Genomic DNA, 72,089 nt, shown 5'->3' on the forward strand with positions numbered 1-72,089 from the left:
TTCCTTCCTTCCTTCCTTCCTTCCTCCCTCCCTCCCTCCCCCCCCCCTCTCTCTCTTGTGAGACATAACAGAGCTCTGGCTGTCCTGGAACTTGCTTTCTTTAACCAGGGTACCCTCAAACTCCGGCTCCCGAGTCCTGGAATTAAAGGTCTGCACCACCATGCCTGGATGTGTGAATTCTTTAAAAAATGATTTTTAATTAGTTTAAGAGGTAGCAGGTTTCTTTAGGGCTTTTCCATCCACCCTTAGTGTTGGCTGACCTTCCTACTTCCTTTTCACCCCAACATCTCTGCTCCCTCCCCCACCTGAACATTTCCACTCTGTTTCCCCAGTCACTTCATATTCCATGTGTGCTAGTGTAACACACACACAGAGTCATGTTCCCGTTCTAGTTTCTTGTCCTCTACACATACTCTCTCCCACACAAAAGCACATACATAGAAATCAGAAGCTGGGATCTGCATAAGAGAGAACATTCAGGGTTTGTCTTTCTGAGCCTGGGTTACCCAATGCGTTATTTTTCCGTTCCATTTTCCTGCAAACTGCACGTTCCTTTATAGCTGGGTATAATTCCATTATATATATTGTCTTAGTTGGGTTTCTTTCGCTGGATAAACACCATAACTGAAAGCAACTAAGGAAGGGAGGAGGGCTTATTTTACCTTACAACCCTTCGTCATGTTTTGTCATCAAGAAAAGTCAGGTCAAGAGCCTGGAGGCAGGGCCTGAAGCAGAAGCCGTAGAGGATTGCAGCTTACTGACTGCTCAGCCTGTTTTCTTATACAACTCAGGGGTGGCACTGGTCCTCGAACATCAATCATCACGAATCAAGAAAATGCCCCTCAGTCTTGCTTGTGGGCCAATCTGGAGGCATCTTCTTAATTGAAGTTCCTCTTCCCAGCTAACTTTAGCTTGTGTGGCATTGACAGAAACAAAAAATAAAGACAGGAGATGTATGCGTCATATTTTTATTACCCACTCATCAGTTGACAGACATCTGGCTGATTCCACATCCTAGCTACTGTGGCTAGCACAGCGCGGATGGGTGAGTGTGTTTGGTAGGACTCAGGGTGCTTTGGGGTACACCCAGGAGCAGAACAGCGAGGTCAGAGAGGGAGTTCTAGTGTCAGCACGTGGAGAGCTCAAGGATTTCCACGGTGGTTACAGCGGTTCCCATTCCCAGCAGCAGTGGAGCAGGGTCCCCTTTCCTCCCGGCAAGTGCTGCCATTTGTCCTCTCATTGATGGTCATTCTGATTGGAGCAAAACAGAATAGGTGTGTGTGTGTGTGTGTGTTTCTGTGTGAATGCATGGACATGTGTGTATATAGGCACACCCCTGTGTGCATTTGGGAAGGCCAGAGTGGCACTGGGGGTCCTCCTCTGCCACTTTCTGACTATTCCTTTGGGGCAGGGTCTCTCCTTGATCTTAGGGCTTATGTGTCGGGTGGGTGGGGAGCAAGCAAGCTCCAGAGACTCTCTGTCTCTGCACCCCTCTGAGCTGCTGTTACAGGCATTTGTTGGGGTGCCTGGTTTGTCTGAAGGATCATTGTGATTGCAGAGCAGGGGCTCCTTATTGTTGAAACATCTTTCCAGCTCTCAGTTTGTTCTGCTGTAGTTCATTATATGTTCTACATACTAATCTTTTGGCAGATGTATAGTTGGGAAAGATTTTCTCCTGGTCTCTAACCTACCTCTTAATAAAATATTAAATATCAATTAATTATTTTGTTTGCGGTACAGAGCTTTTTGATCTCAATGTGGTCTTATTTGTTGACTGTCGGCCTTATTTCCAGAATGACTGACTGTGTCCTATTCAGGGAGTCAGGGCTCAAGCCTATAACTTTGAGAGCTTCCCTCAGTTTCTGAGTCTCAGGTCTCATGTGAAGGTCTCTGATCCATTTGGGCAAAGTAAAAGGGAAGGGTGTAGTTTGACTATTCTACATATAAATCTCCATTTTCCACAGCACCACCTGTTAAGGACACCGTCTTTCTTCAGAGTGCATTTGTCAGATGTCAGGTGGCCGTAGCTGTGTGGCCCTATCTGGGCTTTAACTGGTTTCATTGACCCATGTAGGCACATTCTTATACCAGCTTCATGCTGTTTTTACCACTATGGCCTTGGATTATAACTTGAAATAAGATGATATCTCTAGCATCATCTCCATACACAGTTATGTGTGTATTTACGGTGTGGGCACATGTGCATGGGTAGCATGGTGCACACATGAAGTTCAGAGTTGTTTTTCTCCTTCTACCATGTAGATTCTGGGGACTGTTGTTTGGCTTGGTAACAAACACCTTTACCCACTGAGCAGCCTCACTGTTCTTGAGACAGACAGACAATAACAACAACAAAAGCAAAAAATGACAAAACATAATAAATAAATACATCTCCCCTCATAACAAATAGTTTTTAATTTAATTTAACTTTGGGTCAACTCCAAAACTGCATGTGACTGTCACTCCAAGGCCAGCCAAACACAGAGTGAAGTGTTAAAGAGCAAAAAGAAAGCTGCATCAAGGCACTGTAGAGCTGGCTTTTGCATTTTATAATGATGCGCTGGTTCTTCCCGTGACCTGTAAAGATGGTTCACTACTCTCTTGACCCAAAAAAACCCCACTAAATCATGAAAATCCAGAGGTTCAAACCTTGGTGTTCACCTTAAGAACACCCAGGAAACTTCCCAGGCCATCAACGGTATGCATATCCACAAAGCCACCAAGTGTCTGAGGATGTCACTTTAAAGAAGCAATGTGTGCCATTCCAGCGGTATAATGGTGGAGTAGGTAGGTGCGCTCAAGAAAAACAGTGGGGCTGGACACAGGGACTGTGGCCAAAAAAGAGTGCTGAGTTTTTACTGCACATGCTTAAGAATGCAGAGAGTGATGCTGAACTTAAGGGTTTAGATGTAGATTCTCTGGTCATTGGACACATCCAGGTGAACAAGGCACCTACAGAGCTCATGGATGGATTAACCCATACATGAGCTCCCCCTGCCTCACTGAGATGATCCTCACTGAGAAGGAACAGATAGGTCCAAAGCCAGAAGAAAAAGATATCCCAGAAGAAAAACTCATGGCACAGGAAAGAAATTCAGCACAAAATAGATTCAGATAAAGTTTAAAAAAAAAAAAAAAGATGCACTGATCACAGGGCTTGGGTGCTTTAGGGTTTGGAAGGAGCTGTGCTACAGATAGACCTTGAAGCTTAATTTAGCTTTATCAGAAGGGAGTTTGTTTCCTGGTGTCTCCTCAGTTCTGGTTCTCAGTGGCCCAGGAGTCTAAGCTCTTTCCTGGGAGTGTGCCCTTCAAATGTTCCCACGTAATTCTCCAAAATTGTCTCAAAAGCCCCAAAGCACAGAAAGTTATTTACTCTTCCAAGTGCTGATGGCCATGCCTGGCACTGAGTGACTGCGGCTAGGACACCCTCACGGATGGATTCTTTGTGCTCCTTCCAGAGTGCTTGGCTCATGAAACCGGGTGTAGGATTTCGTGCTTGTAATCCCAGCTCCTGAGAGGTGGGACAGGATCACTGGGAGTTCCAGGCCAGTTTGTGCTGCAGAGTGAGACTAGGCATGGTGGCACAGGCCTGTAACCCCACATTTGGGAGGCTGCAGGAGGATTGCTATGAGTCCATTTTGAGCTACAGAATGAGACCTAGCCTTCCGAACGAAGGAACAATAAGAGCTGGGGATTTAGCTCAGCGGTTCAGCCCCTAGCAACAGAAACAAAGCAAAATAAAACAAAACCCCCACTTTATTAAGTGGTTCTGTATTTGGGATGTCAACACATTTCTGAACTATCATGCCAACACATATTCTGACGTTTGAATAAATGATAAATATCAACCTGTCCCCTCTAGCAGTAACAGAATGTCTTGTATGTGGGGTACACTACCGCTGTCTTCAGCTTCAGACACACCAGAAGAGGATGCCAGATCTCCCTAAAGACAGTAGTGAACCACCATGCGTTTGCTGGGAATTGAACTCAGGACCTCTGGAAGTGCAGTCAGTGCTCTTAACCACCGAACCAGCTAGTTTCCTTCTTAAAGATGGTCCTTTAAGACGCAAGGCAAACCAAGGCTCTTAGTGTAGGCAGGTCTGTAATCCCAATTTACTTGAAAGGCTGAGGCAGAAGGATCACAAATTCAAGGCCAGCACAGTACAGTTTAGTGAGATCCTGTCTCAAATTTAAAAGTATGTAAAAGAGCCGGGGATGTAGCTCACTGGTCCAGTGTTTACACTTAGGTGAATGTGAGACTCCAGGTTTAATCCCTAGCACTGAAAAACAACAACAAAAAACCCCCAAACCGAAACATAGCAATCCTGTGAGGTGGTTTTATCATTCTTGCCCCTTTTGTCATCAGCTCTTCCTCCTCTCCCTCTCCCACCTCCTTTTCCTCTTTTTAAAGGAACTTAGCAGGAGGCTGGTCCCCAAGGAAGTTGAGAACAGATGTGAGGGCCCATGGCATTGCCTGCAGTCGGCTCTGACGCAGCGCCCCCTCCTGGCTGCAGAAAGCGTCGCTCTGGGTCGCTGAGGTTGATGCGCAGCCGCACCTCATTCCATCGAGGTTGTCCTCGTCTGAAACACCAGGGGGCGCAAGCAACCTAGCTTTGGGGAGCAGGGTGAGGCTGCCAACCTGAAGAAGCCTGCTTGGCATTTGTGACCAAGAATGGCGTCAGAACCAGCGACCTTTAATCTAGACGTGCAAGTTTAATCCAGACTTGCAAGTTCGTCTTCCCTGCCCTTCAACTCTGATGGGCAAGGTCAGGTAACCTACAAAGTAGCTGCTGTATGCTAGGCAGAAAACCCCGATGGGAAGAGGGCAAGTTACCATTATGTGACGATAAACTAGCCCAGGTTGTCACTTACTAGGGTTCCATGGAGAATGCCATTGTTGTTCTTAATGTCTCTCTGGTCCAAATTCCTTTTGCACCCCCTTGCTGTATACTGCGCAGCTATGCACCATCAGTGCAAACCAAGACCCTTCTTCCCTCCCGTCTGCGTGAATTATTTGCCTCTTCTTAAGTCTCTAAGCCCCCTTGATCCTGCTTTCCTCTTAGCTCTTGGACAGCCCCCACCCCAACCTATCTGAGACACCTACTATGTTTTAAGACATGCATTATTGTGAGATGTCACTTATGTGAGACTCATCCCCTCCATCAAAGTGTAAACTGCAGCACTTAGAACTTAATGACCATATGCTGAATAAATGAGGGGCACACACAAAGTGGTGTGTGTGTGTGTGTGTGTGTGTGTGTGTGTGTTTCTAGATCCAGCTCAGGGTTACATAAAAGCCACCAGCAACAAACAAGTGGTTTTCCTCTGTATTTATTTCCTTTTAATACAATATCTTGCTATGTAACCCAGGCTGTCCTTCAGCTTGGGGTCATAGATGGATGCCAGCACACCAACAATGAGGATTCACTGATGTATCATTTTTCTGTTTTGTTCTGTGTCTCATGTCTACAGCCAGCTGGGATTACCCAACTCCCAGAAAGCAAGAGTGAGGAATGTGGACTGATGTGGGTGTCGGGGAGTTGGCGTGGGTGGGGGGCCTGCAGTGGGGGGTGTTGTGAGGAGGCCCGGGGCAGGGAGCAGAGTTTTCCCATGGAGAGAATAAGGCCCACATAGAGAATGAGGGAGGGAGGGATGCCAAGATCTGAGTTATAGCAGAAGGAAGCTGAGCCCTGAATGGGAGCCTTGTGTGTGGCCCTGTGCTGCTGACTCACCAGGCTGAGAAGAGCAAAAACATGCTAGGGATGAAGAAGGGGTCTGTTTATGCCCTGCCACCACCTCCAAACCACCCTGCCATCCCAGATCCCTTTTGGTCAGGGGCTTCCTGAGGACACCAGCTGCCCTGAGGTACAAACAGTCCTAGAAGGCTGTGATTTAGGTGGGACAGGCAGGGGAGAGAGGAGGGAGCACACAGCAGTGATAAGAGATGGGGGGTTTTGAGAACGCAAAAGGCAGTTGAAGGGAGAGCTTAGGGTCTGAGTTCTGGTGGAGAAAGGGAGCCGGAGGTATCTCTTCTTTAAGCATTTGGCAGCCCTGCCCCACAGGCAGGTATGGCAAGTCAGAGACTGAGCAGGGAGGAGACAGACGCTTAGTTTCTGTGGCTTCCTGGCTCTACCTGAGGAGCAAGCTTGCCTTAGAGTAAGAACTTCCCAGAGCTGAGGCCACACGGGGGCCCCTGTGGGAGCAAAACCCTAACATGCTTCTCATTCCTACCCTCAGCTGGCAGTCAGGCCTGTTCAGAGACTTGGGGACAGGATTCTTCTGTGGCAATCAGGGTGGTGGGCAGCCTGAGGCTGATGCAGCCCAGGTAAGCAAGATCAAAGCCATACTTTGTGGGAAAGCCGGGAGAGGAGGGAAGGTCTTGAGGGAGTAGCCAGGGCCAGACTGGAAACTGCTGGTTTCGGGCCAGCTCAGGAGAAACTGAGGCAGAAGTGGTGGGTGGGGGTGAGGACTACAGTTTACTGTGTGGGCTCTGTCACAACTGGACTCCGGTAGTCACTTGACCTTTCTCGGGCTCATTCTCATTTTTAATACAGGAGATCTACCCAGAGGTTTCCTAAGTTTCTCTCCTTTGATTCCATGGGAGTAGACAAATTGTCCTTTCTCCTCATTAATACCCAGGTTTTTTTTTTTTTTTTTTTTTTTTTGGTTTGTTTTTATCGCGGTGTCCCATTCTGAGCTGAAGAGCTCAAAAGAAAAATAACCAGTGGTCTCACTTGGGAATAGGAGTGACAATCAGCTAATGTCCTAATGCCCCACGTACATTGCTGGGTTTGCTTGTTCTTAGTGCTAGGGATTTAATATCCCAGGACTTTTTAATTTGCTTGTTTGTTTTCAAGACAGAGTTTCTTTGTGTAGCCTTGGATATCCTGGAACTCAATCTATAGAGTAGTTTTGCCTCCAACTCAGAGATCTACCTGCCTCTGCCTCTCGAGTGCTGGGGTTAACGGTGTGAGCCATCACAGGTGAACCCAGGGCTTTCTGAAAGCTGAGTGTGCTTGGTCTCTGAACTGCTGACCTTTGACCTGTTCAAAATAGTACTGTGGACAATGGAAGGGACGTAGCCTTGAAACCAAATGGCTATGGCTTTGAACCCCAGCTGTAGGACTGTGGATGTAGTTTAGTGGTGGAATAACCACCTAGCTTATGTTGGTCCCTAGCACTACCCAAACATATCACAACATAACTCAACACAAATTAAGCAGTGGTTAGTAGCATTTCTCAACCAGGAGTTGTTTCTGAGTCACTCCATTTGCTAGGTAGGATGGTCACATTCAGTAGCTATGTTGATTAAAGGAAGTAACACAAGTTGACTACTTGACATTCTCAAAACTATATTTCCCCCTTTACAGAGCTTAATCAGAACCAAAAGGAAGATTGTGGGCTTAGCTAGAGATTAGCGGCTTGGAAGCTAATCACACCCAGGAAGCAGAAAGGGAAGTGGAGCAGGATGGACGGAGGGAGAAACTGAGTTGCTGTGTATCAGGAAGGCCGCAGATGACCCTGGTGTATTTCTGACAGTTGCACTATTTATTGGCTTTTGAATGTGTGCTGAGGTCCAAATCCAACACTTAATGTAAGCTAGGCTAAGCACTTTACCACTAGCTATACCCCCAGCCCTCACACGGGTTTGAAACTGGGATGACCCTTCAGAGTTTTTTGGGACAAGGAGACCAAACAGTAAACTGGAGTCAGTGGAGTTGTGATCTCAGCACTTAGGAGGTTGAGAATAGAGTATGCATGCATATATAGTATGAATGTACACAGAAAGTGTGCACACACCCCTTCATCTGTCTTTGGTATGAACTGAATGTAGGAGAAATGACCTTGGAGAAGTTTGTTTCCCCTTCCCTAGTAAATGTAGCTCCTATATGAGGGCAACAGCATAACCCAACATTCCCTGTACCTAGGGTACTCTAGTTATCATACTGAGCTAGAAGTCTTTATTGTGCTGTACTGGGGGATGAAGCCCATAGCCTCACGTGTTAGGATGAGCATTCGCTCCCGCTGAACTCTAAGTAGGTGGCTCTCCAAGATAAGGCCAATCTTAAAATTTTTGGGGGCTGCAGAGATGGCTCAGCAGGTAAGAAAGCTTGCTGATCTTTCAGAGGACCTGAGTTCAGCACTCACATCAGGTGGCTCAACATTACTTGTATCTGCAGCTCCAAGGGATCTGACTGCCTCTATGGGTACACCACAGCTGTGGTGTACACATCAAACAAACATTTGAAAAATATAAATTTTGTTCGATGGTGGTGGTGCATGCCTCTAATTCCAGCAGAGGCACGTGGATTATCTATGAGCTCCAGGACAGCTTGGTCTACAGAGTGAGCTCCAGGCCCGCCAGGGCCACACAGATAAATCTTGACTTGAAAAACAAAACAAAATTCAGTAACTTCTTGGTATCAGACATTTCTCAGGGATGTGGAGAAATCCCTCCAGGCTCAGCAACAAGGGCGGTGGTACTTAGAGGCAGACTCCCCTTCTCCATCCTCTTACAAGGTTCCAGGAGAGTGCATTTGACTCTTTACAACCACTTCTCATTACTCTTTTGCTCAGAGATTTAGATGGTAAGGGGACTGAGTAAGAGAGAACACTTCTGGGTGATGCATTTTGCAAAACACAGGCCTTTCTCACCCTGCCACAGGTTGTGCTGTGGATCTGAGTCTCTTAAACTGACCCCAACCCTTGCAGAGATTACACACAGGAGCTTGTCATTCTTCCCCAGGGAGCCTGGGCTCTTTGAATCAAGACCGAAACTTAATTTAAACGGGGAGATGAGGCAGAACCCCAGACAACTGCTTTGGAGACAGACTTTACTGGCCTCCTAGCACAGGTTCTGCCCCCTTCTCTTCTGCAGATCTGCAGGGCTTTTACTAAGAGCCCCACACTACAGGGAAGCACTGGGGCGCTCTTCTAAAGCATTCTCACTAACGAGACGCCTTTCATCTTTTTTGTTAAAACTTGGATCATCTCCCTGTAGCCTGAACTGGCCTAGGACTCAAGATCCTTCTAGAATCAGGTAAATGTGTGTGTGGTGTGTATGCGTGCACACACACACACACACACACACACACACACACACACACACACACACACACACACACGTGTTTTTCCAGCTAAATTGAGAGTAGCTTGAAGGCTCATAACAGGTTTAAACTTGACTTTAATAGCTACTTTGGTTTCTGGCTTTCCTTGGATCCTTAAAAAACCTGTTGTTAGAGGGGAATTAAATAAGGCCTTTGTTTTTGCTTCCTTTATCTGAAGTCTCCAGGCTCTGGTTAGGTCTGATAAGGCACTTGAGTGGAGCCTGACAGGGTTTTCTGACCTTGTTCAATCTTAGTCACTTGGTTAGAGACCCATCTTGGCCGAATGAATCAGCAGTGAACATCTGAGACTCTGTAGTGGTGACGGTGATGGTTTTGTTTAACCAAGACAATCTGCTATGTAGTCTAGACAGGATTTGAATTTGTGGCAATCCTGCCTCTGCTAGAGTAATAGGCCACCACTCCCCGAATTTGGGAAACACAGATACTTGGAGAGCAAAACATTTTGATAAAGATTTCAAGGGGCTGTTTTGGACTAGATTCCTAACCCAGGCCCCAAGAGACCAGATTAAAAAATCAAAATGGCTCACACAGAAGCTCCCTCATCAAGTTAACCTTATCTGACTCACAGAGGAACAGAGAGGACAGCCACATTCTTAGTCTATCTCAATCTACCAGTGTGGCTCCTCTTTTAACTTTAGGCTGATCTGATTTTGTTTTGCCTTAGCCCCCTTTCAAGTAAAGTAACTTACCTTACAAGTAACTTTGAAATAACCAAACTACTTCCTGATCCTTTCAGCTTTGTAACCCCCAAAGTCTGTGCCTAGTGTACTTCAATAACTTCTAATGTACGCTTGATTCTACAACCAGATAGGGCTAATGAAGGTCTTTAAACTGTTATAATTTTGACTTTGGAGTTCTGGCAGAGCATGGTGCTGGGACTGTATTTAAGAGCTCATGCATGCTAAGCAGGCTGCCTTTTTTTCCTTTTAAAATGCTTTCTTTACATTCATTGGCATTTTGCCTGCATGTAAATCTATGTAAGAGTATCATGTTCCTTGAAGAGAGGTTACAGATAAGCTGTGAGCTTGAACTGGGGTCCTCTGAAGACCAACCAGTGCTCTTAACTGCTGAGCCATTTCTCCAACATCCCCCTCACTGTCCTCTTTTAAAAAGAAAAACAAAAAGCTCTGTGTAGCTCTGGTGGACTTGGAACTCTGCTACATAGTCCCACCCAAGACTTTTGAGTTAAACCCAAACTCCTGGGATTGACCCAAGCTCTACAATAAGCAGGTTTAGGGAGCTATTACAGATGCAGGCAGGAAAATAAAGCACCCACATTAGGGCAGAGGCAAAGTGACCACAAGACTCAGGGCTCAGGGGGGTCTTTACAGAGTGTGCTTTTTCATTATCATTTTGGTGGTGGTGAGGCAGGTTAGGTTCCTTTGTGTGTGCGTGTGCCCAAGTGTGTATGGGAGTGTTCTCAGAGGCCTCAAAGGATCCTTTGGAGCTTGGAGTTATAGGAAGACCTGGACCTCTGTAGGAGCAGCAAGCACTTTTAACTATTTCTTTTCTAGACAGGTTCTCAAAAAGCCCAGGCTAGCCTCAAACTCTTTAAGTAGCTGAAGTGACCTAGAAGTCTGGATCCTTCTTGGATCCAGGTTAAGAAGTTGCAGGTGTGTGCAAACTTGCACAACTAAAGAGTGCTTTTATAAAGTGTTTCCAGTGAAACTGCATGGCTATGATAGGGGGACAGATTATATGAAGCAGAATGATTTTGTTGGGAGGCAGTCCATAGGTGAAACAGCTGGCTCTGGACTGACTGTACTTCCTAGTTCTAAAAGTCTATAAACAGGGTGTCATCACCCTGGTGGTGAGCCATGAGACTTTAACATACCTTCAAAGACACAAAAGAGGGTTCTGCCCTCATGTATGTAAGTATATCGTATGGACACAGTGTCTGCACGGGTTAGCAGAGAGCACTGGAACCTTTGGAAATGGAGTTAGTGTTGTTAGTCCCCAGCAAGAGCACCAAGTGCTCCGAATCACAAGCCTCCTCTCCAGCCACACACTCATAGCTTCAGATTTTCTTCTCATTCCTCCTCCCTGCCCATGGTCGCATTTGGGGCACCCATCCTGGTCCTCAATCACCTTATCAGCTCACGAGAGACAACAGGTCACAGGAGGATCAGCATCGTGTGTGGTATTGTCAAAGCATTGCCACGGGGCTTGCTACCTTCACAGGCACTTCTCCCAAGGTTACTGACATTCTGGCAAGATTTGCAGAAGCTACGACATCTCCTTACACAACGGGCAAGAAAAGTCACAAAAGAACAAGGGAGGGATATGAAACACACTTACCAATGTAATGTAGTCCTTAGACCTCACTGGCCATCATTTTTAGCAGGATTCCCAGGTTGTATGTAAGCCCTAAGTTTGAGGAGCCCCAACCCAGTGTCCTCTCCTTTTAGTAATGGTGTGTCCATTGATAGGCAAATAGATGGACTCTGAAATTTTCTCAAATAGCTTAAATATGTTAAAAATTTAAAACTACTCATTACTTCCCTGATTCAATTTTGAAAATGTCTCATCTTACCCCAGCTGTGGGTAGGACCCAGGGCTTAGCATGTTCTAGGCAAGCATGTCACCAGAGCCAGCCTTGCTCCACACCCTATCCAAAGCCAGCATTCAAGACGCTGGGAATTGCTTCAAGGATTACCTAGACATTAGACAAAACCCTAAATCCTCTCCCCACTCCCTTTCTCTCTCACACATAGATACAGTCACAGTCACACAGAGAGAGGGGGGAGGAGAGGGAGAGGATAGTGGGAGGGAGGGAGAGAGAGAGAGATAGAGATAGAGAGAGAGAGACAGAGAGAGGGAGAGAGGAGGGAGCACATAGCAGTTGCCAGAGGCTGTCATGGGAAACTGGATATAGCTAGTGTTTTGTTGAATGGATCATTAATAAGCTTACTTAAGATACGTAAACATGCACACTGTTTGAACATCTTTTGTACATCAAAGGGTTTTTAAGTACTTTCATCTGGCTACAACTTACAATTGCAAATGTGGAGTAGCAGTAAAGGCATAGACTAGTAAACTTTAAGGGAGGCATTAGTCATTTGTGAAATGAGAGAGCAAGGCAAGATCAGGCATTAAAGCTGGAACCCATGAGTCACTGGTGGCTTCTGGTCTGGTTGCAGTGAAACCATCAACTAACTTTTGCATACAGACACATCTACTTTTCTAAAACTACAATATATAGATTTTCTAAGATTTTTAAAAGGCCCAGAACCTCAAAGGGTTATAAAGTTATTATAATTGGTTTGGCAAGATATGCCCATGGTACATCAGTGGCAAAAATGTTATAGTAGTAACTACTGTTTTCTGATTGCAATTAGGACCTGCCTTTGCAGGAGAAAATTCCATGCAAGGTACTGTAAATCTGGCCAAGAACCTACGGCAGGGGAGCTCATAGGCCCTAGGGGTGATCTGGTAAGAGGACATAGTACCATGTGCTGTATGTTTCCTTATACATAGAGTATTGCAGCTTTCAGCACTTCTCAGCGAAGCTTCCTTGTGTGGGGGTTAGTGGTTGTCACAGGAACTGAAAACTGGAGAAGGACAGCTAATATATCCAAGTGGAGTGCTCAGCCTTAAGTGGGACATCTGAATTGCCCTTCTCCCAAGCCTCAGAGGAAAGAGTCTAAGAGCCAGAGGTCATGAAGGATGGGAACAAGACTGTCTTCTGGCATGACAGGACCAATGTACCCATGGATTCACAGTAGCCGTGGCTGCCTGCACAAGTTTAAGCCAGCCACACTCCGCATGGCCTCCTAAGTTCCTGACCCTAGTTGAGTGTTAATGGCAGCCAATGGCTACTAGAGAGGAAGTGACAGTTTTCCTTAGGGGTATAGCCTCTGGCAGGTAGACCACGCTCCAGTGGATGTCCCTCTATCTGCATGCATCTATGAGAGTTCCAGTGAGTAAAAATACACTACAAGTTATTAAAGACTAGATTATTGAATACCTACCCACAGCTCCATGCTTCACAGGAAAGCCACCGTCTTAATTTCTTGGGACTTCTAATCTGGATGCCGCCATCAAGTCCGAGTTTTTAAAAAACTCAACTATGTGCTCCTTATATCACACACCTCTAATAAAACAAGCCAGAGCTTTCCATAAAAAGACTTTCTCCAGACAGTATGATTTAACTTGTTTTAATGTAGTCTGCTATAAAAAACGAAGACTTCTGCATGGTACACTTGGCCCTACAAATGTTAATGACTAGTTAATGTTTGTGTTACACCTAGCACATCATTAGATTCTGCTGACCGGTAACAGCTTCTCTGACATGGTTAATACCCAAATTGTGAATCATGGAACTTTTACTTAGCACACACACTCACAATCTACTGCAAAATGAAATGCTAATCTATAATATCTGCTGAATTATTGGATCCATTTCAGGATTGTGCTTATCTCAGAAGACAGGAACTAGCAAAAATACACGATTCTTTTGCATATCCCCACCCCTGCATTACACTGTAAAAGAAATATTGTTCAGTGCACCCGCTAAGAAATAAACTTCCCTATAGCATTCCTCTTTCTCTATATATAGCTATCTCCAAGCAGAGGAAGAGTACAATGCCACTTTTAAGATTACCAGTTAAAGCAAGAGAGGTAAGAACACTCAGGCACTGCAGTCTCTCCTGATGAGAAGGTTCAGCTTTTGATCATCACTAGTCCATTTTGGCTCCACAACAGGAATAAATTCAATGCAGGATTGCTCTGGACAGTTTCAGGTATCTCCATCTTTTGACACTCTAGGACATCAGCCACACTTTTGTGTGCCATGCATTTACCTTAGTCATTTAAATTGTAAGCTATGAGGTAACAGTGTACTCTGCTGTTGACTTGCCCACTGAGATTTTAATCACCTGCCTCTTGCCCACTGACTCAACCGGTTAATAAAAATATAATTAAAAGTTATTAACAACTAAACTATTAGGGAGACTTTTTGTGTTCAGTTCTGTGGTTCAAAAAGAAAATATCTAATTCCTTGCAAGTTCTCTAACTTGGATGGGTCTACTGAATCCTTTGGTTTTTCAAACACATGACCAGGTCCTGTTACATGATCACCCATTCTCCTTCCCAATAAAAGGTTACAGCAGGCCAGGGGCTTCTGGGTAGATGCTGGCTAGAACAATGAGTGGAGACAGCAAGGCATTTCTCTCCCACTGGATACAGAACTGTGTAACCAGTGTCCTCAGCTGGTCTGTCGGGAGTTCTGCTTGCCAAGGGCAAGACTGTTCTGTTCTGTGGACTGGTCAGATGTAGCTGACACAGTGGAGAGGCCTGAAGGTTTCTGTCAGTACAAACTCACTATGAGGGAAACTGCACAAGTTCTAGGGAGAGGCTGCAGCTTGGTAGCTTGCAAGCAAAAGCCAGCTGCAGCCATGTTTGTCTAATTAGCAGCGTTTTAGAAACATTGAAAAACAGTTCCTGGTACTTGAGAAACAGAAATGTTTTGAATGAGAATCTTCTTGTAGGAATCTCAATTCCATAAAAGTTTAGAGAACTGATAACCCTGATCTGCAATTTTTGCACGGCGGCAGCTGGGGCGGGCTAGGACACTGTGGCTTGCCACAGCCCCTTCTACTCCAATTGGATAGCACTTGAGGGACTGCACTGCCTCACTCACCTGGCGAGTTCTGTGGCACTAGCTACTTAGTGGTGCTTTCCTATGATGCTGATGACGTGAGCGGCATTTGGGTTTGTCCACTTGTCAAATGGATTCTTTTGTTGACTGACTGGCTCCTAGCCACATCCAATTGCTTTGGTAGGTAATCTTAACATGCGATTCTACTTGTCCCTTATACTGAAAACTCCAAAGACACAATCACACTACCATTTATGTGAGAATGCTGGGCATGTAAAAGGGGCCATGTATCTGTACAGATATAGGTATACTTCCATTTGGGCAAAAGGTAATTTGGTTCCACACATAGAAGTGTGGGCAGCATGGAGAATAAATGTAACAATTTGGTAAAATCTGTATAATTCTGACTTACAATATTACAAAGAGTGACTTTTAAGTTATTGCTTTTTGATCACAGAATAAAGAGTTCATTTCATTATGTCATTTCCTATTCAAGTAAAAGCAACCAGAATCAGAAGTCCCCATGGCTGATGCTTGAGGGCGGTTTTGAATGGAGACATGACTTCACTGTTCAAAAACTGAAGCAGGAAACTGAGAATGACTTAATTTTTCAAAAGCACGAGAATCAGCACCCCAACTGCTAAGTGCTCTGGAGGGCTTTACAGAGCTCAGCCTGGCAGAGTTCACGCCCTTCAGAGGGATTTCCACTCGACTTATGCAAACCTCGGTTCAGAACACAAAGCTGGCATTAGACAGTCAGAGAGGATCAAAAGCAGTGTTGGTTTTTTGACATTCAGATTCAAAGAGGATCTTATTTTCTGCAAGAAATGCTCGGTCTTTTGTTTCTGCCGCAGAATCACGTTCATGTGGCAGTCGATTTCAGGCACTTTTAAAACATGTTCATCTGGAATAAAAATCTGCAAGAACAGCTTCTGCATAATTTGAAATGAGTGCTGAGTAATTCCAGCTCCCAAATTGACAGCAGACTACCGGCTGGTCCTCAGTCAGCCTCCCCATCGCAGCATGCTGGTGACCGTTGAGCTTGAGATGTACTATGTCTATGAGGTCCCCTTCTAGCTTAGTACAAAGAGGTGAGTCATAAAAATCCAAAGTACTCAGTTTCTACTTAAAAAAATACAAAAAGGTAAATACAGTGAATGAATTATACAGATGGCTGTAGCTACTATCAAATAAATAACAAGATCTGACTCCATGGTATAACTGAGCTCTTGGACAGTCTGATGGAATGTCAAATGTGGAGACTCACTCCTAGGGACTAGCTGCTGGTAGGCAAGAGTATCTCAACATCTTTGCCATTGGCCACCACGGCACTGGGAGAGCAGCTGCTGGCAAGGTCTTCTGTGGTGGCCAAGGAGGATGCCTGGGAATGAGTCTTGGTCCCTGGAGTGGTGGCAGATTGTGAAGGAGTGAGGCCAGGTTTTTTGGGTGGGATTGGTGGAGGGTTTCCTCTCTCAGCTCTGGGGATGGTTGGGGACTTGATTCCTGGAGAGAGGGGGCTCAGAGGGCTGGACACTTTCCCTGGTGTAGGTGAATGGCTGGTGTCGCCTCTTGGGTTGGCAGTGTTGGCCAGATTTCTGTAGTCTGTCCCAAAGGGAGAACTGTTGGGAGAGACTGGCTTAATTGGCCCTTGGTTAGTGAATCTGGAGAGCACCTGAGTGACTGTGTTTCGGGCCAGCTGCTTGGCAGCAGAGTTGTCTAACAGGGTAGGGGACAGGTCCCTGGATGGAGGGCTCTGGAGACCACTGGCTTGCTGATCCTGATCTGCCTGGGACTGAAATTTGTGCCGAGCTGCATGGAAGCGCTGGTTGATCCCTACTTGGTAGGAAGACTGGTAGCCTGGGCTGCTGACTGATGACCCCAAGAGACGCTTGGTTAGAACCGGTGATGAGCAGGGAGATGACGTCAGAGAGGAAGAGGCAGTGCTGCTAGGAGACAGAGAGCTGCCACTGGAAGGGAGGTGACTGGGCATTGTGACTGGAGTTTCAGTTCCTACAGGACACCCACCATTCTCCATCGGCTTCTCCTGGGCTGATACTGCAGATTTCTCCCGTGGAGGCCCTTGGTTTTCTGTGCTGCTGTCTGAGGTCACCTCCCTGGTAGTCTGTATCTCTGGGTCACAGTGGCCGTTAGCTTTTGCATATGAGTAAGTAGCAGTGCTGGGACCTGGAAGACCAGTGTCTGTCAGCTTGGTTATGACATTCCCGTGGCTTTTTTCTGTCTGAACGCTCTCTGTTTGGCAAAACACAGACACTCGAATGGGAGGCTCTGTGGTGGTGCCTCTGGACGTGGTCGCTGGCTCTCTGCCCTGCTCACTGGTGCTGCTGTGCTGCCGGGCCTCTAGGTCCTTCACCAGCTTCCTCAGACCCTCCATCTCCTCCTTCAGGGCTCGGGTCCGGTTCTCCTCTCGGTTCAGTTTGGCTCTCAGCTGCTCCCTCTCGATATCAAACTCAGACAACTGCTTCTCCACCTGGGCCTCTGTCTGCAGGCCTCGCTTCCTCTCAGCTGCCAACTCCTCCTCTAGTTTGCTCGCCCGGCTCTTCTCCTTCTCCAGTCTGAGGCTCAGCTCTCCAGCCTTTTGCCCTTCCTCGGCTGCCTTGCTGGTGGCCTTCTTGCACTCCAGCACCAGCATGGAAGAGAGCTGCTTGTGGCGGGAGCGCTCCTCTTCCAGCTGACTAGACAGCTTCTTCTGTTCTTTCTCAAACTTCTTCACTTGGGACTTCTCAAACTCCAGCTGGAAACAAAATGCCACCACACATCTTGATTAGTGTAGGAAGACAAAAGGGTGGATGAGAATCACGATCACGCAGAGAGCCCTCACTGGCTGCCCTTTGGTGCATGGTGCTTAGGTTGATTAGTATTTTGAAGTATGAGAACACCTCACACAGAACCCCCACACTATGATTTAATCTTTGCTTGACTCGGGAGGCATGTGAGTTCCTAACTGCCTCAGGGTGAACAGCGGAAATATGCCGCACCGTTGTGTTTTAGGTGTGCAGAGAGGCCATAGAATCCCCCAGAACAAATAACAGCACCGAGTAAGCTGGATCTGGGCGTGGGTGCTGTTGGAAACCAAACTTAAAGTTGCAGCAATCTTTGTCTGACCTTAAAAACAAATTAACAAACACAAACAGCTGCATGGAGCCCTGCTTTTGTTGTCTGACACTCACTTTCAACTTGAGATCCTCCTTCCTACTGGGAGGATGAGAGGCAGGAACCACCATCCTTGGATCTGCACGCATGTAGTCTGTTTTATTGTATAACATTATTATACAGACTCCGAATGTGAGGGAATGGGGTGAGTGAACCCTTCTAATCATGAACTTCCAATTCGAGATACACTGATCAATGGGGAAACCAGTTGAGATCATGAGCCATGATCATATTAAAAAAAAAAAAAATCTAGAGTGTGAGTTCAAGGCTACCCTGATCTATCTACACAGTGAGTACAACACCACTGTATAGTACAACGGCTGGTTCATGTCCTGTGATCTCTGTGTTGTGGAAATTATTTAATCCCAAACTGGGGTTTCTACCTGCCTTTATCATTTAGTTCCTGGATAAAACACAACACAACCTCTATATTTACAATAATCCTTAATCAGAACAAGGGCTGAGCAGAGATCTACCCTGTTTGCTATTAGCATCTATTTCCTATCAATAACCCCGAGTCATTACTATGTTTCATCTGGGTTTAACTCCAACTGGCCAGCCCTCAGGGACACCTAACCCATGCTGGCTTCTTCTCCATCCTGTCACCTTCTTCTTTTTCTCCTGGTTCTCCTCTGACCCTCAAGCTTGGAACTGTAAACCCTGCCTATGACTCACCTGTCCAGCATCTTTATTCACCAATCAAAAACAACTTGGGGGCAAGGTCACACAGTGTCCCTTGTAGAGATTGTCTCATCTCTGGGACAACCAGATCTTGGGGGTCCAATATTATAATACAAGCAAGGCCAAAGTTCAACACTTTGCTTCAGGCATGCTGGTTTGTGACAGGCCATGTTGTTACTGTAGGTTGCACAACAACAAAAAAGCCTGGAACTCAGAGACCTCTAAAGAATGTGCTATGAATGACAGTTCCATTGAGTGATCTATGTTTTATTTTTAAAATTCTATATGCTTGTGTGTGGGGGTGTAGACTGTGTATGTGAGTGCAGGTGTTACTGTAGACAAGGGGAAGGTATCAGATCCTCATGAGCTGGAGTTACAGGCAGGTGTGAGACACCGGATGTGGATGTGAGGAATCAAAGTGAGCCCTCTACAAGAGCAGTGCTTGCCCTTAACCACTGGACCATCTCTCCAATCCCAAGTCACCTATGTTTAAAAAATAAAAATGTTTTGGAAAGGATATGATAAGCCTGGAACATCCTATCTTCTCTTTTACGACACACTGAAATGAAGTAAGAGGTGCCATTCGAGGCAATGTCATCACGATCCTTCTTCCTGAGTTACCTGTTGTGTCAGTCTCTCCCTCTCCTTCTCCAGCATGTAGGTGACATCATCTCCTTCAGCGGTGTCCTGTGCATGCCTCTGTCTCTCTTCTTCAAGATCAAGGATCACCTGTAAAGGATTTTAAAGCATTAACTTCCAAATATCAACTCAACACTTATGCCACTCAGCACTTGAGGGTTCCAGATTAAATAAGCAAACAAATGAAATCCAACCAGGGCTGTCAAGGCGAATGCTGTCTAGCAAGGTGAAAGACATGTAAGCCATATGCTAAAAACCGAGATATTTACTTTGTTGAAGTATGTGCAGAAGAATGTAAACAGAGACAAGAGAGAAACTAATGAGCTGTGGGGGTTGGGAAGGATTGAGAACCAGCAGAATTCTGGGAAATCATGTGCAGTTTGATTTCAACTAGGCACTTTCTGGGGATAGTGCTGTGGGGGTGGGTGGCACCACACAAGGCTGAGGTGTTCCTCCCAATGCTGTCATGGGAGGCACCAAAGCTCAAGCTTGAAACTAAAGATCAAATCAAACGGAACACCCAGTGCCTTGCCTAACCAATAACACACGTCTGTACACCCATATAATTGGGAAAGACTCCTACTTCATCTATGTGCAGAAGGCTCAGTTATCGGTATCCTACCTGGTGACTTTTTACAGTAATTTAACCACTTGCCCATTTATCCTACTCCATCTATCCTGGTGCTGAAGGATCTAAACCAGTTTAGGAAAATATAAGCAGAAATGGACATTTCCTATGTGTTCTGCCCAAACCACACAACATCCACCAACATGCGAATGAATCACTCAGTAGCTTGTGTTTCAGAGGTGGCTCAGCCCAGACTGCCAGCACTGTCAATTACTACTATGGCCAACTCTCATGATGTTGTCTCATAACAATTTTAGGAATGAAGAAAGAACATTTTGTATAACATGGGACCCTACTTTAACGTTTATAATGAAAACCAACAAATAAACATGGTGATGCATGCCTGCCATCTCAGTATTCAGAAAGCAGAGGCAGGAGGATTTCCATGACTGTGAAGTTAGCCTTGTCTACACAATGAGTTCAAAGCCAGCCAGAGCTATACAGATATAGGGAGATCTAGCCTCAAAAACAACAACAAATGTGTGTGTGTGTGTGTGTGTGTGTGTGTGTGTGTGTTGTCTAGTTTGAGAGTGCTGTCAAATTACAGAAAGGAATAAAAATACTATAGAGTCTCAGAGGTAAGAATTTAGTAGGGGAGAAAGTTTTCTTTTAAAGGATTTATTATTGTATTTATTTTTGTGTGAGAGCGTGTGCACACCAAATGAGTGGAATTGTCCACAGAGGCCAGAGGCCCTGGATTTTATGGAGCTAGAGTTATGGGGAGTTGTGAGCTGCCTGATGTGGGTGTGTCAGCAACTGAACTTGGGTCTTGTGGAAGAGCAACTGGTGATCTTCACTGCTAAGCCATCTCTCCAGGCCCCAGACAGGAAGTTTTAAGAACATTCTAAAATGGAAAATAAGCTTGGGGAGAGGCAGTGCTTCAGTAACAGGGAGTGAGCCACCTCACCCTGCAGGCTCCCAGAGAGCTGGAGCCTTGAAGTAGCCTGTGCTTCAGGGAGTCTGGTTCAGAGCCTGGGTTTTCAAAAGATTATATAAAGACTCCTCTTCCTTAAACCTGGTATGGGAAGTGGTATCTGCAAAGTCAAAAGGTCATCTTTAGCCACTTTAGCCACCTAGTAACTTCAAGCCTGAGGAGGGTGGATGTGGTGGTGGTGTGTGTATGTGTCTGTGTGTGTGTGTGTGTGAGAGAGAGAGAGAGGGAGGGAGGGAGGGAGGGAGGGAGGGAGGGAGGGAGGGAGAGGGAGAGGAGAGAGAGAGAGAGAGAGAGAGAGAGAGAGAGAGAGAGAGAGAGAGAGAGAGAGAGAGATCCATGTTTGAAAACAACAAAGCTAAAGCTACCTTTGAGTGCTGGGGGCATTGAGAAAGGGAGGGTGTGCCTGAGGAACTCTCCTTCCACTGAAAGCAGTCTGACCAGATCATGTCTGCTCAGATCCTAATCTTTCAGAGAGGACACGGGTTATAGTTAACAGCCATGGCACAGCAAAGGACAGACAGAGAATCTTGAGCATAGTTGGACAATAAGCTTACTCTATGTACACACCTCTAAGTACTAATTGATTACTGGCAAATTTAGTGCCCAGCTTGGGTCAAACAGCTAAGAGCAGATAGGTACTTTGTTGGGATGGTAAAACCTACCTTCCCAAGTAGCAAAGATACTTTTGGTGATACAGCAAAACCCTAAGGCCATCCTGGGCTACAAGAGACGGTCAATAGAAACCAATCAACTGACCAAAACAGGTAAATTACTTAGTTTCAAAAATTTAATGCTACTTAAAACAAATTGAAACAGAGTACACTAAGGAATTTTCAATTATTTTTAACTTTCTCCTCCCACTAGTCACCCAGATCTGCAAACTATACTACACCTTCCACGACAACTAGGACATGACACCGCCGTTCAGCATAGCTCAATTGCTTTTTGTGTGACTGCAAATAAGACTGCCCACCATAAAGGATCCGGAGAAGGTTTCCTTAGTTACTGAGAAAGCCCCAGCTTAGGCCATGTTTCACTACACTGCCACGGATGCTCTAGGGGACACACTTGGTTAGATATGCAGCATGGATATTCCAGATGACATAATCCGGGTTAGATACACTGCCACAGATGTTCTAGATGACACATTCTGGATTAGACACATTGCCACAAATATACATTTGGACTAGACTTTTTTAGGCCATAAGCAACTTTTGGACTTTGACTAAAAGTATAAAAGAAATACACTTTTCACAAAATGCATACATTTCTGATGTTTTAGATATTTCAGGAGCCTTGTGGGTCATGTGTAACCTATGCATGGTTAAGGACTTATTTCTGGACTCAGTAAAGGAAACAAAGGCTGACAGACAAGAAGACCCAGCTCAGGGGCATCTTACCAGATGTGGCTTGAGCAGAGAGCACTGAGGGGATAGCCATGAGAACAAGCTAATGTCTACTGAGTTTGCTGATGGCATGTTCCTGACTAAAATGTCTCCTACAAGCCATTGTGGCTGCCTATCTTGTAAGTCCAAATCTAAATGGTTAGCTTTTTTTTTTAAAATTAGATACTCTGTATTTATATTTGAAATGTTATCCCTCCCCCACATCCCATCCCCCTTCCCTCTCCACGAAGGTGCATTCCCTCCTAATTCCTGTCTCCACCCCACTGCCTTGGCATTCCCCTACATTGGGAAAACATGCCCTTTCTGGGCCAAAAGCCTCTTCTCACACTGATGCCAGACACTGCTATCTTCAGTTACATATGCAACTTGAGCCATAGGTCTCTCAATGTGCGCTCAGTGATTGGTGTTTTAGTCCATGGGAGTTTTTGGAGGGTTTGGTTGGTTGATAATGTTCTTCCCATGTTAGATTAAAATTCTTGCTATCCCCTACCTCCCATTAGGTAAGAAGAAGCTGGAGAATGAATGCACACACTGGAATTCTCAAACAGGAGACTGCAGGAGCACAGGCTTGCCCTCCTACCCAGGAACTATCAGCACCAGAGTGCCTGCCCCACACTCCCAATCCAGTATGGAAAGAATTTAAACGCAAGCCATCACAGAAGCTGTTTGCAGCCTTACCCCTTGTAAGGAAACAAGAAACCAGAATCAATGGAAACAATCTCTATGCTTGCATGGTTAGTATCAGGTGGATATATACTCTCTCTTCTCTAAATACTTGCTAATCTTTTTATTTATCATTTAAATAAGCAAATAGAGAATGCTCTGTTCAGCTACAAGTTTGGTTAGACACCAGCTTGCAGCTAAAGTTTAGAAGACCAAAATTTGAGAGAAAACAAAAAGTACCAAGTATTCTGGAGAGACACATCACGAACGAATGTCATCTTTACTGATGTCTGGACCTGTGTACCTGAAGTCTTTCTGATGCCCCTGAGCTCCGCAGCCCTCCAGTGCCCGTGAACACTGGTGGCTGGCGTGGGGCCTACCTTGCGGTGCCTGCTCTCGGCAGCAGCCAGCTGGGACAGCATGCGCTCCTGCATGTTCTTGCACTGCTTCATCACCGCCTTGAGGATAGAGAGGGGGTTTGTGCACACCGGCTGCTTCTCACTATCATTTTTCTCCTTCAGTGTTTCAAAATCTCTCTGAAGAGCCATCAGAGGGTCACTGATGTTGTATTTTCCATAGCGTTCTTCAATGAAAGTATCTCTGTGTTGGGCCTGAGAATAAGAAAAAACAACAAACCAACCATTAGAGAGAGGAATGTGCTGCAATACTGAAGGTGGTAGGCAGCATTAGAGTAAACCTGACACAAACCAGGCAGCACCAGGAGGCGGCGCCGTGCAGTCATACGGACACTGACACAAGAGCAGGGACGGCTATGTTAACCTGGGTTAGCCTTACAAAGCAGTACTCGTTATTCCCACCTTGCAGATGAGAAAACCATTAGAAAGAGGCTAGTTAATCGGCTACCCGACTCAGAATAGGTACTTAAACCCAGCTAGCATGGCTCTGAAAGCCCCAAGTCTTGAAGCAGCAAACCTACTGCCTCCACATTCTAAGTTACCTTCAGGCATATCTTATCTTTCTTCTGCATGGCATTTGCATTCCTAAAGTGTTAAGCGTGGTGACTTTATCAGTTTATATACTCAGACAAACAAGGTGCCAGCAGGTATGCAAAAGATGCAAGTGTGGACAGAGGAGAATTCAGGACTCCTTGTGATCTGTACAGAGAGAACTGGATTTCATTGTTGATGGGTCAAGAGGGGTTAGGTCCACATAACCAGACACAGATAAAAAACCCTTCTCCCTCCACCAGATTCTACCCCCTTTACAACCTCCGATCACCCTCTACGTTCCTTAGTCTTTTCTGTCCCCGCTGGCAACCAGGTATCTAAGGATCAGCAAATGTTTGGAAAGATACTCCAAAGTTTCCTTCTTGTTTTACCTCTGCTCAGGAAAGCTTTAGAAATCACATGGTATGAGCAACAAGTACCTCATGTATGTAAACAGGGTGGCATTGGCCACTTCTACAGAGGCTGGGCATGGGGGCATATGCTCTTATGCCCCAGCACTCAGGAGGCAGAGGCAGGTGGATCTCTGTGAGCCAGAGGCAAGCTTGAGTAACATTCTGAGACCCTGTCTCAAAACAACAGACTATGAAGAAACCCCCAATGCTGGCCATGGTGGCCCAACCCACAACTCCTGCCTGAAAGGCTGGGATGAGGAGATCCTAAATTGAGGTCAGTCTGGGTCCAGTCTGGGTCTCAAAACAAACATGCTTTCTGACTGGAGCAGTCTGAGCATATATCACAGTGGACACAGACACTGAAAGTGCAAATGTTCTTCTTTCTCTTTCTAATCCTTGGCTGGGAAGGAGGCTGGCCTTGGATTCTGGCAGGACCGACAGGCATGAGACATCACACTTGGCCTCTTTCCTGGAGTCTCCTATAGCTCCCACCCTTCTTGTAAAAGCAGTCTGCATCATTAGAGTAGTAATGAATGCTACTGTCAGATTGGTTTTGTAGCCCAAAAGAAAGCATAAGCCAGTCTCTTTTTAAATGTTATGTTAATGACCTTTTCCTTTCAAAACATTGTAGGAAGTTGGGATGGGCGAGCAGAAGCTGGGAGTTGACTCTGGTCATAGAACAACTGGGGACATAGATGTTAGTTCTGCTAAGAAGCTGCTTGTCGAGTTTGAGTGTAGTTACCTAATCCTAAACCTTGACTTTAAAAGCCTACATGGTGATTATCCTGTGTGATCGGTGAGCATTGAAGTCACAGCAACAGTAGCTTCTCTGCTGAGGCCTGCCAGTCTGGGAACAGTCGTTAGGCTGTCTGCTCTCTGATACTTTAGTGATTCCATAGTCACCTGCATGGCTAATTACAATCCACACCAACACACAGCTTCACATGCAAATGAAAAGGCACTGTGGATGGACTTCTAAAAGGCTCTGGTCACACAGCAATTCCTCCACAGGCCAAACACAGAGACAGTCAGCTCGAAGGTTGTATACCAAACACCAAGAGAGCGGGAGAAGTTCATTTTTCAACCAACTTATGGGTTACATGTTTAACTGTAAATAACAGTAATAAGCAAAAGCAAAATGCTAAAATTTAATGGAAATAACTTTTATGGGGGTATGTGTTGGCTACCTGTTGTACAAGAAGCAGCAACTTCAGCAGCTTAAATACTACTTATCTCATGTGGTATCTGATGGTCAGGAATCTAGGATGAGGGGTGTTAGCTGGGAAGTTCTGGACCGGATCTCCTGAGGTTCTAATCAGCATGGCTAAGCGTTGGTTTCCCGAAGTGTACAGTGTTCAGGTCATCAAGACCAGCACCTCAGGTGTGCAGCCCAACCTTGGAACATTCCAGATGGGAGCACACAGGGTATGAGTGGGCATCAGGAGGCAGCTCACTGAGGCCGGCCACGGTCAAGAAATGAGATGTGCTGCCACCATTACATTACAGGGTAAAATATTACTATTTTAATTATTTGCAGCTATTAAAAATGCACATGAGGGGCTAGGTGTTATCTTGGGTTTGGAGAAATTTAGCAATAAAGCTAAAACCAATCAATTACCTATTTCAGCATTTTTGCTTCAGTGATAACATAACCTTCAGCTGAACAGAAATCCCCAGGCTGCCAGAAAACATGCTGGTCTTTCATTTCAGAGAAAAGGAAAATACTGGCCTGCTAGACAGACAGACAACAGAGGTGTTGTCAACAGCCAGGACTGCAGCCACCTACCTCTCCTTCACTTCCACTTCACAGGCCGGAGGAGACACACCACAGGCTAGCCTTAGAGCCATCATGCCTAGTCTCTGAAGCATTATCACTGCCTTCAAAAACAAAGAGCTAGGCACTTCGACTATGGCAGGAGAACTGAGAGTTTCAAGCCAGCCTGAGCCACATGAGCCACACAGGAAGGTTTTGTTTCAAATAGTCACCCCTCCACCTCAAATAACAAAGCAGTTTCCTTTTCTGCCTTCCTAGTGTAATGTGTGTAATGCATAGTCCACTCTTGGGCAGGATATCAGTCACTATATTCTTTGGATGAGAAATGGTTCTGAATCTAACAGTGAACAACTAGTCTCGGATGGCTCAGGTAGAGTGCTTGCCTAGCATGCATGAAGCCCTGGATTTTGTCCACAGCATAGCATATGCATGTCTGCAGTTTCAGTACTTGTGAAGGTGGTGAATCAGATGTTCAAGGTCATTTCTAGCTAAATATTAAGTTTGGGGTAAGCCTGGGCTACATGGGACCCCGTCTTAAAGCAATGTAAAACAAATCAGATACTCAGCACGCAAGATGGCTGAGCCGGTAAAGGTACTTGTTGCCAGGCTTAGTGATCTCAATCTGATCTCTGAGACCTGAGCTGTGACAGAGCCAATCCTCTAAGTAAGTTGTCTTCTAACTTCTACAAGAGTTCAGTGGCATGTGTCCCCAAATAAAAAGAGTATTTCAACTGCCTTCAAGTATGATGAACTTCAAAACATTCCCTTAAAGTAATCTTTGGGCACGAATATTCATAAAGGCAATTATATACATAAGATTAGACAATATTTATTATTATTTGACCAAAGTGTCCTAAATTCTATTCAGGACTGAGAGAGGATTTAATCCAAGTAGCTGTAAGTGTAGCCAAAAGGAGTGGTATCAGCACCCTAATTCCAAAGTCCATGACAGCTTTTGATGAAACCAAAGGAATGTGGAGTATGTCTGTCCTTCTGTTCAGTCCCTTCCCTCCAGGAATGAGGCTATGGGTGCTACTTTCTGGCCTGGGTCCATACACTTACCTTTTCTGATGTGGGGAAGAAAATGTGTACGGGAATTCAATAGGAAAGAAAGAACAGATAAAGAGCAAATCATCTGAACATAAATTAAGGATTTCAATGTACATTAAAAACAAAAAACAGAAAACCAAAAACCCAAAAAAACCTTTCCCTTTCCCAGTAGTTTTAGGTTCACAGTGAAAGTGAGTGAGTTAGAGATGTCCTATGCATTCCCACTGACACATGCCTAGGGTTTTGCCCCGACTACACCTCTCATTAGAATTGGTCATGGAACCCCGGACCTCCTCAGTAAGCAGCCAGGCCACACCTCCGGTTCTTCATCTTCCTGCCAGATGATCACACATCCCTTAAGTCACAATGAAAGTTTAAAAGCGGATGCTGAAGCTGGGTGGTGGTTGTGCACACATTTAATCCCAGCACCCGGGAGGCAGAAGGCAGGTGGATCTTTGCATCTGGGGCCAGTATAGTGAACAGAAAGAGTTCCAGACAGTCAGGGCCACAAAGAAAAACTATCTTGAAAAACCAAAACCATCCAGCAAAAAAAGCAAAAATAAAACAAAAGCTAGATACTGACCGTAAACCAGAAAAAAAAAAAAAATCCAAATGGCTAAGAAGTACACATTAGGGTTCAGTTCAGGGTTAAAGAGACAGCTCAGTAAGTAGTAGTTCTTTCTGTGCAAGCATGAAGACCTGGGTCCAAATTCCCAATGCTCATGTAAAAAAGCTAGGAGTGGACTCCCATGTGCCTATAACTCCAGCTCTGGGTGTGTGTGTGGGTGGACACAGGAGTCTCTGAAGCTTGCTGACTGCCAGCTAACCCTAGGTTTAGGGGGAATAAGGTAGAGAGTGATCCACTTTCCTGTCCCCTTGTGTGCAGATACCATACCAACATATATATCCTTTTACCCATATCCAGGTTAATCTCAGCAGAAAGTAATTCCGTGCCCCTTTCCAACCAGAAGTCTCCCTCTTCCCAGGGACAACCCCATTCTGAATTCTTTTGTTTTCACTAAATTCTGTCTGTTCCACAGCTTCATCTAAACAGTCGCACATATTACTGCTTTTGTATCTGGCCCTTTGTTCTCAGTATAATGAAGTTCATGCTCACAAGTGGCATGTCTGTAATCTCTCCTTTTTATTGCTGAACTGTATGCTACTATGAATGTACTGTGTTTATTTATTCTCTTGGTTGATGTTTGATTCTTCTATGAACAAAGCTGTATTAACAACAGAGTAAGAGCTGTTTGCAGATGATACAATGTTTCCTTTGTAATTATGACTAATTAGTTTGTCTAACCACGAGAATTTCTCCTTCAATTTCCAAGAGTGGGTCTATCACATTATCCCCCTTATCAGCAGCTCAGAAGTGGTCAGGCCTCATCATTCCCAGCATCTGTTGTGGTCAGGCTGTTTCTGCAGCAGCTACAGTAGGATCTCATTGTCCTGACTGATACCTATCAAATTTAGTACCTTCTCCCTTTTGTTATGTATATATGAGAAAGAATGTGAACGCATGCACGTGTGTGACTCATATGTCACACAGAGCATGTATGAAGGTCAGAAGACAATCTTCGGGAGTTGGTTTTCTATATCTTTTTACCATATAGGCCCCAAGAACTGAACGGGGGTTATGAAGATTAATAACAAGCACCTTTACTCACTGAGCCATTTTGCTGGGTCCCCAAATTAACTTAAACAGCAGCAGCAGCAGGAATGCTATCATACTGCTAACCTAATCCTAATACACTCTTTCTCTCTCTCTCTCTCTCTCTCTCTCTCTCTCTCTCTCTCTCTCTCTCTCTCTCTCTGTTTGCTTAACACAGGTATGGCTATATGTATGACTGGTCTAGAACTGAGATCCTCCTGCCTTGGTCTCCTGAGTGCTAGGAACACAGGAGTGCCCCATCAACCATGCCCAGCACAATGTTCCCTTCAGTTGGACATCACTATCATCTCCATTTCTTTTAGAAGAAATTAAATGGTAGTATCCAACTTTCTCAAAGCCATGAAGCTAGTCCACAGTGAGCAAGAAGAGGAAGCTGACGAACTCAGAACTTAGCAGGAACGAGTTTCCAATTAAGCACAAACGGGTAAGTAAGGGCAGCTAGAAGTTCGCATAGCAGAGAGTAACCCTGGCTTCTGCTCGGCTTCCTCCCTGCCTCAAAACCAGGAGAAAGTGCTGCAGAGCACTGTGAGCAGTGAGGTTATTTCACACACGCTCTTCCTGGCTTACCCCAGAGTGTGTTGTGTCCCCTATGTCACAAAGCAAAATCTACTTTGTATTATGTGTCAACCATAAATGACACCGGAACAGAAGTCTGACTGCTGACTCTGCTTTTCCATTTAAGGTAAAAGGAATATATACATTCTAATATAAAAAGGTATTACTACCTTATTTTAAACTAACAAATATTACAAAGGTCTACAAATTAGAAGAGATCTGGTTGTAGATCAAATATACAATACACAGGAGAAACAAACAAAAAAAAAAAAAACCACATAACCAAAATATCCAGGAGTACACAAAATTTGCATGCATTTATTTAGTACTTAATGTTTCCTGGGCAGTGCATTTGCTGTGATGTGGACGGTGACAGAGGAAGGCAGACTTAAACACGTGAAACACAGTTCTGTCTTCAACGACATGAAAATCTGCTGCACTTCTAAGGACAGACTACTATATCAGCAAGGGCAGGCAGCCTCTGCTTGTTTAATGGTTTCTAAACAGCTCATCATGTTTAGAGGAACACCAAGTAGAGTTTATTTGATTGGAATTTTCTAGGGAATAGGAAGGAAAAGGCTGGTCCCGGAAGTGGGTGGGTTCTGGCAGATAAATGGTACAATCAGTGACTTAATGAATCACAGGAAATAGGTAAGGTGGTGGTGTCGGTGGGGAGGCACTTGACCCCAAGCTCCTGGAGTGCTACAATGGGACTAACACAGGCTGTGTGACACTGTAAGTTAGTCCTATGAAGCTGAAAGCCTTTCTACTAGAAATGAACTTCAGGCTTCTACTCGCTGTGTACTGAAGAGGCACAGGGTTCAGTGAGTGAAGGTGTTTGCAGCCAAGACTGACAATGACAATCTGGGTTTGATTCCTGGGACCTACACACCAGAAGAACTGACTCTCAAAAGTTGTCCTTTGACCTCCACCTGCTGGTTCCAGCCAAGCTGTGTGAGCACTTGTGTATGATTTAGGAGTCAGTTCAGACAAATTACATCAAAGCCAGGTGTGCTGGCACACACCTTTAATCCCAGCACTAGAGAGCCAGAGGCAGGTGGCATGCCAGCCAATGATACATACTGAGTTCCTGCCTCAAAACAAACAAACAAACAAATAAAAAAATTACAATCAGGACCCACTTCAGAGTTTCACAACTTCTATTGTCCCTCTCAGTCACCATAGAAGAGGGCTCCTCCTTAGTCACATTTAATGAGCTCCTTTTCCAGTGCTACTGCCAATCGTGCCAAGTGCACTCCACCACTGAGCAACAGCCCCATCTGAAGCTAAGGATTTTTCTAAACATTACTTTTATTTTTATTATGTGTATGTGTCTTTGTATGTACTCACCAGTGCATGTTCCGGAGGAACTGGAGTTACAGCAGTTATGAGCTGCCTGATGTGGGTTGTGGGACTTGAACCTTAGTCCTCTAGAAGGCCAGCATGTGTACACTCTGAACTGCTGAGCTTTCTCTCTGGCCTGAAGTTAGTTTGTACTAACTTTCTGTTTTAGATTTATTTGTGTGTCTGTACACATAAATTTAAAAAAGAAAACATTTAAAGTAGTGTTAATTTGGAAAAATAAAGAAAAAAGATGATGAGCATTTTCTAAAAGATAAACAAACCCACAAAAAAGAAAAAAACCCAAATCCAGAAAAACAAATTCCCAGTTGGATGTGGTGACCTTTGATCCCAGTATTGGGGAGGCAGAGGCAGCAGGATCTCTGTGAGCATAAGGATAGCCTGGTCTACAAAGAGGGTTCCAGGACAGATAGCTACAAAGTGAGAGCCTGTCTCAACTACCTCAACCCATCAGAAAGAAAGAAAGAGAGAGAGAGAGAGAGAGAGAGAGAGAGAGAGAGAGAGAGAGAGAGAGAGAGAGAAAGAGAGAGAAAGAGAGAGAAAGAGAAAGAAAGAGGAAAAGGAAAGAAAGAAAGAAGAAAACCAAGTTGCAATAAATACAAAAACCCCACAGAACTAGGATAAGTAAATGTATTCTGAAAGTCAGTTATCTGTAAACTCAGACAGATGCTCATAAAAGCCCTCAGCTGGACAGTGTAGGGAATATATTTTTCTTACGGACCCAGAAGGTAAGGACAAAGCACATTGCACTGTTTAATACTGTACAGCTTGAGCAACCTCAGTGGGAGAGGGTCTTGGTTAGCATTTGTAAGGTCCTGGGTTTGGAGGTGAGGGTAGGATTGGGAGGAACTTGCCAGGGTTTTCTTCTGATACAAAGCTCCCATTATTACCCATGGTGTGTGTGTGTGTGTGTGTGTGTGTGTGTGTGTGTGTGTGTGTGTGTGTGTGTGTGTGTGTGTGCGCAGATGACTACATCTCACCTTGATAAGAAAAGATACTAAGACAAAATGTTCACTGAAAGTTAAAATGGGGTGGGAGCTGGAGAGAAGTCTCAGCCATTAAGGGCACCGGCTGCTCTTCCAGATGACCTGAAATGCACTCCCAGCAGCCACGTGACTTGTAACTCCAGATCCAGAGGATCTGACACCTCCTTCTGCTCCACTGCTACTGCATGCATGTGGTGCAGACACATATGTGGGGAAAACACCCATATACATAATATAAAAATAATTTTTATTCTAAAAAATTAAAGTGAGAAAATTTGTTTTATTGCACAAATACTAGCAGTGGGCAGCGAGGTGCAGAGCAGTCTTCTGCATCCTTACACAGATATGAAAGCAAATGCCATGCCATGACTTCCTGTCTAAAGAACAAGCTGTTCCCAGAGATGTAAATAACGTGACTGGATGGGAATTATCAACAGTGGAAGTTATGAAACTACTTTATTAGAGTTATGCCTTTCTTCTAAAAAGCTCTAATAAAGGCTGTTTTTGAGAACTAAAATAGTCGTGTAAGGCTTAAAGGGTCTCAACTCCTTGTTCACGTGACACATGGGTGTGAGTACAGCAGAAGCTCTAGATAGAGGAGCTTGAGTTCTGGCTCCTCACAGAATTGACACTTGATGGAGGTAGGGGACCTTGGATTTACACTCACAATGGTAATGTCCAATGGTTATCAGAATTAACAGATTTTCACATTACTATAATACCCAGTGAGGACAACCAGAGTAGAGAAATCACAGTGAATACAGGTTTTATAAAAAATGCACTGGGGCGCTCAGTGGTTAAGCATGCTTCCTGTCAGCTCCCAGCATACAAACCAGGCAATTTACTTTGTAACTTCAGTTCCAAGACAAACTTAGACACAATAAACATATAGGTAAATGTAATTTTATAAAACGAACAAACAAAAGTCCCAAACACAACCAACCAACAAAACCAAACCATCCCCAAAGTTTAAATGGCAAGATACAACACTATCACAATACAGTCACGGAATGTGCTAGAACAGCTTCTGAACATGTACCATGAGAATTACAAAGAGTTATATTTTGAACAGCCACGGGGGGGGGGGGGGTCTTTCCTTTAAGAGGCACGTGGAAGAAAAAAATGGTAAGAAATATTAAGACAAGAATGCTAATGACACCAAAGAAAGAAAGTTTAAAAAGTAAGATGAGGGGCTGGAGAGATGGCTCAGTGGTTAAGATCACTGACTGCTCTTCCAGAGGTCCTGAGTTCAATTCCCAGCACCCACACGGTCGCTCACAACTGCCCATTACTTCAGTTCCAGGGGAATGCTATGCTCTCTTTTAGCCTACACAGGTACCAGGAATGCATGCAAGTGGTATACAGACATATATGCAAGTGAAAAATGTATACACACTAAAAAAAAGTATGATGGCCTGAGGTATGAAGTGTGTTGGATGCCTGTGGATGCTTAGGTGATTTAATCAGAAGAGATCATTAGGGGCTGAAGGCTCAGAGGTGGAATGTCTGCCTTGTGTGTTGGCTAGGTTCTCAGTCAATCTCCAGCACAGAGGGGTGGGAGCAAGGAAAAGGCTGCGGAGACACTCAGTTGGTGGGGTGCGTGCCCAGCATGCACTAACGCAGGGCTCAAGCCACAGCTCCATAAGATGGCGTGTACACCTATACAACCCAGCACTCATCAAATTTCAGTGTTTAGTTAACTGGAGTCCTTCTTGACTGCAACCCATCTATTTCTGAGTCTGTGAGCTCTTCTGGGCCACTTCATCTCCCTTTCCTCTCGGAAAGTCTTCCTGAATCTGTTCCTGAGCCACTTTTAAGCAATCGCATCTATTTAGGTGCATATGTGTAAAATCCAAGGACACAGCTAAACTGCAGGGCTCTGTGTCTTTCCAATCATTGTCTTAGAGATCTAAGTCAGTGCATAGCAGTTTTCTTCTTAAAAATACTACCAGTTGGGCATGTGCTTACATGGGTTCAAGAGCAGCTTGGCAGGTACAGTGAAAACCCTACATCCAGGAACATTCTACAGTGAAATGCACCAGGTTACGCAGCTTTACCAACAGGAGGCTTACAATTCCCTGGTGTGTTCAACAACGGTGCAATGAGCAACCCTGTAAATGTACGAAGTTTTGTAGAAGAGAAACTTCTTTCCTTCCTTTCTTTAGAAACATTTCATATGTCTATTCATGTGTATGTGTATGTCTGCATGAGTATATTTCCCTCAAATATGGGTGCTTGGTGTGCAGAAGAGGATGCTGGATCTCTGGAGCAGGAGTTACAAGTGAAGCTTCCTAATGTGGGTGCTGTGACTGACCTCAGGTTCACTGGAACTGCAGCAGGTACTCTGAACCACTGAGCCTTCTAGCCCCCAGGAGAAATTTATATTTGGCTCCTTTTAAGAAAATTTACTTATTACTGGGTGAGAGTGACCGTGCCATACTGTGTGTGTGGAGGCCAGGACAACTTTGTGAGTTGGCTTATTTCTTCTGCCTAGACATGAGTTCTGAGAACTGAACTCAGGTCAGCAGACGTTCATCATTGGGCAGCAAACACCTTTACCTGCTGAGAGCCGTCAGCCTTGGCAGCCCTGTTTTTCCCATTTAATAAAACTCCCAATACATTCTGCAAGTGTCTCCTTTCCACACAGACTGTCAGCAACCTGACAAGATGGCTTCCTCTAGTCTTAGTTATTTCTACAACTGGCTGAATACACTACCTGACAGACCATAGATTTTACTTTAAACTAAAACTTTCATAGTTTCCCTTGCTTCTTTCTATAGGAGCAGCCAGAAATAACCTCTGCTTAAACCTAAATCACGAGGCCAACACATGCAAGGAGACACAATGACAGGAAGTCAAAATAACAGGAATAGGCTGCTTCCCTTTTCTATCTGTCTTAGTTTCAGGCTGGGTGGCTACAGAAGCACAGAGCACGCTGTAAGCTCCAGCTCCTCCCAGTTGCCTGTTCTGGACTGAGTGCCACTTCACAAGCAGAACCCTCCCCCACAAACACATACCACACAGATCCCAGAGCTCACAAGATGTCAGCTAAATGAGAAATTCACTGGCACCTGTATTTACCCCTCACACAATTCACAGCAGGAGTGACACGTCACAGAAAGCTGTCTAGTGAACAGCCGACACCAGATAATTACTTTATGAGCTAGCTGATATATATTCGGTTCCATGTTTTTAGGAATGAAATTCAGATGTTTTACCACTTAAGAACGCAAGCATTTTGTCTAAATATCCAGTTTATGAACAATCATCTATACAAATGACCTATCCCCCTCTGTGGCTCTTTCCCACCAGGACATCCCATTGGTACTCCCCCCCAGCCCCCACCAGGTGGATGGTGTTAGAAGGTCCTACCATCTTCAGAGAACAAGCTGATGAGAGGCTTTGGGAGCTTTCACCCACTAGACTACAAGTTAGTATTTTTGTGTGTTATGGCTTTATGTTTCCACATACCACATTGTGGACAGTATTCTCTAGGACACACAAAGACCATTCCTTACTAGTTCGGAGGTTCTGCACTCTGATTCCATTGTAATTGTTGTAGAAAATTTTAATCCCAATCCAGGGTTTCTACTCCCTTAAATCATTCGGTTCCCAGATATGACACACAGCTTTTATTATTTGCCATACAGCTTAAACAGAACAAGAACTGGGCAGAGATTTAGCCTCTATGTTGTTGGAATCCACCTTCCTAGTGATAACCCTGAGTTACTGCTTACGATGTTTCATCTGGACTGCTCTTAACTCCAACTGGCCAGCCCTCAGGGCCACGTTTTCATGACTCACCATGGCAGCTTTCTCTTCCACCTAACCTCGTCTGTCCCTGGTGGTTCTCCACCCCCCAAAACCCAGGCTCTGGAAACCCTGCTTATGTCTCTTCTGTGCTTGTTGCCCAATGATGAATGTCTGCTGACCTGAGTTCAATTCTCAGAACCCACGTCAAGGCAGAAGAAATAAGCCAACTTACAAAGTTGGCCTGACCTCCATACACACAGTGTGGCATGGTCACTCTCACCAAATAATAAGTAAATATTCTTCAAAGGAACTGTTATAAATTTCTCCTGGGGGCTAGAGAGATGGCTCAGTGGTTCAGAGTACCTGCTGCTCTGTTGGCATCTTTATTCACCAATCAAAAATAACTTAGGGGTAAGGATACATAGGGTCACTTGGGCCTATGTGAGGACTCTCTCATCCTGGGGGCAACCAGGTCTTGGGGGCCCTACACTTAGCATTACAATACATAGCAAAAGACCAAACATCAACATTAATTTTCTTGACCAAAAATGGTTTATCACACTGGAAAATTACTTTGACAGTTTCTTAAAAATTAAACATAATCTCGGTATGGCAGCTACTGTAATCCTAACACAATGTTCTCTCTCTCTCATACACACAAAGCTCGTGCACGTGCACACACACACACAAGTAACATATACCTATTATTTAATAGTCATTCCATTCCTAAGTATTTAACCAGAAGAATTCAAAACACACATCCACACAAAACCCTGTACAGGTAAACGTTCACAGTGACTTTATTTATCATAACACAGTTGGAAATAGTGCAGATACTAGTAGATAAACTGCAATGCAAACATACAGGTAGTGGAATACCATTCAGTCTTAAAAGAAATCAACTATTGATACATATATAATAATAATGCATAAGCATAAGAAACAATCATGCATAGTAGCAGCCTGGCCTACTTATCCTTTTTAAAGATTTATTCTTTTTATTTTAATGTATGAGTGCTCTATCTGCATGTTTACCTGCATGCTAGAAGAGGGCATCAGGTCTAAACTATAGATGGTTATGAGCGACATGTGATTGCTGGGAATTGAACTCAGGACCTCTGGAAGAAGAGCCAGAGCCCTTGACTGCTGAGCCATTTCCCCAGTCCCAACTTCTTATCTTTATACCCACGGATTAGGCATCTTGCAGCCACTATCAGAGAAGCTTCTTTTTGACCTGCTCTAGTCAACATGCAGAGACTGTGACGTGCTCAGCTAAATGGGACATCTATAACACATTCCCTTCCCCCAAAGCTCAGGGAACATTGAAAAGGAAGAGCTGAGGGCTAGAGAGATAGCTCAGTGGTTAAGAGTGCTGTCTGCTCTTACTGAGGTCCCGAGTTCAATTCCCAGCAACTACATGGTGGCTCAGAACCATCTGTAATGGGATCTGATGCCCTCTTCTGGTGTGTCTGAAGAGAGAGACAGTGTACTCATATACATAAAATAAAGAAATAAAACTTTAAAAAAAGAAGAGGAGTTGAAAAGTCTTTATAAGAGCCAGAAGTAGTGTATGTGTGCAGAGAAACAGTAGTTGCTGGACATGACAGGGCACCTGTTATATAGATGACTTCACAGTGCCAGAGGTTGCATGCTTAAGACCCATACAAGGTTAAGCCAGCCAAAATCCAAGTGTGGATGGGTGAGAGGCTCATCAAGACCCATCCTTAGCTGAGAAGTTCCTAGATGGAACTGACGGAGAATGTCTGGTTTCTGGTCCTGTGGCCATGCACATACAGTCAGCATTATGTGGACTCAATATGTTTAAAGTACAGCATCAAGTTGAGAGGAAAAAGTGGTAGGGGGCAGATAAGGGGGGGAATCAGGTGGCTTTGATCTTAACATGTCATTCACATATATAAAACTCTCAAACAATAAAAACAGTCATGTAGAGCTGAAGAAGTCCACCTTCTCAGAACTAAGAGAATGTTTTGTATGACTCCATAAAGTCATAATGTAAATGTCTAGGGACAGAAAGCAGGATTCAGGAACATAGGGTGGAGGAGTAGGCAGAGTGGATTAAAAGGGGACAAAGATCTTAGAGGTGATGGACGAGTGTCATGGGATACATACATCAAACAGTCCAGAGCACACTTGTGACCCCAGCACTCTGGCAGAGACAAATGAATCTTGAGCTCAAGGCCATCTTGGGCTAAATGGCAAGACTGTCTCAAAAACAAAAAATATGGAGGGGTCTGGGTGAGGGAGTTATAACAGACTATCTGTTCTAAGCCACAAAGTCACCCTTAACGTTTGCCAGCTGTTTCAAAAGTTATCAGGGTAGGGATGGAGCAATTCCAAACCAGCATTGCTGGTGACAACAGAGAACAGCACTCAGAAGTAAGAGTTGTATCTTCCTTGCAGAGGACAGTGTCCCATCAGCACTGTTTGCTTTATGAATACAATTCTGTCCTAAACCAATGAACTTTGTAATGATGGTAAAGATTCTAATTGCTGGTAAAAACCCTGTCTAGTATCTCATCCAGCCAAGAGCCAAAAGAAAAAGAAAAAAGAAAAAAAAAAAAACAAATCAACAACCATTTGTGTTTGTGTACATATGTGCTTGCGAGGTTGGGTGCATATGTGTGCTAATGATGGTGGCAGATGTTTTCCTTGTTTTTTAACAGATTCTATGTTGATACAGCTAAGTGTGGTTCAGTGTCAGAGGATAGGTAGAATGTAGAACATACCCAGCATGAAGAGAAAAACAAAGCATGAAGTCGATCAGCAGTCAATTCTGTTTCCAGAGTTTTTAAATGGCTACTGCTTTCAGTCTCTTATTTTCCGCTGCAGCAGGCTCAGAGCACTCAGCAAGCCATTTTCTAGATCTGCATGGAATTACCTAACTGGGGCTTTCCTGCTGGATTGTGCAGCTCTACCCTGGGCTTCTGAGCAATGTGATTTTCCTTTTCCGTTGAGGGGATTTTTTATAGTCCCCTTGATCAGGAAAATAAGTTTACTTTTGACTTTCATGAAGACTGTTTTTCCTTGGCACATGCTTCTAACCTCAAAAATTATTTTATATAAGGTTCAATTAGGACCAAATACAGCATAAATGTTCCCTTTAACAACTGAAGTTCACATACAGGAAGACTGGATATTACATTATAGAAACATTTGGTTGCAGCTGAGCAGGACAAGGCGGCTCACATGGGTAGAAGCACCCTACCCGGAGACTGCAGGAGGTGCGGTGCAATGTGGGAACGGTTTCAGAAAATGAATAAAGCTCTTTACACTCCCAGCTCTATAGTCAGAGTCACTTCACAAACTGTAGGACATTTCTAATCTTTCCCTAAAGAAACAAAACCTGCCAATGTGACCTGACATTCACCAAGAAGCAACAGCCATATGGTTTTGTTTGAGAACAAAAACTTGAACGTAGAAAAAGAGATTTTTCCTTTTTCTTTGAAAGCAAACAGAAAAGACCATTTGTTCAAAGTTGTTTAAGACAAAGATCAAGCTGGACACATCTGAAACACAACTAACTATACTGCAGTCTTGGGAGACAGGCAGAAAGATCTCTTGGAGGCCTGAGGTCCAGGACAGCCAGTGAAACCTGTGTCAAAAAGCAGGGAGGTGGGGCTGGAAAGAAGGCTGGGTCGACTCTAACCACAGCTGTAAACAACTCTGTCCCAGCAGATGGTGAATGCCACAGGCTACCAAAACAGCTCCCTTATAGAGCTCTTGATGCTGATTCCTTTCAACTTCTCAGACTATAATAAAGGGAAGTAGATGCATACAGAAAAACCATTTGGAAACACACAACAAGCAGCCAAGGCTGCCTGTGGCAGTCAGGGAACAGTCCTTACTCACTCAAACTTGAAGTACTGCAGCAGTCTTAGGACAGCGCATCACTGGCAGTCATTTTATTTGTTCAGCAAATATTTGATGCTAGGGATGTGGCTTAGAGATTGAACATGTATTCACTGTGGCCATAGCCCTGAGTTAATCTTCAACAACAAAAATTACTACAACAAATATTTACCAAGTATCTACATCAGGCTATGGCAGAGTGAACAGTGGAGTGACACATGCAGCAGGTGCCGTGCCGTGCCGTGCCGTGACCTCTCGGGCTAGGGAAGCCATCAGAGCAAAACTCAGGCATGCTGATTCTTCCCATCACAGCTGCCATCTCCCCACCAGTTCTGAGGGGATAAAGGCAGATGATGAGGGGGTGGATGACCTAGCAACGGCAGGTGCCAGGAGAGTTTAGAACGGGCTCAACTCTTCCCAGGTACTACTTCTGTTCTCATTATCAGATGACAAGAAATGGCAAGGTGTCATGAGGCAAATCTTATGAGTAAAGTCGGTCAGCATAATAAATACACAAACCAATAAGCATAAGAAAGAAGCCGGCATCACTCTAAATTTATCAGCTATAGAAATGATAGATTTCAATGCTTGGTCTTACTTCATTGTACTTGTAGGGATCCATTTGTCTTTGGGAGACTCAAATCTCACCTTCTTTGGTTATTATCCTTTGCCAGATGAAACTTCAACATATACTCTAAAAAGTCTTTTCTCATCCTATCTAAGTATTCAAAGACAAAAGGGGTTGATCTGCTTGAACTTAAGCTTGGCAGTGTTTCTACAGACTGCCTGTCCCACTAACATGCATCTCTTGTCCTTTGCATTTTAACAGGAACAAATGAAATAACAACAGATTTTTGTTTGTTGTTTCTGAGACAGGGTTTCTCTGTGTAGCCTTGGCTGTCCTGAAACTCTGTAAACCAGGCTGAACCCTGACTCTGTCTCCCATGTGCTGGGATTAAAGGTGTGTGCCACCATCTGGCTGAATAAAAGAAAAGTTTAATTGTGTTGGTAGCACAGATAGTTTTATGTAAACCTTAACATCCCTGACATTAGACCCTGAACTTTGGTATATGAATATATATATACACGAATGAATATATAAATATGAATACATGTGTGAATATTAATATATATATTTTATGAAGTAGATCCCAGCAAGTTCTCAAAATGGTCAACATTTAAAAAACAGCCAAATCATAGTAAAAATAAAAGGTTTAAGGTTTAGAAACCCAGTGGAGACCAATGGAGCTATTTTGAGGGCAGAAAGGCTTCATTATTTCTTTCCCTCTTGGTTTATTTGAGACAGGGCTTATACAGCCTTGGCTGCTGTAAACTGACCCATAGACCAAGATGGCCTCAAACCCAGTGAGATCTGCCTGCCTCTGCTTCCCAAGCAGCAGAAGTGAAGGTGTGCGCGACCTTACTAAGCTTGGAATTCTTGACACCAATTATATCTATACCCACATAAAATAAACCAGAGAAACGACGCACAACATAGAACAAGCTGTCAGTCAATCTTCCCCCTGCCCCCCGTACCTTTAAAGCTTCTATAACAAGGTCCCTTGCTTCAAGTTCTCCTTCAAGAATACTGAACAGTGTCAGGAGTTCAGGCTTGCTGAGTTTTTCCAGATTCATCCTGAAAGTCTTAAAGGAAAAAAAAAATCAATCTCCAGAAGAGGAACTTGATTAGAGTGAAGGGAAAAAATAAGACACAAGCGCAAAATGTACAGTCTGATATCCTTTAGACCTCAATTCAAAACAACACCAATGTTTCCTGATGTTAATCATAAACTGAGCAGGGAGAGAAAAATAAAATCCACTGTAAATTATTGATTCTATCACTAAGATCAATTATTCATCACCTTTTCCACAATGGTTTGAAACCTGGGTCTCAGAAAGGATCCAGAACTAATTGTGTCTGCTGGAAACTGTGGTAGAACTGTTTTCTGCTAGGCATCATTTCACTCAAGAATTACTTGATCCCACAAGGATCCCCCAGTTTTAGATGCTAGACTTGAAAACTGCACACAGAACAGAACATCCTAGCATCTCTCTTCATTTGTCTGAGTAACGTTCAAGCAAAGGAAATGCTTGCTCAGAGTGTAGGAGTAGCTGAGAGTGTAGCAGAAACTTTAAACTGTTTCTGACAGAAAGTAAGGATCATAATGTTTACACATCCTTCAGCTACAGACTTAAACACAAGTATATGCAAATAAATATCTACCTTTACCTTTTAAAAAGGTTTTTTTTAAAGTGATGTTTCTCTCTTGCCTTTCTTGCTCTTAACCCTTTGTCTCTCCTCTCCCCATTCCTTTCTCCCTGCTCATGTCTGGCCCCTTCTCCTCTACTCTTCTTCTGTCTCTCTGCCCCTACTACCCTCTCAACTCCCCTCCCCCTGCCATAAATAGACTCTATTTTATACTATAAAAAAATGGTGTTTCTGTGTGCAGTTTGTGCATGAGGACAGGGCCCATGGAGGCCTCTTAGCTGGAGTTATTGTAGGCTGTGAACCATCAGATGAGGGTGCACAGGACTGAATTTGAGCACCCTGCAGGAGCATCGAGCGCTCTTAACCACCAACCAATCCATTTCTCCAGCTCCGTAGTCTCCCATGTAGTACAGGCTGGCCTAAAACTACGTAGTTTTGGTTCACCTTGAATTCTCAACCCCGCTACCTCAGTTCCACAGTGCCAGGTGTGTGACAGTATGCCCAGTTATAAATATGCTTAAGTAACATGTTAAACAACATTGTTTAAATAACTCAATTAACAAGGCTAATACAAATTTAACTTCTTATGACCATATTTTGTTTTCCTGAGATATGGTCTAAGTAGTGTTGCCTGGCCTAACCTCCTGTGTAGATCAGGCTGGCCTTAAGCTTCTAGTGAGCCTCAGCCTTTACTTCCCAAGGCCAGGATTATGGCAGATACTCCTTGTACAAAGTGATAGCTTTCTTAAGGACATCTTCATTCAATTATATTACATGCTTTGACCAACTTCACTTCTTCATTCATTCTCCCCCACACCAGTCAGTCCCCTTCATCTCTCAATCTAGCTTCTACTCCCATGTCACATGTGTGTGTGGTCTTAGGTATCTATGGGAAAATCTACAAGGGAGAAAAAAATTATAATTTTTGTTTATTGTGCTTGATATGATGATCTCTAGTTGCACCCATTTATTTTGCAAGCGGGATAATTTATTCTTTATGGGTGAATAAAATGCTATTGTGCAGATACACTTTTTTTTACCCCTCAGATGTTAGCAGAAAGATCTCAGCTCATTACTATTTGGCTATTATGAATATTGCTACAATGAACACGAGTCCTCTGGTTGTTTATCCAGGAGTGGTGTAGTAGGGCTCTAATTTTAGTTTTCTGAGGAACTGTAATATTGACTTCCATACCTGCAGAGTGTAACTCTTTTTTTAGGCTACCTTTCTTAGCTTTGTCTCCTTTCCCCTGCCCACCATCTTCCTTCCGTGTCTCCACAGTGTTATGGCTGGTGCTGAATTTGTGCAATCTTCCTGCTTCCACTCCTCCCGTCCTGGAACCACAGGTATGCACTGTCATCACACTTGGTTGACAGATGAGATGAAATCTCAGTGCATTCATCTGTCAGCTAAGGATGTCAACTTTTTTTCATGTTTACTGGCCATCTGACTTCATTTGAAAAGTGTTTCATAGCTAATTTATTGAGAGTTTGTTTCAGTTTTTTGTCATTTTTACTTATTTTACATATGTGTTTTGTGTGTTGTGTGTATGTGCACACCTATGTGCCATGGTATATGTATGGAGGTTTGAGAACCTGTGGGTGTTGGTTCTCATTCCACCATTTGGGTTCCATTAATTCAGTTCAGGATGCCAGACTTGAAAGGAAGCTCTTGGGCTGGAGAGATGGCTCAGCAGTTAAGAGCACTGACTGCTCTTCCAGAGGTCCTGAGTTCAAATCCCAGCAACCACATGGTGGCTCACAACCATCTGTAATGGGATCTGATGCCCTCTTCTGGTGTGTCTGAAGACAGCAACAGTGTACTCACATACACAATAAGTAAGTCCTGACTTTTCCCTCAATTGTTTCCATTGCTACACAAACTTTCCAATTTTATGCCATCCCATTTGCCAGTTACTTCCTGTGCTAACTAGAGTCCTTTTCAGAAACATCCGTATCTTGAAATGTTTCCCTTAATGGTTTCAGGTCTCACACTGAGGTTTTGGATCCAGCACACTCACTTGGTTTCTGTACAGGACTATCCAGTTTGCTTAGCACCATTTGTTGAGGAGGAAGTCTTCTCTCAAATGTACGCCTTTGGCATTAAGTGGCCATAGCTGTGGGGTTATACTCAGGCCCTCTACTCTGTCCCACTGAACCACACTGGAGCTAGTAGCATGCTACTTTTGTTACTGTGTCTCTACAGTGTACTTCACACCTATAGTATGGGCACATGGTGTTTTTAACTGGAGGTACTGGGACACCTCCAGCAATACTCTTTACACTCAGGGCTGCTTGGGCTGTTCTAGGCTTGCTTTTCGTATTTCTATAGTGAGGAATGTTATTGGCGTTTTGATGGGGATTGTACTGATTCTGTAGATTGCTTTTAATGAGTGTTATTTTCCTTGTATCAGTTCTGCTGACCCATGAACATATCTTTCCATCTTCCAGATTCTTCTCCAATTACTCTTCAGGGTTCTAAATTTTTCACTGTAGAAGCCCTTTACTTCCTGTTAGGTTCACTTCTCGGCATTTTAATTCTTATTTTTGAAGCTGTTGTGAACAGGGCTGCTCTCCCGAGTCCTTTCTCACAGTGTCTGTTGCTGGCACACAGGAAAGGAACTGATTTCTATGTTGATTTTGTATTTGGTTGCTTTGCTCAATGTTTACCAGTTCTAAGTTAATCTAACAAATTCATATTTCTACAAGGATCTGTTGTTTAGTGTGGCACCAGCTCAGTTTCCTGTCTCAGAACACACGCAGGCAGGCCTACAAAGGGTCTCTGGCAGTGAACACAGTACCAGAGTTTATAGTGTTCAAGGGAGTACACACACTATTTTCCTTCTACCTTCTCTTCCCAAACTGTAACTGTCACTGTGTTTCTTCAGGATGAAGGCAACATGAGGAGTTTGTGTACCCTCCAGCACGCAGAGAAGCCACTGACTCTTCCAGAGCCACCATGCTGAGGCCAAGGAGAACACACACAGATACGCACTTCTGGCGTGGAACCTGGAAATCTTTTACCATATGGAAAAGCATCCTGAATGTATGTAACTTTGGGTCTAATTGCTAACTTGCCCGAGTGAATTCCAGCCTCTGGTGAGTCTCACAGTAAGTAGTAGTAAGATTATGTGCCATAAGTTATTGTGAAAATAAAAAAAGAAAACAACCCCAATTAGAACCCCCAACAAACTTAATAAAGCTGCTTGCCACTCCCACCTCAAAGCTGTATCGGGCACAACAAAGAGGTCAAGCCTTGACAGCCACAGTGAGATCTGACTCTTCCTATCTGAGTGACTGGGAGACTTCCTCTTACAGACGAGTTTCAGGAAGACAGGGCTTTAGAAATCTTTACTTAGATGGCCAGCGCTGTTTAAGGACTAACCTCTTCCTCCTGTGGCTTTGTTTGTTTTATTTCTGAGATAGGGTCCAGCAATCTTCCTGCCCTAGCCTCTCTTGTGCTGAAATCCCATGTATAAGCCACCACACCTGGCTTAATAACTTTAAACTTTTGTTTTGCTTATCTACTTGTTGCTCTGTGCATGTGTGGGTATGAGGAATGTGTGCCATGGTGTGCCTGTGGAGGTTAGATGACAACCTGCAGGAGTCATTTCTCTCCTTTGACTGGAGTCCCGGGGATCAAAGTTAGATCATTAGGCTTGGACAACAAGTAATTTATGCAATGAGCCATCTCACTGGTCCTGATTTAGTCATTATATATTTTAAGATTCTATCATTTGTTTTATGTGTGTATGTACATCTGTGAGTGTGTATGTGTACATGAATACAGGTGCCCAGAGAGGTCAAAAGAGAGTGTAGATTCCTTGAAGCTGGAGTTGCACTGAGTTGTGAGCCATCCTACATGGATGCTAAGAACCAAACTCAGGTTCCATAAAAGAGCAACTTGTACTCTCTTTTTCCTTTTTGGGCTGGGGTGGGGTGGGAGTCAAGACAGGGCTTCTCTGTGTAGTCTGGCTGTCTTGGAATTAGTTCTACAGACAAGGCTGGCCTCGAACTCAGAGATCTACCTGCCTCTGCCTCCTGAGTGTTGGGATTAAAGGCCTGAATGAGCCATCACACCAGGCTGTGGAACAAGCACTCTTAACCACTGAGGTATCTCCCAGATCCCTGCTTTAGTAATGACTAACTACCATTTTTCCATTTTCTAAAATAACTCCACGGAAGCATTAGGAAGGCTGCCCCTCTGTGGGCAGGACCACGCCCACAGGCCATAGCACCAGGAGCGAAGCACAGGGAGGAATCAAACACCTGGTGAGTCACGCTGGCTTCTTACTTCTACTTTCCTCACCAAGACCAAAGGGAGAGGGGATGTCCTACTATGCTCTATCTCACTCTTCCCATGATGCTGAGCAGAGTAAAGGGCAGATGGGAAAAGCACTCCTCAAATACCAAGGGAGCAAGTAAAGCAGCTGGACTGGACATATATAAGCACCAAGGCAGGATGGTGGAAACATGCTGCAAACGGCTGTTCATATTACTTTCTTTTCTCCAATGTTTCTAGTCTTCAAACTTTTTGTTTAGAGTCGAACATATACTAAAAGCAGCAGTGCCACTTCAGGAAAGCACAGACTGTTACTGAGAAGTGCAGAATGCCACTCCTTGATTGGGACAGAAACAGCTAGATGGCCTCGAGGAACACATACTTGGTTGCTCTGGCCCTTTGTTTCTTTACAGGTAAAACAAAACAAATCAGTGCTCTCCAAAGTCCCTCTTAGTTCAGCTGAAAATAAGCACGGAGACTGGAGGTGAAGTCAGTGCAGAATGCCAGCCTAGAGGGCCTGGGCTTTACCCCTGCTACACAAACTTGATTATACCCAAATCAAGTCTCTGACCTGTTACAGCTCCATCAAAGAATAAAATTACTATCATCTTCAGAGTCACTCAAATTAGAAAGCAGCCTAGCCTACACAAGAAAAAAAATTCATTTTTTATTAATGATATGAATTGGGCTAGACAGGTAGCTCATTGGGTAAAGTGCTTGTTGCGCAAGCATAAGAACCCAAGTTCAGATCCTCAGCACCCACATAAAAAAGTGGGGTATGACAGCATGCATCTGTAACCGCAGTCAGGACTGAAGAGGGCAGAGACAGGCAGACAGATCTCCAGAGCCCACTGACCACTAATGTAGCCAACTAGTGAGCACTAGGTTCAGTGAGACACCATGTATCAAGAAATACGGTGGAGAACAAGAGAGAAATATATCCTGTGGCCTCTGTACATGCACGTGTACACACACACTCCTTTCCTGTGTTTATAAAATCACTTCTACACACAAACTTGAATACTTAGAACATTTTATTAATAATACCAACTCACTTCTCTTACTGTTTATAATGCTATACAAACAGGACACGGGGGAGAGCCGTGGCTGTGTAGCTCAAGACCACACTCTTGCAATCTTTCTTCATGGCTATTCAACTTAGAATTCTTTGCTAGCCATACATCAGAATGTACCCTCGACGCACACTGTAATACTCCTCACAATAAGTCTTGTCTGACTTGCAGACACATCCAAACTTCATTATTAGCATGGCAGTAGTGCTCCTGTGCACAGAGTAGAGGTGACACTGACCTGATAATTGGTGGCTGCACTTTAGTCCTCAGGTACAAAGTCTTAGGGGTTTCCTTCAGTTAAACTTTCAGAAAGTTGACAGATGTTTAAAATGTCGTCGGCATGATGGAAAAGTGCTCAACTCTGCAAAACAAGAAGAAATTCATCGTCCATGTGACCATACTATGAAGAATGGGGTGAGCCCTACTGGTGTCAACTAGGACACAGCTGGTAAAGGCCATAGCTGCAAGTTGCTAATGACAACAGGAAAATCATCTGGTCCTTGGGCTGAAGCTGAATACTTACAAGAAACACTGGGCTCTGAGTCCCCCTTTGCAAGAGGTAATTAGGGAAGGTGGGAGCTACTGAAAAAACGTTTTCATTTTCTTTTAAGACAGAGCCTAGAACGGCCTTAAATTCAAACGGTGAGCCTCCCACCTTAGCCTTTGAGATAGGGAAATCTCTTCTGATGTCCAGTACCATTTCAAGGACTACCGTGTCAAGGGCACTAGGTACAAACTTTCCCTGAACTGCCAAAAGCCTGTCTACAAGAGACTGCATAACTCATGTCCAATGCCACAACACACCTAGAAATATCAGAACTAAATTGTTCCACCTGACAAATCTGGGTAAAGAAATGTCTGATCTTACTTCCCAATAACCACAGAGAAACACATCAACATGTGCCCATTTCCAGGGTTTATAAGGATGATCAAACACTGCCAACTTCTATTTTTCCCATCATGTCTACACATTAAATGTTGGCTTATAAACAAATGTTTTTCCTTATAGTTTCCCAAAAGTATTAAATTACAATAAAAAAGGAAAAAAGAAAGACACACATACATACACCCCACAAAATGAAAGACATGAAATTGATGAGAGGGAAAAAAAAGGAGGCATGGGGAAAGAAGTGGGGTGAGGAAAGAGTGGGGAGGGAGGAAGAGTGAGGGAGTCATGCTCAGAACACAGGATACATGTTTGAAAACTGCAAAGAATGAAATAACAAAAACAAAAGAAAAAAAGAAAGTGGGGGCTTTAACTTCATTTCAATTTATTTATCAAGTTTATTTAACCCTACTCTGGATCTCCCAGTTTAGGAGAGGAAGTGTGGGTCCATCACACAGTCAAGAAGCACACAGGCCAACCACTAAACAAGCAATTCTAGCAATTTCTGCCAGCACATGGACAGAATTATACAGCTCAAAGTTTTCAGGAAAAGGCTGCTCTTAACCCACACTCATTATCAGAACCATCACTGCCAGGTTTCAGGCAGGCCACTCCACACTGTAGGCTGTCAACTCCTGTTTTCTGAGTGAACTGTTACTCGTCACTGACAGCATCCATTAAGTGACTTTGGAAGACGGAATCATTCCAACCAGATGCCCAGCTTACTCTTTCCAAGACCCTGTTTGCCCCAGAGTTTACACCCAGACGCTTCTGTGTAAGGAATGCTACAGTCTATAAATCTGAACAAAACCACTTGTGGACAAGTTGTCTGTGTGTGTTCTTGTTGCCAGTCGACAGTGCATTAAACTTTAGAGGTTTCTTTTTTTTCTTCTTCTACTCCTCTGTGTAGCCCTGGCTGTCCTGGAACTCATAGATATCCTCCTGCCTCTGTCTCCCAAATGCTGGGATTAAAGGCCTGCTCTACTACTGCCTGATCAGTTTTCTTAATAAAAATACATATAAACACATACGATAAAAATGTCAAATGGATTCCAATGCCCTGAAAAACCAAGGTCGAGTACAGGCTAAGCATGAAGAGCTTTTCATGTTATCGTCTGTGACTCCAGACAGGCTAGCACACCATTCAGTTAGTCACAGCCTCTTCACCTCACTTCTCCAGCTGACAGCAGAACACATTCCCTGCTCCCTGTTTTGTCTGTCTTTTGAGGCAGTTTTACTATGCAGCTTTAGCTGGCCTGGAATGGTCCTGAACTCAGAGAAGTCCACCTACCTCTGCCTTCTGAATCCATGAAGCCCTCTTTTCTTTTTTTTTTTTTCCCCTTTTTTGAGATAGATTTTGCTATGTAGCCAGGCTGGCCTTTAATGTATCCCTCTGCTTCAATCAAGTGCTGATCTTACAGGTGTCATCTACCATGCCTGGCCTACGTGGGACACAGTCAGAGAAGGCCACACCCTCCCCCTGCACACACCCACACAGCACCTCCTTCACTGCCTTGCTGATTTTGCCTGGGCAATGTGCTGCTGTGCCCCGCTCACTTTGTTCTTAGCCTTCCCCTCTCTGATTAACACCCAGGCTCCTCATTCTGGTTCTCACTGTGCTTCTTGTTTCTCCTCAAAGCCTGCACTCTGGATCTGAACTAGTCCTCTAGGACAGCAGGCGCAGCTGTGTTCTCACCACCGAGACAAGGTGGCAGAAAAACACCCCGAACAGCTTCTCCAGCCTCATAATATGGGCAGGGCAGGGCAGGGCAGGGCGAGGAGGGGCAGGTAAAGTATTTGTGTCTAGTATCTGGGTGTGAGTATCTGGGTGCATGTGAAGGTTTACTTTCTAAGTAGTCAGTAATAAGGAACATGGAGGAAAAAAACCCAAACAAAACATTTTAGATGAGTCTTAGTTGTAGCCTCAAAAAAAAAAACAAACAAAAACCAAAACTAAACCAAAAATTCCATTTAAAAAAAAGCCAACTCAACTAAAAAATGTTTAGTCATTTTACTATGAGACCATCTTCTTACACACTCAGATACTGAATGTAAGTAATTCATACTTGGGCTACAACTGTCCCACAGGCCACTGGTTCAGTGAGGTCCTGGAATCAGTAATTAGATATGACCAAAAAGTCAAACTGAATCTGCTCCAATCACGTAGCCTAACATAAATCTGGATAAACCCAATCTAGGTCAATAACTTAAAACTCAGAGGTAATACACAAAATAGGTATTTTGATATCTGTTCACAAAATAGTGCATTATCTTAAAAAACACAGTATACACCTGGGCATGGGTGCACACACTCTGTTCCAGCACTTGGGAGGTGGGGGGCAGGAGGATAACAAGTTCAAAGCCAGCCTGGACGTAAATTCCTAGTGGATCCAAGGCCTGCCTGGGTTATATGAGACCTTTACTAAAAAACAAAAATAAAAAAACAAAACCAGACAAGGCCAAATGAAAGAAAACCAGTATATTGTAAGAAAACAAACAGGGACCACTGTGTTTAAAGCCACTAGGTCTAAATATGAGACAAAGGCACTGCTGCAAATGAATCCAAGGGTCCCTTCTTAGGAGGTTGGAAGTACAAGACTATTTCAAAAGATTAAATACTTTCCAACCCCAGCACTTCTGGGCTCAGAAAGGCTACTTGTCTGTCTGTGGTCCCCCCTCCCTTTATTTTTGCAATCAGGCCAGGGAAGAAAACCATGCTAACATGCTGTAACAAAATGATTTTCTAATTTGTTTTAAAAATCAGTTTTTAGCCAAGTGTGCTGGTGCACATCTGTGACCCAGCATTTGTGAGTTTGGGAGAGGCCAGCTGAACTACATGGTAATACCTGGGGGTTGAGGGGAGAGGATATCTCTTACTACTATATCCTTTAAAAAAATCCTAAAGTCAAGGTACAAAAACACAATTTCATTTTATGAAATTTTATAATATTGAGTAATATAAACTTAATTAGCAATACTTTAAATCAAGCTTCTCTCAGCTGAAGCCACTACTAGACTATTTACATTTCTATAATATACGTTAATGGACTGAGCCCTTCAAGTTAATGTGGAATCTAAATTCCTAGAATTTCAGAATGTGAAGACTTTGGCAGAGCCCCTGCCCCACACCTTCTTTTTTTTTTTTTTCTTTTGGCAGTATTGGTGATTGAACCCAGGGCCTTGAACTTGTTAGGCAAGTGCTCTCTACCCCCAAGCTAACTCCCAGCCCCAGAGACTTTTCAGAGGCAGTTAAGTTAAAATGAGGTTATCATACAGCGTGCATGGAGTGAGAGACTTGACTCTCCCAGTCATAAATGAGATGTCTATCAAAGCTCTACCCTCAAGGCTCAGGGATCTGTGAGAGAGGAGGCAGGAAGGCCAGAGGTGTTGAGAGTGACTCCAAGGAAACAGGGTCATCCGGATCTACCAGGACTGATGAGTGTAAGATCAGACTAGGAGAGCACTCTCAAAACCTGCCTGGGTTCAAACAGGACAAGAGTCTAGCATGGAGAAAGGGAGGTGGACACAGGACTGAGCAGTCTCACTCCTCCTCCGCAAGGACTCACTCCTAACCTCAGCTGTCAGCAACGGATAGCTGGTGGGATGAAGAAAACGGGGTTTCTCTAACCAAATGCCACTGGTTGTATCATAGGGTAGCCCAGTGCCCACAAGTTGGCCTCTATAAAATGGATTCCATGTTTTTTTTTCTTAGTGGGTTTATTTTTCTGTTTTTCAAGGTTTTGATTCTTCTTATTTTTTTTTGAGAGAAGAGAGTGAACAAGAAGCTGGATGGTGGGGGTGGGTGGGAAAGGAAAACAATATGATCAAAATACATATATGAAAAAAGTCTTAATAAAGAAACTTGTCAAGGGGGCTGAAGTGATGGCTCAGTGGTTAAGAGCACTGGCTGTTCTTCCAGAGGTCCTGAGTTCAATTCCCAGCAACCACATGGTGGCTCACAACCATCTGTAATGGGATCTGATGGCCTCTTCTGGTGTGTTTGAAGACAGCTACAGTGTACTTACATACATAAAGTTAAATAAATCTTAAAAACAAACAAACAAACAAAAACCCAACCTGGTCAATACAATCCTTAATCCAGTAAGACTGGTATTCTTGTGAGAGAAAATTAGAATACAGACCAGTCAGGGAAAGTCTAAGGGGAGAATCTGCTCCGATCAGAATAGTCCTCTAAGCTTTTAGCCAATGATAACAATATATGGGAGAAAAAAAAACCATTCTTTTTATTTAAACCACCCAGTTACTAGCTACTAACTTTTCTTTTGTTTCCTACGTCCTGGTTGGCCTGGGTCTTGCTGTGTAAAGTAGGCTGACTTCAAGCTTACAATCTTCCTGCTCTGCTCCCAAGTGCTGGGGTTATAAACATTTCTATTCTTTTTTTTTTGGGGGGGGGTGGTGTTATTTATATATTTATGTTACCATATATATATATGTATGTATGTATGTCTGCATATGTGTCTGCACACCAGAAGGAACCAGACTGTGTGCTGCCATGTGGGACTCTAAAATGATGAGCCATCTCTGCAGTTACGCTAAAACTCTTCAAGGTCAGCACTGAAACACTAGCAGATTCAAGAACCCCAGACTCTCAAGGCTTATGCTTACTGTGAACAACAAAACATTAATCAGCAGCATGTCAGCACTCTACAGCATAATTTTCTAAGAATTCAAACAAGAAGTAATGAAAAAAAAAAAGCATTTATTGAACTAAACACGAATATATACCAGACATTTCTGAGTTATGTTATCACAACCTTGGGTGAGAGATCACCACAATCCCAGTTAAAAATGGCAAAGCTGAGGCACAGTGGCTGAACAACCTGCTTACAAAGTCTTGTATGTGGAAGAAACCAAATATGAACCCAGTAAATTCGATTCCAGAGGCTTCCTTGGAAACTACTGCTCATGGTATGGACCTCACTTTACCAGCCTTAGGGATGGGACAACCTCAGAAATCATCTAGTTTGGCCCCCTTTACAAGAACCATATCAAGCACTGACCACTTAAAATTTGTATTCCTCCCTTCCGTCCATCCACCTACCCACCCATCCACCTATTCCTTTGTGTGTGTGCATGTGTGCTCACATGCCATGGTTTTTGTACAGAGTCCAGATGATCACTTGCCAGAGCTGGTTCTCTTTTATCATGTGGTACCCAGGGCTGAACACGGGTCATCAGCAAATGTTCCTAATCGCTGAGCCATTCTGCTGGTTGCACCTTTCATTTCTAAAGTCTAGTCTAACTTGCTGTTTCAGACACCATGATCAAGCTCATGTGGTTGGGTTCTTAGGGTCTTCTGTCTCTCTCATTCTCTTACATGTCGTTGGTGAGATTTACATGTGTACCAAAGAACAACAGAAGCAGCCGTATGCCCATAAACAAGTATCTCTCCCTCTGTAAAAGGACACCAGGACAAAGCCACTGAAAAAAAAAAATCTCTGCTAACCAGGCATGGTGGTGCACATCTGTAATCCCAGCATTCAAGGCAAGCCAGAACGACACAGGAAGACCCAGCTTCAAAAAAAAAAAAAAAAAAAAAACATGCCTATCTACCTGAATATCTGACTATACCCTTTCACTATTCTTACCGACACAAAAATCACACCAGAAGAGCCACCGAGTTTTAGCTTCTGGAATGGCGAGAATGAAACATTTTTCATTGAAATTTTAAGAAATAACATATATCTTTAAACACAAGATTATCAGAAGTTGGAGCTAATTTACTACTTGCTAGTTAGTTTAAATTAGATTTTAGCCTAACACATCTGTCTGTCTTTCCATCTTACCCACTGAGTTCTGGAAAACTCTACTTTTCTGAAACAAAACCAGAATAAGGGAACAATGGTTGTGTAGGTTGATTTTATTTTCAGTAAAATGCTTCATGGGTCACAATTCTTGAGGCCGCCTGAATGGAAAAACCCCTCAACTGCTACACTGGATGAAGTCATTGGCTCCATAGAACTGCAAAGACAAAATCCCAGTCTGGAGGATTAACCACAATAGTCAAGATTATCTAGGTCTTAACTATGCTCAGAGCCTTTTTCCTGAACCGAAAAAACCTTTACACAAACAAAATTATTTCATTGCTACTTTATAACTGTAATGTTGGTACTGTTAAGAATTGTAAAGTAATTATCTGTGTTTTTTGATGGTCTTAGGCAGCCCCTGTTGAAAGGGTCATTTGATCCCCAGAGGGTTGAGACCCACAGGTTGAGAAACACTGTTCTAACTTAAGTATCGTTTTAACAATTTGCCGCCAGAGGCATATTTCCAACAAACGGAAATGTCCTCTGCTCCAGGTCCCTCAGGGGAGCAAGGGAGCCATTATGGGAGACACTGTGTGGCACTGGCCACCGCACGGACTCTGAAGCCTGAGAACTCACTTTTAAAGCCATTCGAGGCCCATCTGACACTTGAGCTTTAGATCCCCGCCTATAAATGGCGTGACATATAGCAGGACGCTGTGGACTCAATGAGCTAGTGACTGAGACTGTCACCTCTCTCTCTGCGTCCCTGAGGAGCATCCGCTGGAGTCCACCTCCAAGGACAGGACATTGTTTGCTGTCCATTTTCTTTTCCAAAGGAGCATCACTATCATTCACTGTCTAATTTACAAGTCAAACGTATTCCTCTTGACCCCAACCCATGTAGGCTGACCTGCTCCAAGGGGGAGATGGCATTTCCAGTTCCTAAAAAGTCACTTTATGGATATGTTCAACACATGTGCAAGCCAATGACAGCTGTGCACGCCTTAGGAACAGAAGAGGACATTCTTCTGCCTGGATCAGCCCTTTGTGCCTTTTGCAACAAAAATGAAAGGCAAAAGTATGTTTCTGCTTCTAGTGAAAAAAATGTTTACAGCTTTTCATCAAGGTACAACTTTTAACTGGCATCCAGTCTATCAATTTACTCATTTACACATCTGCTTAGTGTTTCACAAGAGCTGGAACTCTGTGGACAGCTACTCTGTCTGGCAGAAAGAGGAGGAAGTGGGAGGGTTCACTCACAGTCACTTGGAGACGGATTCCATTTAGGGGGGTAAATAGGGGAAATAATCCAAACTCAGCAGAGGTTTGGAGACTGGGTGACGAATGACAATGTGGTCAATAGAAACAGGGATGTTAGAACAGGAACTGGCTTTAGTGGGAAATGAGGACTTCAAGATGAGACAGGCTGAGTAAGAACTAAGTACCCCCAAGAGAGGAACCTGTGGGAGTCAACTAGTGTGCTGAGAGGCAAGGGCTTAGGACACCGAATCTTTTTAAAAACTTATTTCGGTGTCTTCAGTCTAGAATAGTTTATTCAGGACATGGGGAAGGGAATTAAGAGGGTAGTAGGAACAGAGAGAGAGAGAGAGAGAGAGAGAGAGAGAGAGAGAGAGAGAGAGAGAGGAGAAAAGTAGAGAAATGGATGAGTAGAGGCCGGCCATGAGCATGGGGGGCAGGGAATGGGGAAAGAGTGAGGTAGGAAGGCAAGAGCAAAATAGAAGAGAGCAAGAGAGAGAGGAGGCGCTAACAGCCCCTTTCATAGTGTTAGGCATACCTGGCTGTTGCCTGGTAACTGTGGGGCAGAGCTTTGACAGACCAATAACACCCATGATCCCAGCTACCTGGGAGTCTGAGGCAGGAGGATCTCAATTTCAAGGCTTGTCTAGACTACAGAATAAATTCAAGCTTAGACAATTATTTAGTGAGACCCAGTCTCAATTTAAAAAAAAAAAGGGGGGGGAAGCACATCGTCCCTCACAGCCCTTACTCTCCTCCCACTTCCCCGTCACTTTTCTTAGTATCTGCAATCCCTGTTGCTTTTTTCCCTTTTTTGATCTCTCTCTGTTTGTGTGTGTGATGTCTGGATGTGTGCAAACATGCCTGAATATGGAGGCCAAAGGTTTTGCAGCAGGTATCTCCTAAATCACTCTTCACCTCGGTTTTTGAGACAGTCTGTCACTGAATCTGGAACTTCCTGGCTGGCAAGGCTAGCCAGTCACATGCCCCAGGGATCCTCTGGTCTCTGGCTCCCCAGTGCTGAGCCCACAGGCTCGCAGCTGCACTGGCTGTTTTCGAGGGTGCTGCAGAGCAAAACTCTGCTCTTCACACTTATGCAATCAAGTACTGACTAACGAGCCAACTCCTCAACCCCTTGTGCCTTGTTAAAGCAATATATGCTCATTTCCTATCCCCTCCCCCACGGTCTTGTGGACTCCACACATGATCCCACACATTTAAATACTCACTAGGTTCAGAGTCAGGACTCTTAGTTTATGTGCTCACTAATTTTCCTTCCTAGTTTCTATTAAATTTACTAACAATCATGGGTTATATTCTTGGAGGCTGTAACAGTCAGAATTCCTTTAACAGCGAAGACACACTGAGATGGAATGTGTCAATGCACTTGATACACGGAGTTTGGATAGACTCTGCATTCTCTCCTCCAAAGCTATGTGAAGTCCTGTCTTCGGTCCCCGAACCCTTGCCATCCCCCACATCAAGTCTCAATTCCCCCAATCCTATTTCTTTCCCATCCATTCTTGAATGCTCTTCAACTTATTCCTTTTTTTTAGACTAATAGGGAAGGTAGTCTTCAAAAGTTAGAAAAATTGCTTTAAGTCAAAGTTAAAATTTCTTTGAAAATTTCTTAAATCTTATAGAATATAGTAGAGCAAGCAGAGTACATACAAAACCATTCATAAGTTGCAGCATTTGGAGTGGAACAGCTGGTAACTTGAATTTCTTGCTTTCGTTTTACACACACACACACACACACACACACACACACACACACACACACACGGATCTGAATACACAACTACATGCTCTCAGCTATTTAGATTTATCTTATTTCATCATGTGAATGAGTGTTTTGCCTACCGTGTACTTAAATGCTAGTAGAAGTCAGAAGGAGGTGCTGGATCCTCTGGGACTGGAGTTAAGGATGGCTACAAGCTTCCATGTGGGTGCTGGGACTGAAGCCCTTGACCCTCTGAAGAGCAACACTGAGTGTGTCTCTCTAGCCCAAACCATAGCTCTTTACAGACAAATTTACAACAAAACCAACCAACCAACACTACTCCACTCTTGCTAAAGTAGACTATTTTAGTATCTTTTTGTCTCAGAGAGCCTCTTGCCTCTCCTTCAGAGAGCAGAAAAAGATGTGCACATTAACTTTCATAACTCACACGCCAAGTGCTAATCACAACAACATCAACAACAGTATCTCTCGAGGACTGTTTCCTATGAGGCACTCTGTTTAGTAGATCTATACAAATACACACACAGTAGGTTCAAACAATTTTTAAAACTAGAAAAGTCTTCTGCTTCTAGCTCACAACGGAGGGCCTTTGAACTAGAAACAGCCTCTCTTCACCTCACACCACTAAACATCAGTCCACTGGCAGCCTCTAAGAAACACCAAAGAAAAACCGAGAATTCAAATTCTTGTAAGAAAACTAACTGGTCGCCCCATCAACGTGATACTGAGTTGGCACAGATCTGTAATAAACCAGGAATATGGTGCCCCCCCCACGAGAGTCTGAATGATTACTTAGGGACCCACGATGTCCTGTGCACTGTTAATACAATTAAGAGCTAAACTCAAGCACAGAAACGGGGGTTGGAGGCATAGCTTAGGTTTAAGGTTTGAAGTTCAAGCCCCAACCAGCACAGCATTAAGAGAAAAGCACAAAACAAAGCTCCCCAAAAACCTTAAAGGAGACCAATTGTCTTAGGGTTTCTATTGATATCATAAACACTACAATCAAAAGCAACTTGGGGAGGAAAGGGTTGATTTCAGCTCACAACTCTCAGGCCACACTCCATCACTGAGGGAAGTCGAGGCAGGAGCTCAAAGTAGGAACTTAGACTGAGAAAATGAGGCAGAAGCCTTGAAGGATTAGGAACACTGCTTATTGGTTTGCTCGGCCAGCTTTCTTATAGTACTCAGGACCCAAGCCTAAGGGGAGCAACGCCCAGAGGGGGCTGGGAGCTCTCAACAACAATCACCAATCAAGAACATGCCCTACAGACTTGCCCACAGGCCAATATGGTGGGGGTAGTTTCTCAACTGAGGTTCCATCTTCCCAGATGACTCTAATTTGTGTGAAGTTGACATAAAACTAGACAGCACACTAGGGTCAACCAAATACTCAGTAATATTAAAATAAAAATTAACCAACAGTTCCTAAAATGTTCTCCAGAACTCACTCCATCCTCATTAGGTCAGATTCTTATACATATATATCTTTAAAATGATTATAATTGATCATGTTTGTAAGTATGGCTCAGAATTCATGACAGTAAAAAGAAAATATACAGTACCTAACCAGGGATAGTTTCTCAAAGGAAAGCCAGTGTTTTAGCCACTTTAGATATTGCAATTTCCTATCATGTCAGATAAAGAAAAATCAAATTACACAAAGACAAGAAGGCAGATGGTTTAAAGTAACAAGCTGTACCATACTTTACCAGTTTGTGATCTGTCTAGTTTGACTCTGAGGTGAGGGCTTTAAACTAAATTCAGTGTTCACATTAGGCACTGTGGAAGCTACAAAGACATTATGCAGTCAAAGAATAATTTAATGAAATATGCATTAAACACGCGCACACACACAGTTTGCACACAATGCTTTTTTCATCTAACATGACCAAAAATGACAAAGAAAAGGTTCAAAGAAAGAATTCCACCAGAGTTGAACATCCTAGTACATGCTGTAATCCCAACAGGAGGGAGAAGCCACCCTGGGCTACATAGTTTTCAGGAACATAGCAAGACGCAGTGCTCCACTCTTGATTAAACAAAACAAAACCCTCTAGATCAAAAGGTATATTAAACAAGTCTTATTTATTGTGCCAAAACATCAATAGCTTTATTCTGTTTTTCCTGTTTGTCAAGGCCCTGGAAATCTCTACTCCTTTGGTTTCCTGACGTCTCCTACCTTAGTTTATTTCCTGTTCTCCGCTCATGTAATAAGATATATCTTTTGGGGGTTTCCTGTTCTACTTCTAGTTTTTTTTTTTTAAGCCCTGCTTCTATTTCTGGGACAATGAACCTCTCCTTCCTATGGCAACACACTGTGTCTGCAGGAGACCCTGCACACAGTTTCTTCTTTGTGCTTCTTTCACTAGGTATCTGGAAACAATCACAGCAGATCTGCAAGAGTGGCTCGGAAACCTCAGAGCCTGACTATAGAAAACTAATTACCTTCAGGAAGTCTGCATAGGAAGGCTGCAGACAACAGCCCACAACAGCCGCTACAATCACCCTGTCATTTGCACCTGACATCTATCGGCTATAAACAGCCAAGAGTAAAATGAACTTGAGATTAACATTTAAAATGCTAAAAATATGGAAAAATTAATAATGTACAGCTAGCCACAAATGACTGGAGATTGAATGACATTAACATCGGACAAAGTCATTTGTACCTTCCAACTGCTAAAATGCTGAAGACTTTAGTAGATCTTTACAGGGACTCTACAGAAACATAAAAACAGAATTCACAAGGCCCTTCTCTCTGAAACTGAAAACTACCCTTTATTTTAATGCTTTAAATTTTAGTTGATGATGTTGATGTGCTAGACACAATCACACTGCTTTGAGGGCACAATCCCACTATAAACTAGGGGCGAGACAGTACTCAGATGTCACAGGACCAGATTAATTATAAACCTAGCCAACTGAACCTGAATTTTGTTCAAATACTTCCTGTCTTTTGTTTCAACCAGCCATACACCTTCGAGGTTAATTGCAGTCTCCCTGAGCAACGGACCAGCCCACTCCAAATTGGGAGATTCCTATGGCAAAGGCATTTATTGACTCCTAAACACCGGTTCATTTGAAAATATGGTACTATTCACTGACTGCCAGACAATACACACTGCATTCCTACCCACACAAGGCCAACTCTGCTAAAAGCTAACACACCCACCTTGCTATGAAATATGCGGATGCTTTCCTATTAAGTTCTCAGGGAAGAAACCGGGTAGCAAGCAAAACCAAAAGGCAACTCAAACCTAAAAAGCCCCTAAAAAGCTGGCTTCTTTCAAGAAACAGAAAGGGCGAGGAAGGTACATAGGGCGACGGGAAGACGGTAATACATGAGTTAAGCCGGGGAGCTCTCAACACTCAAGAGAACACAGGATCTGGGGGGCTGTCGAGCAATCAGAGGCTGGGGGATGGGAAGAGCTAAAGAGAGAAAGAAGGCCGCTTTGGCTGTTGGAGGTGTCTGTCTGGGTCTTGTCTTTTTTCTCCCCCTCGCCCATCCCTCATAAGGAAAACGCTGGGCTTTTCGTTTTGTTTTGTTTGTTATACAGCACCCTAGTCCTGGACCCAGGCTTGCCAGCAGGGACAGGTGTGGGAAAGGATGCCTGGATTTGCGGGGGTCCAATACAGGGGTAGGGGCTGCAACCTAGAAGACTGCACCCACCAGTCCCTCTCCAAGGCTAGGTCTGAGCACAAGGCAACGTGGAGGGAGAGGGGTCTACAGGAGACCCCAGCTGAGGGGCGGAGGCTGGCGAGAGACAATGAACAGTCGTGAGGACCCCAAAGGATGCCGCGACGCCTCCTTGGGGAATCCCGGGATCTGGAGGCGGCGGCCCCGCCCCCTAGGGGACCAGCCCTACCCCGACAGGGACCGCTGCTGAAAGCCATTCACGCTCCGAGACAGGACGCTCTCCCGGAGACGCGGCTCCTCCCTCCCCCAGTACCGCAGAGCCCCGAGCCCGCGCTCCGTACCTGGCCTCGGCGCTCCGGGAATCCTTGCCCGCCGCCGCCTCCACAGCCCGCTCCCCATCCCCAGCCTCCCAGGACCCGCCCCCTCATCCGCCGGCGGCAGTGACCGGCAGGTGCCGTGGCCAATCACAGCTTTGCCCTTGCGGCTCTGCAACCAATCCTCGCCGCCTAAGGGCGGGGCTTCTCCAAAGTCATCCCGGCTCCTCCAGGGGCCGCAAGATCCCTTTTGTTTGGGAGAGCCAGGCTGGGATTGAGCTTCCGTCACTTCCGGGAGGAAGTACCACTTCTGGTCGGCTTGAGCCTGGGTTCGCTCGGGTCTCCGCCCGGCCTGGGTTCTGCAACTTTTCAGGACCCTGGGAGCACCTTGCGGTGGCTTAATTGGGAGTTTATCCAAAATGTGAATAAAAGAAGTGAGTTTTAGCGTTTGTTTTAGAATTAGTTTTGAAAAACCTAGTAACGTGTCTTCTTTGCTTCTCCCCTTTTCTCTCTTTTCATCGCACCGGCTTCTGGGTGTGGTGCTCACATCACACTAGGTAAACAAAGGGAGACCACGGGGTGGAACAAACCGGACAGCACCCGGTAGAGGAAGGCATTAACCCCTACCGACCTGCCTTTCAGGGCGAAGCCAAATAATTGCAAACTTACGTGGTGTTTTCCCACACCGTGCTTGCCATTCAAGTGTGCTTAGTCCCCGTCAGACCGTGGGCAATGCGTTTGTAACGAAGCCGAAACAGAACAGTTGGATGAGGGGGGAATGGCTGTCCTCGTGAACACAGGAATGCAGATCTTAGTGATAGAAACAAGACCAGATAACCTGGAGGGAAGAGAATGTATTCTACCAGAGCCTGCACTTCAGCTCACAAGTGAGTGAACTGGACTAATAACCATATTGTTTTAAAGAACTTGTAACAAGTACATATAAGAAGCCAAGTGTTTAAGTGCACAAGTAACATTTTGAATACATTATTCCTAGTCCTCACAATTCATTATCAGCAAGAGACTATTAGGGACTTAATACTCCCTCCGCCCGTGGTTCTCAACCTGTGGGTCACGATCCCTTGGATCACTTTTATCTATAAAAGTATTTACATTACAGTTTATAACAGCAAAATTACAGTTATGAAGTAGCAACGAAATTATGGCTGAAGGGTCACCAGAACATAAAAAACTGTATTAAAGGACACCAGCACTAGGAAGGTTGAGAGCCACTGCCCTAGGCAAACATAGCCCTTGAGACAGGTGCAGTTTACAGTCAGGGTAGAGAGATGCTCAGCCCAAGTAATCATGGTTTAGAGGAAGTAAAACAGTATTTCTTGTCAACACAGTGCTATGTTCCCCCATATAATATCTGTGTCAATGCCGTATGAGAGGACTGTCTGATCCTGTAATGTGGACATCACTGTGAGTAATTACGACGGGAAGATAGAGTCAAAGAAACCAAGAGAACCAGAGGAAGGTTATAGAGTTAATAACTGGAAGAGAAAAATTACGAGAATAACTCGAAATCTGTGCCATAGTCTGCTAACCAACCACCAGTTCCCACCAGAGGGACCTGTTAAGAGGACCTGTTAACATAGCAGCAGAGCAAAGCCAGTGAAGGCTTGGAGACTGCATAAGGAGATGCTCCAGTAACAGCCCAGATGCTTTTGGAACATTGACCTAGAGCACGAAGAATATTGAAAGGATGTTCTGTATCCAGACAGACAGTTGGATAGGGTGTGCACACCTGTAAATCCCATCATCTGGGAGGTAGAGGCAGAGGAGAATCAGGAATTCAAGATCCTTCTTGGCCACACAGTGTGTTGAAGACCAACAAGGGCTACAGGAGACTTCAGAATTCTATGTCTGAAGTGATTTAAAGGCACAGGATCAGGTACAGGAATAGTACCACGAGAGCTGGAAAAAAAAAAAAAAAAAAACATTTCCTCCTGCTTCCTTTGCTTTGCCTGTGGGTATGCATTGAGGAAGTGTCTCATTGCCAGACAATGAGGCAGATGTGGGACAACAGGCTATTTTTCTGCTGGATTCTGACTCACTCTAAGATTTGCTCCAATGAATCAGCTCGCCCAGCCTTCCTCTCCCTCCCTTTGTAGCTATTAATCTACCACCACCCATTCTGCTCCAAAGCTGACCTAATGGAAACAGTATCATGTGACCCACATCCTTTACTGCAAGAAGCAGCTCCTGACTCTCCGGGTTCCTTTAAGCCTACCCATTCTTGAGCAAGTGTAGAAAGGCTCAACAGGATGAGATCATCCTTGCCTTGTAAGACTCAGAGTCCTGAGAATGTCTAGATGGCTTTCAACTTATCACCCCTGAGGTAGTGAACAGGCAGAGCGTCTGAGCCTTGGATAACTTTCAGCCTTCAACAGTGGCAGTGAGTTCTGGAACCTTGTGATTTAATGTGGAAAACTTGTAAGTTTAGGGTTCTTGGCACATAGAGCATGAAAACTGGCTCATGATGTCTTGAATTGGTAAACCCAATCCACTGTGTTTTGGCGTGTTTGGTATATTATCAACGTGTTCATTAATATTTATTAAATGGTTCTGGTGTGTCCAGCAACTTTATGTCATTTAAGTGCTAAAAGATTGCAGTTTGGGTCAAGTTCTTTTTCCCTCAATCAGCAAAGGTTGTAGGTAGATGTCCTAAGTGTTTGTTGCTGGCTTGGAAAAGCCGTGATAGAGTGAAAAAGATTACACTGGAAACGCAGAAATCAATTCCGGGTCTGATCGCTGCTCTGTCATAAACGGTTGTTAATAAATCACCACTGAGTGGGTGGCTTAGAACAACACAACATGATCTCTCTCTCTCTGGAGGCCATAGGTCTGAAAGCCAGTTGTTGACAGGTTGTGTTCTTCTGGGGGCCGTGAAGACACCCATTCCATGACTGTCTCCTGATTTATGGCTCCCGGCGTTCCTTGGCACTTCTTGGCTACAGTCACATCACCCCAGTATCTGCCTCTATCACAACCTGGATGCCTTCCCTTTTGTCTCAGTCTTTCTCTATGTTCTCTTTCATTAAGACACTAGAAATATGGGATTTAGAGAGTACTGTGATTTTTTTTTTTTTTTTTTTTTTTTTTGAGTTGGAGTCTCTACCAGACCTTGTTGGTCTGGAAATCACAGATAGCTAGATTTATAAGTGTGTACCCCTGTGCTTGGCTTATCTTCATCTTAACTCATGACATTTACAAAGGCCCTATTTCCAAACTAGTCTGCATTCTGAGGTTCTGGGTGGACAGTAATTTTTAGAGAACCAGCTCAGTACAAATCTAATTGACAATCGCCCCGCTTAATTCTAACTCCACTTTGGTAAATGGCACAAAAGAAATAGATTCCTAAATATCACTAAAGGCTGTTATTTTAAAGCTATTTGTGTGTGTGTGTGTGTGTGTGTGTGTGTGTGTGCATGCAGGCATGTGTGTATGTCTTATATATTTATATATGATACATTATAGTATATAATGGTTTATAGTATATGTTATGCCAATTAAATATAAAATCATGTTCCAGGTACTGTGGAGTTAATTTACAAAGCATCTGTGTCAGTATCCTAGGAAGAATATTAGTATTCCTAGTTTTCCAGATTTGGAAATTGAGCACAAAGAGGTTCACCACTGAAGAACTGGGTCAAGTGTTTTTCTAAAATGTAGACCTTTGTAGGTAGATGTTCTAAGTGCTTGGGAGGCAGTGACAGAGTAAAGGAGGTCAGACTGGATAAGTACAGAGCACACCCTCATAATTACTACGCTCAGCTCTCTGCCATGCTCAGGGGTTTGGACAGTAGAGACGGCAGCAACGTCTTTGGGGTTTGTGGGGCCAGCAAGATGGCTGGGTACAGGCACCTGCTGCCAAACCTGAGGGCTTGAGCTCTGTTCTGGGAACCCATGTGGCAGAAGGACAGAATGAACTTCTACTTCTTAAAACTTTTATGTGCATTGGTGTTTTGCCCACATCTACATATATGTGAGGGTTCCAGATCCCCTGGAACTGGAGTTACAGTTGTGAGCTGCCATGTGGTGCTGGGAATTGAGCCTGGGTCCTCTGGAAGAGAAGCCACTTAACCACTTAACCACTGCCCCATCTCTCCAGCCCAGTTTTAAACTTCTGCACTCAAGTCACGGCAATGCATGCACACACATACATCTACAAATAAACATTGTCTGGTTTATGGGACTTGGAAAGATGGCTCAGTACCCAAGAACACCAACGTCTCCAAAGGATCAGGATTTCATTCCTAGCAGCCACATTGTAACTTTCAGCATCAGTCCCAAGGTTCCTGTGCCACCATCTTCCGGCCTCCCAGGACACCGGACATGCACGTAATGCGCAGACATACACGAGGGTAAAATAGTCATAGACATAAAAAGTAAAAATTTAAAAGTGATGTATGGAACGCTTGGAGCTGAGTTTTCTTGTAGTTGCGTGAGTGGTTTGAACTAAACTTAAAATGGGGGAGAGGTAGGGACAAGGACCTGGGTTAGATGCCCAGAACCATATAAAAACAAAACAAGAGCAACGAGAGAAGAGCAAATAGCCAGTGGTGATGAAGCACAGTGACTTTCTGTAACTCCAGTTCCAGGGGATCTGGCACCATCATATATGTACTTTCGGGCAAAGCACTAATACACATATAATAATGATGATGATGATGATGATATCTGCACCGCAGGGTCCTCACTTTTAAAATGATATGCTCGCCTCTGTCTTAAACTCCAGATCAGTAAGATAACGTAGTACAATTAAAGAAGCCCATCAATTTCCACATGGGATTTTGTAAGCCACCTAGAGACCTCTCTGAAGTGCTTTCTCCCTGTGGGTCCCTGCTCTCCAACTAAACATCCGGGACTCCATTATACTCTGGAGTAGTCTTTCAGCTGTGACCCAGGGCACACTGGGCCGTGATTGGGTGAGCTAGATGAAGAAGCTGGAGGAACTGCGAAGTGTGCTGTGTCCTACCCACTCTCAAAGACCAGACGCCGGAGGCTCTCTAGTCCGGTGCCAGGCGACGCCGAAGGGAAGGTGTTTCATCCCTGCCCACTGCATTTCCCTCGCATCTTTTGTCCCCCACAAAGGTCGTTCTGAGCAACTCTTAATCTTTCTTGCTTGGATCCGGACCGGTTGGGAACCAGGCGAATTCTTAGATTTTTGGGTGTGGCCCTCACTGCTTTCCTGATCTTATTTTGCCCCCTAGTGTTAACTAGTGAGTCCTACAATTGTCTGCTTCTTTCCAGCTTTTCCTTTTATGGGCGCAGGCAGAAAGCCCATCAGGTAGGGGATTCTAAAGACTGGCAGGCAGCTCAAAAGGCCAACTCCGGGAACAGATTGGTTTTCAGCTGAACGTGGGGTCAGTGTGATTATGACAGAGCCACAAAATCCTTATCCTGGATTGCAGCGGAGGTAGGTCTCAGAGGAGGAAGGAAAGAAACCTAATGCTTACTATCTATGAGACACTGAGCCAGACACTTTGCATATACATCTTGTAATCTAAACATATATAATTCTCATAACCACTGGACAGGTAATTATTACTACTTCTAGGTTTTCAAGAGAAGAAGCAAGTTCAGAGAGGCTGCCTGGCTCAAGGTCACGTGATAAGGATGCCAACACTGCGTACCAGTTACCATGTGTCGACTTCACACGGGGCACAGTGTGTTGGTTATCACCACAAGAACTCTTTAAAGTCCATTTTGCTAATAATGTAACAGATTTCAATACTTTTAAAAAAGAATAGCTAAGCAGCTTACTTGGAGTCATGGAGCCCGGTCTCCCAATCTTTTACTATTGTGCTGGTGGGTGACAGGCCTGAGTCCCTAGACTAGGCCAATGTGTCTTGGAGGCACTTTGCATAACTTATTAAGGTCCTTTCTGAGGACCAGATAATTAGGGCCATGTGTTTTTCTTGACGGCAATGAGAAAGTCAGACAGAAGTCTATGGAACCCTGAGAATTCATTCAGTATTGCTGCCAGGAAAAGCACCCGGAGTTCTGATAGGCTCCCTTGATTCATTCCGTGTGGAACCCACGTGTTCCCCTGAGGTTAATGAACCAGGGTGCAGAATTCAAACCTCACAGGACTTGGAAGAAATGTTAGAGGGGGAAATTCCTGGAAATCAATAAATTACAGGGTTCTGAAACCATCCAGTGAGGTTCCTAGGAATCAGAATTATTTTTAACCCCTCCTCTCGTCCGCTAAACATTCATTAGTCACAGGGCTCTTGAATCAAGCTTTGTGTCTCGGAGTGAGTCACATATTCCTCTTTTCATCCTCATCTTTGAAACTATTAAACAACTATTATCATCACACGTTCTGAGCAATGAACTAGTAAACTGCCGTCAATTTCTTTGTCCCATTAAAAAAAAAAATTCTTGACAGAATCTCACTACTACTGCCTGGCTGATCAAGAACTTGCTCTGTAGACCAGGCAAGCCTCAAACTCACAGAGAACAGCCCACCTCTGTCTCCTGAGTACGGAGATTAAAGGAGTGCATCAGCCCCCATTTATTTTGTCTAAATGTAATTTTTGTTCAGTTAGACAGGTGGGTGATGGTTTTAGTTGACTATGATTCTGTTTTGTTTTGTTTCTTGAGAAAGATGCTTTCTACATAGCCCTGGCTGTACTGGAACTCACTATGTAGACCAGTCTGGCCTTGAACTCAACCTGCCTTTTCCTCCCGAGTGCTGGGATTTAAGCTGACATACATACATACATACATACATACATACATACATACATACATACATACATACATATATATATATATATATATATATATATATATATATATATTAACCAATCCCTCCTTTGTTTTGGGCGTGTATAGGAGAAAGGAGAACCTCAGGAGATATCCTCTGAAACATTGTCTGCTTCTTTTGAGACTGGTCTTTTGCTGACGTGGAACGAATTGGTTAGGCTAGACTGGCTGGGTCGTGGGTCCCAGGCCACCAGGTTGAACACAGGTCCTCATGCTTGTCAGAGAGGCTCCTCACCAACGGTGCTATCTTTTCAGCCCACTCTTGCCTTTCTGCCTCTGCCTTCCTTCCTCTTCCCATGCCTAGGCTAAATGGATTTCTGTCCCTGCTGGGCTATGGTCTTACCAAGGGATTAAAGACAGTCTGAAGGCTGGTCTTCCTCTCCCTTTCTCTTTATTCCTCTTTTCTCCACACACAGCCTGGCATTAAGCAGAAATAATTTCCACTCTAGGGCCGGAGACAGAGCTTTGGTTGGACCAGGCTGCTCTATAGTTTTGATTTGGTGAAAGCCAATTGGGTCTTTTCTTCGGTCTGTTATTTCAGCTGAAGCACCACACGGTTGGCTGAATGGGTCCTTGTTGCTCACAAAAGGGAAACATTTATAGGGAAAGTAATGATCCAGTTGTGGCTGTTGGCTGTCCCATCATTTCTAGGCAATTTCCTGGTAAGTGTCCTTTGGAGCCAGCACATGCTGGAAGCATCTGTGCCCTCAGTTTCGTCTTCACTGTCCTGTTGGGATCTTTGAGGACCCCATCTGTGCTGAACAAAGGGACCAGGATTTCTGTTTCTTTGGAAAGAGTTTGGATCTTACATGTCTTCTTTTCTTTCGGCCATGGTGCACTCTGTTTTTCTTCTTTCCAGTCTTGAAGTGAATATTTCATGCCTATTCCCATTACAGCAATAACCGCCCCCATCTCAGTTTGGGACCTGGAATACGCAGGACCTTGAGTTAGACTTGTGTAACTCGCTGACCCCAAGAAGTCCTGTTTTCCTGCAGTTACGCGTTCCAAATAAAATAACTCAAACCACTATCTTACACTATAATCGGGGCTCATGCTTCCCAAATAAAATAAATGAAATCATTATCTTACATTGTGATCAGACCTCCTCCAGATGGAAGGGACAGCAAGCTCTGGCCAAACTGGCCAAAGGAAAAGAGGTTTTTATTGGCTCATGCAATGGAAAAGCCTGTGAAATCTGCCTTCAGATGTGGCTTGATCTAGTTTCCCAAAAATGTACCAAGGTCAAGTTTCTCCTTATGTAGCTTGAGACTCTGTCTCCTGTGTGGGGGCTCTGTTCTCAGTGACACTTTTCTCTACAGGTGATGGGCACTGTGGATCTCATTTCATGACCTGACACATTCAATGGGTTGGATCACCCACTCTTTCCCTGACTGAGAAAAATCTCCAAAGACAAAGGTGTCTTTGGCCGGACCTAGTCCCCGTGTTCATTCTTTTTCTTTTGTTCATTTCAGATAGGGTTTCACCATGAAGGCCAGGCTAGCATAGACCTTGTCATGTAGCCCAGGCTTATCTTTAACTCACAGTAACCCGCTTTGGTTTCAGAAGTGCCCAGATTATAGGCATGTCTTGTGCCCAGCATTTATACACTCATGCTTGTACTGGTGACGGTGGCTAGAGATGGGTGGCTTTCATCGTTGGTTTGTGTCACAGTCTCCACCAGGAGATGTAGTCCAGACTGGTGAAAAGATGCCACCTCAAATGAAAATAAAGATAGTTATCTTACTTATCTATTGTCTATGTTTCTATATACCTGCCTCCTGCCTGAGTGTCACCCACCTATCTGTCGCCTGTCCATTCGTGCTAGAAAGAGCAAGAATAAATGTTTGGGAAGCAAATTGTATCTGACAGACATCTGAGTTTAATTTGCATTTGTTCCCATGTCAGTCTGAGGTACAGTCTGCCACCCAGCTGTCACCTGACCCCCTCACCTTGTCTTACCTCAGCCTTGGCCTGGGGTTTCCTTGCTGTTGGTCACTGTCTTATTTTGCCTCTCCAGCCTCGTTCTTTATTGCCCCCAAACCCACTAGTAAGACTTGTGCATAGCTGACTTCTATGGAGAATTTGGGGGCCCAAAATGGAATGGGAGACACTGTGTTGGATGTTCAGCCTCCCCCCCATCCTCTGAGAGTGGCTGTCATTAATAAAGGACCTGATGATCTAAAACTAATGTTTTAAAAGATTAGAGGTCTTTAAAGTTGAGGATGTATATCAGTTTCTTTTCTCCTAACTAAAGAGCAACTAAAGGGAGGATGGGTTTATTTGGCTCATAATTAGAGGGTGCAGTGCACCACGGTTGGGAAGGTATGTTGCCAGGGGCATAGCATGGTGGTTACATAGTTGGGAACCAGAGTGCTGGTGTTTAGCAGGGTGGTAGTTTGAGAGAAAATGACTCCTTAGGCTCATAGGGCGTGGCACTATTATTACGAGTGGACTTCTTGGAGTAGGTGTGGCTTTGTTGGAGGAAGTGTATTATTATTGAGGTGGTGGTGGTGAGATTTGAGGTCTCAGAAGTGTCACTGTTACTTTCTGTCTTCGGATCAAGATGTAGAACTCTCAGCTACATCTCCAGCACCAAGTCTGCTTGCATGCCACCATGCTTCCCACAGTGACGATAGTGAACTAAACCTCTGAACTGCAAGCCAGATGCAACTCAGTGCTTTCCTTTACAAGAGTTGCTGTGATCACAGGGTCTTTTCACAGCAACGGCAACCCTGAGGAAGGCAAGCCATCTTTCTCCTTTGCCTATGGGATGGTGCTACCTTCATTCAGGATGACCCTTCCTCATTTTCACTCATTTTCACAACTTTGGGAAGCACTTTAAAGCAAACACCTGGAGATATGTCTCCTAGGTGATTTCAACTCCAGACAAGATGCCAATGAAAATCAATCATTACAATTCTACCTACCCCAAACACACCACTTTGACCAGTATCATTCCACCCTAAGTCCTCAGAGGGGCATGGCCATCTCAGTGTAGAAGGATTTAGTACATTTATAAGGGTCTCCCAAAATCTTAACAGTTATAACATTGTTCAAAAGGTGTAGGCATGGATTTTTTTGCAACCTACTTTTAATAAAGACTCAACCTCTCCTCTAGCCCATCACCCAGCAGAGGTCGTGGAAGAGAAAAGTCATTAGGGGAAGTGGACCTGTTCAGCAATGGTTCTTTGGGGGGAGCTCCATCTTCTTGGGTATCAGTTCAGTCTAGGAGCAAATCCTAGTCACCACTTAGCAGCTGCAGGTTAGTCCTCTAGGCAGGCAGACAACAGGCATGAAAAACAGCAGCTATAGTCCTATCCTTTCAGCAAGTAGACACCAGGCAGATGTAGTTCAATCCTGAAGAAACAGTCAGGCTCGCCAACTGGCCTGAGGCAAGGCTGCGGAAGATGCAAGCTGCTTTAGGAACCTCAGGAGCAGTTTTTGGTCATTTATCTCAAAGGTGACCTTATCACAAATGGAGCTCATAGAGGTGAACCAACACATCTGAGTCTTTAGTGAAGAATAGTAAGGCAGAGCAAACTAAACCAATGCTCAGTGCCAGTCTCCCACTGTCTGTGGGGTCAGATTTATACTCCTTCATCACAGGGCCTTTCATGGGTCTGCTATGTCTAAACATTCTTTCACCTGTGTCTGCTTCAGGAAAACAGTCTTTCATGTGTTATTTAGCAAGACATCCTTTCATCTGTGTGCCCCAGCAAAACATTATTTAGTATAAGTAACTTTTTAAAAGAACTAGAAGTTTCCATTTCAAAAAAGCCTCCAACTCAGTCTCTGGGATTGAAGGCAGTCTCACTACTGGAAGCTCCCATTAAATAACAACCAAAACCAAACAAATTACATATCTCCAATGATAGCATAGGAATAAACATTCTCATTCCAAAAGGAAAGAATAGAGACACTGTAAGGAATTTATTAGGCCAAAGCAAGACCAAAATCAGACAGTTCAATACTAGATCTTACAGCTCCATATTTGGCATCTGGGTCTCATGATAGAATCATTTGGGCTCTAATGGCTTTGATTATCTTATCATTCCAGCTATGCCACCTCTCCCATAGGCCTGTTAAACTCCATGTCTGCAAGTTTCCTTGCAATCACCTCATAGTCCAAGCATCTACAATATTCTGGGGTCTCCTTTGAAACTTCTTTTTTATTATAAAGATTTATTTATTTTATGTGAGTACATTGTAGCTGTCTTCAGACACACCAGAAGAAAGCATCTGATCCCATTACAGATGGCTGTGAGCCACAATGTGGTTGCTGGGAATTGAACTCAGGACCTTTGGAAGAGCAGTCAGTGCTCTCAACCACTGAGCCATCTCCCCAGCCCTCCCTTGAAACATCTGCATCACTGTCCTGAAATGGCCTGTTAGGACATCCTGGCAGAGAATCTGATCAGCCACACATTGTCTGGCCTCAGCAACTTTCTGAGACCCTGGTACCATTGCACTTGGCAGGCCTGCAAAACCACGTGGACAATGCTGGTGAGTTTGTCTGTCAGCTCTTGATGAAGTCTGTAGTGCCGTATCAATAGTGTACTGTGGGTGCCGTGGAGTCTAACCCTGAGCAAACGCATCCTGAGGTGGTTGTTTTTGAAGTGGGGAATTCCTTCATTGGCATTCTCAGTGCAGGCTTTCTCCTATGGCATGGATTGTATTTATTTATTTATTTATTTTGACAAGAGTTGGGGCTTTCCTTTCTCAATATTTTGATGAACAGATGGAGTGTTCTCTTAACTTTCCCTACAAATGCTGCAACTATAAACCTGTTCATGTGTTTCTCTTCACCAAACGGTACAGTTTTTACTTTTAAGTTTTATGTATTTACCTTTATGTGTATGGGTGTTTAGCCTACATGCACATCTGTGCACTATATGTGGGTCT

The 72,089-nt window shown here is 44.1% G+C and overlaps 1 protein-coding gene across 1 annotated transcript; it reads right to left on the reverse strand.

The window, feature by feature from the left end:
• Positions 1–13,326: 13,326 nt before the first annotated feature.
• CTTNBP2NL (CTTNBP2 N-terminal like) lies at positions 13,327–47,150 on the reverse strand. The gene is made up of 5 exons (XM_080915513.1): positions 47,037–47,150; positions 40,771–40,878; positions 23,230–23,460; positions 19,201–19,308; positions 13,327–17,479 (listed from the first exon to the last, which is right to left on the reverse strand). The coding sequence occupies exons 2-5, from the start codon at positions 40,867–40,869 to the stop codon at positions 16,004–16,006; spliced, it is 1,914 nt and encodes a 637-aa protein (XP_080771639.1). The 5' UTR covers positions 40,870–40,878; positions 47,037–47,150; the 3' UTR covers positions 13,327–16,003.
• Positions 47,151–72,089: the final 24,939 nt, after the last annotated feature.

This window comes from Micromys minutus (assembly GCF_963924665.1).
Source record: "Micromys minutus genome assembly, chromosome: 4".
Classification (NCBI taxonomy): Eukaryota; Metazoa; Chordata; class Mammalia; order Rodentia; family Muridae; genus Micromys; species Micromys minutus.

What these genes read in the sequence shown, in the direction of transcription:
- CTTNBP2NL (XM_080915513.1), bottom strand. Translation starts at nt 40,869, where the DNA reads ATGAATCTGGAAAAACTCAGCAAGCCTGAACTCCTGACACTGTTCAGT. An exon ending in CCGAGAGCAGGCACCGCAAG is followed by an intron (nt 19,309 to 23,229) that starts GTAGGCCCCACG and finishes AATCCTTTACAG; the next exon opens with GTGATCCTTGATCTTGAAGA. An exon ending in GGGAGAGACTGACACAACAG is followed by an intron (nt 17,480 to 19,200) that starts GTAACTCAGGAA and finishes TTTTGTTTCCAG; the next exon opens with CTGGAGTTTGAGAAGTCCCA.